Source organism: Salmo salar, chromosome 27 (genome assembly GCF_965601325.2).
Source record: "Salmo salar chromosome 27, fSalSal1, whole genome shotgun sequence".
NCBI classification, from domain to species: domain Eukaryota; kingdom Metazoa; phylum Chordata; class Actinopteri; order Salmoniformes; family Salmonidae; genus Salmo; species Salmo salar.
Window position 1 is genome coordinate 38,655,309 of NC_138317.1, and position 71,942 is coordinate 38,727,250.

General features: G+C 42.7%; 4 protein-coding genes across 9 annotated transcripts in view; 3 read left to right on the plus strand and 1 right to left on the minus strand.

Moving 5' to 3' along the window:
• Positions 1–6,773, plus strand: part of LOC106589016 (uncharacterized) — a 94,480-nt gene extending 87,707 nt beyond the window's left edge. For 4 of the 5 annotated variants that reach the window (XM_014178647.3, XM_014178650.3, XM_014178649.3 and 1 more), the window contains 7 exons: positions 1–79; positions 582–762; positions 2,009–2,113; positions 2,517–2,570; positions 2,794–2,863; positions 4,457–4,729; positions 6,236–6,773. The exon at positions 1–79 is cut by the window's left edge and continues 270 nt beyond it. In XM_014178647.3, the coding sequence (XP_014034122.3) occupies positions 1–79; positions 582–762; positions 2,009–2,113; positions 2,517–2,570; positions 2,794–2,863; positions 4,457–4,729; positions 6,236–6,246 (773 nt within the window). In that variant the 3' untranslated portion in view covers positions 6,247–6,773. The remainder of the gene's footprint in view (positions 80–581; positions 763–2,008; positions 2,114–2,516; positions 2,571–2,793; positions 2,864–4,456; positions 4,730–6,235) is intronic. The other variant, XM_014178648.3, reaches the window with a different exon arrangement.
• A 9,808-nt stretch (positions 6,774–16,581) lies between these two features.
• LOC106589017 (uncharacterized) lies at positions 16,582–41,930 on the plus strand. 2 transcript variants are annotated; one of them, XM_082970239.1, is made up of 11 exons: positions 16,582–16,687; positions 23,492–23,637; positions 31,798–32,625; positions 33,498–34,133; positions 34,317–34,492; positions 36,828–36,939; positions 37,695–37,770; positions 38,630–38,805; positions 39,081–39,387; positions 39,728–39,895; positions 40,147–41,930. In XM_082970239.1, the coding sequence occupies exons 2-11, from the start codon at positions 23,522–23,524 to the stop codon at positions 40,393–40,395; spliced, it is 2,844 nt and encodes a 947-aa protein (XP_082826365.1). In that variant the 5' UTR covers positions 16,582–16,687; positions 23,492–23,521; the 3' UTR covers positions 40,396–41,930. The 2 variants fall into 2 exon arrangements, with proteins under 2 accessions (XP_082826365.1, XP_014034128.2); XM_014178653.3 differs by having other exon boundaries at positions 31,804–32,625.
• Positions 41,342–56,420, minus strand: LOC106589019 (protein eva-1 homolog B). The gene is made up of 3 exons (XM_014178656.3): positions 56,175–56,420; positions 46,764–46,991; positions 41,342–46,233 (listed from the first exon to the last, which is right to left on the minus strand). The coding sequence occupies exons 2-3, from the start codon at positions 46,894–46,896 to the stop codon at positions 45,812–45,814; spliced, it is 555 nt and encodes a 184-aa protein (XP_014034131.2). The 5' UTR covers positions 46,897–46,991; positions 56,175–56,420; the 3' UTR covers positions 41,342–45,811.
• Positions 56,421–68,408: 11,988 nt separating this feature from the next.
• LOC106589003 (uncharacterized) lies at positions 68,409–71,723 on the plus strand. The gene has a single exon (XM_014178621.3). The coding sequence runs from the start codon at positions 68,479–68,481 to the stop codon at positions 70,936–70,938; it is 2,460 nt and encodes an 819-aa protein (XP_014034096.3). The 5' UTR covers positions 68,409–68,478; the 3' UTR covers positions 70,939–71,723.
• Positions 71,724–71,942: the final 219 nt, after the last annotated feature.

The window sequence follows — 71,942 nt, forward strand, 5'->3', positions numbered from 1 at the left end:
TGGCTGAGAAACGCAGACAGGCCCGGGAGCAACGGGAGAGAGAGGAGCAGGAGTGCCTGGAGCAGGAGAAGAGGAAACGGTCAGTCACACCCTGGCTGGAATTGATTAGACATGTCGTTGAGTTGATATTATAGGACTGTAGTATTATTGAATGTTATAGATTGGAGTGTCTGTCTGTCTGTCTGTCTGTTTGTCTGTCTGTTTGTCTGTCTGTCTATAGCAGGGGTTCTTCAACTTTTTAGCTTATTAAGGCCCGAATGAGAAATCGACTGTCATCCCGTGACCCAAATTGTTCTCCAATGACCCAAATTAAAAATAAATAGTGTGTGATGTATAGATGTATTCTCATAACTCGCGACCCACCTTTCACATGACCAGGGCCCGATTTGGGTCCCGACCCATAGTTAAAGAAACCCCAGTCTATAGACATATGAATGGTTTACTGTTTGCCTAATGTCCAAGACAAGTGTGTACCATACATTGATATGTGACATATTGTGTGTTGATTTGAAAATGCCGTCCAGTGTGAGCATATACTGTATGAGCATGTGCAGACCTGACTGAGCGTGCTCCCCATGCAGGATTGCTCGTGAGGAGGGCATGGCTCGGCAGGCGGAGGAGAGGAGGTGCAGGGAGGAGGAGGCACGCCTCATGGCGAAGGAGCAGCTTCTGAGAGACGAGGCCCAGCGCCTGGAGGAGGAGAAGGAGGCGAAGGAGAAAGCCAAGGCGGAACAGGAGGAGAACCAACGCCTGCAGAAACAGGTGCGAGATCGACAGGCAGTCTTGACGTACAGCATAGAAGAAGACGTATGACACAGGTTGACCGATCTTAGGTCGAGGTAACGTTATGTGAGGGAATGTTTGCTGTTTGAGGGGACAGGCATGTGTGCTGTAAGGCCTACAATCAGCATGTCATTGTCACCATGCCTTCTCCAGGCAGATGCCCAGCATTTATTGGAGCTGAGAGAGCCGTTGTCAGAGTGGGATAGTGACAGCTCTGTCCTCCCCCTGTCACCGTCTCTGCTCCGCACTGCAGTGGGCTGACAGGGGATAGCTGGTGACAGTGTTCCCACTACCCCTGCCTGTAGCATTCAGACATGCTTGAGTCCAGTCTCCCCCGAGGGAAGACCAGTGCAATTTGCAGTTTGTTCGACACTGCCAGCAGCCATCTTCCTTGCAGTGTGTGTCAAGATGGTGAGGCATCATATTCATACAATATTTTTCAGCTATCTCATGAACCATGACAAAGCAAGTTTTATCTTCCAGGCAACTTTCAACATTAAAACGTCATTGCAAACATCTGTAGTTACTCAACTGTATACAACCTGTGTTTTGCACTGTTTATGAAGCATAGCAACCTTGTTCTTTTGATGGATGACGTTATTTAGATATTTGCTGCCTGTGGTATAGCCCAGTGGTTTGTTTGGAACTGATGTGATCACAGCTTTGTTTTCATCCCTCCATGCATCACCTATTTAGTAGTGATGACTCAAAAGACCCAGTGAGCTGCATTATTACAGGGATATATCAAGCCCTGCCCTACAGCCTACTACAGTCTAGACTGGGAATATGTTGCCACCTAGTGGTTAGAAAAGGGGACATTCATCTACTCTTGTATTCATTTGCTACTAATTATTTTTACGTTCCATTTGATATTATATGAAATTAGAGTTTTATCTAGACTGACACGATTCCCTCGTTGAGTCATTTCCCTGTTGTCTTCTTAATAGCATGATGAACATCCTATGAACATAAATGGGCTTTCCATAGTATTGCTGATCGTGTTGCTGATCGTATTGCTGATCGTATTGATGATCGTATTGCTGATCGTATTGATGATCGTGTTGCTGATCGTATTGATGATCGTGTTGCTGATCGTATTGCTGATCGTATTGCTGATCGTATTGCTGATCGTATTGATGATCGTATTGCTGATCGTATTGATGATCGTGTTGCTGATCGTATTGCTGATCGTATTGATGATGTTGTTTTGTCCCGTCTATGTCAGAGGGAGGAGGCCGAGGTCAAAGCTCGTGAGGAGGCGGAGCGTCAGCGCCTGGAGAGAGAGAAGCACTTTCAGAAGGAGGAACAGGCGCGCCTGGAGAGAAAGAAGGTGGAGAGGGGAGGATGGAGGGAGGAGAGATGAGGGATGAAAGGATGGAGGGGAGGAGGGATGGAGGGAGAAGATGAGGGATGGAGGGAGGAGAGATGAGGGATGAAAGGATGGAGGGGAGGAGGGATGGAGGGAGAAGATGAGGGATGGAGGGAGGAGAGATGAGGGATGAAAGGATGGAGGGGAGGAGGGATGGAGGGATGGTTGGATGAGGGGGACTCAGATTGAAAAAGTCTAACTTGTCTTTACTTTATACTTTCTACATAAATATAGAACCAGTAGTGTTTGATCACATTGTATCCTGACGAGGACAAACTCCCAGCCTTAAATAAAACATGTTAAAGTGTATCAGTAATAAAATCCAGTAGCTGACAACTTCCGTCTCTGCTGTTGAATTCCACAGCGCCTTGAAGAAATCATGAAGAGAACTCGTAAAAGTACTGATGCAGGACAAAAGGTGATTGATGTCAGGCCTATGCGTCATATAACAACCCTTTTAGACCCTTTGTTCAGATGAAAGATTATACAGTGTATGTTTTCTTATTTAATTGACTGAATTCATAATAGTGTCTGTCCAGATGTTCAAAGCACTTCTTGATAATAACACCTCATCCACCACCAATGTGTAGCAACCTTGTGTGATACACAGCAACCATTTGTCCCATTTTTTGTTCTTCTAGCCTTCACTGCCGAATGAATCTAATTCCCCAGCACAGGTCAATGGCAAAGACACTACCAAGAACAGTAAAGGTAAGTTACATACAGTGCCATTCTGCTGTCTCTACAGTGCCATTCTGCTGTCTCCTTCAACCTGTGATTTGATTCGATAAAAATGTATTTGGGTATAAAAAAAAAAATTATACAACATCCCAGCTAGCAACAAACCTTCCCACAACTTTAGAGAACGTTCCCTTAAGAGTTTCATAAGGCTTTTAACTAACGTTTTCTTAGCAATGTTCCAGTGATGTGCAAGGAATGTTTCCAAGAGACCATCCCCTTAATGTTAAACAGAACTTACCCAGAACATGGTTACCATGTTCTCAGAATTTAAGATATGTTCTAGACACGCTTCATGGAAACGTTGCAAGAACGTTTATGTGTCCAGTTTTCTGAGGGTTAGGAGAATATTCCATAAACGTCACACAGAACATGGTTACCATGTTCTCAGAACATAACATATTAATGTTCTAGACACGTTTCATGGGAACTTTGCAGGAACATTTCTGTGTATTAGTTGTCAGGATGTCACCGGATGGTCCCAAAGAAACCGTTCTAAAAAAGAATGTTTCATTACACATCTTGTCACTGTTGCTGAGCCAATCAAGACTCTGATTGGTGAACCATTCATAGCTCTGTTGGCAAGATTAGGGATACAAACACACACACAGTGCTTTTAACACCGTTTTTTCAACTTACATATTTGATTACATTGTGTATGTTCTTTTATAAAGTAATTATTATTCAACGTGTCCTCACATGGGATTTGAAGTCACAACCTCTTGGTTCACGGTACTCAGATTTTCCCACTACGCCACCATGTCCGTGTCAGTACACTTACTATTTTCATCATTGATTTGATTTAGGCCTACTTATTTCAGCAATTTAAAGGCTTTCAGTATAGTTGTGTAATGTTGGTGGTGCATGTGAACCTGTTTTAATGATCCTCCTTAATCACTACGATCAATACAAGTTTTTCTTGAGTGTACTTTTAACAGAGCTAAGATTTACTTCGAAGTCCATTCACAGCCTTACACCTATCCATTTCTTCCAGATCTACATTCCTGCCTAGGGGGGAGGAGGAGGGGGGTTCAGAGTACCATGAGCCAAGAGGTTGTGAGTTCAAATCATTTGATATTGAACCGATTATGACAGTAAGCAGATTATGCAATAAGGCATGTAAAAACCTAATTCTGCTTATCTTAAATTGGCGTAAGGTCAAAAGGATATTCTGAGAACATGGTAACCACGCTCTGGTTGTGTTCTGTTTGACATTAAGGGAATGTTTTCCTAACTCTAACGCCAAAACATGCTAAAAGGGTTTGCTAACATAGATAGAATGTTCCCCTAAATAACTGATAACTGGACAATCAAACGTTGGGGGAACATTACAGGTAACGTAACAAAAATGTTCTCTCTCCCTAGAATTGTTAGCTGGGATGTGCATTAGATCCCAAGAGGATGGCACTTATTTACAAAGTGGTCTTGGATGCTAACAAATAATGTCATGATTAAAAGACAAGACAGTTACAAAACATTACATTCAATTAGAGAGAGAACACTCAGTCAAGGACCATTTTATTTGTAATTTAAAGAGAGCAACTTTGCTTGTTTTTTTTTATGCAGCTCCTAAGATGCAGCAGATTGAAGCAGAATCCAGCCCTGTGCTGAATGTTGTCCGGCCAGCCATGCACCAGAATGGCCTCTCAGCCAATGGGAAGGCAGCTGACTTTGAGCAGATCATCCAGCTGTCCAATCACAGCAGGAGCAGCAACGGTGGGCCGGGAAAACCGGGGAGTGGCATCGTCAGTGACCCAATCCTGGCCTTCGAGGGAGGAGAGCCCTTCCTGATGAAAACAGGTCCCATGAAGCCTCAGCATGCTGCAGGTAGCTATGCAGGTCAGGATTAGGACCAGACATGTCATGTCATTTTAACATTTCAAATGAAGCATTCTATCACTGTATCAGTACATAGCACTCTAGGATGTCCGCAATCCATAACTCTATAACCATATTACCAGCATGTGTATAGAGAAGCACAGTGTGGATCTTATGCTAAAGTTATGCATCCTGTAGTTAGCTACAACCATTGCTAGAGTTTACAGAGAGGTGACTCCAAACCTTTACCACTATCCCCAAGCCTGGGCCCTAGCCTCTGGGCACGCTGCCCAAGCTCCCTATGTGGGAGAGTTGACGTCCAAGACTGGAAAGAGGATCCCAGTCCTGTTTTGGCATGCCCCTTAGGTTGGCAAACGAGGCCCCCTTTATTATGTCAAGACCCCCACAGCCGGTCTCGAAGACGGCCATACCCAAGCATTAAATGTCAGCAAATCAAACAATATGACTGAGACCAATGGGACATACATAATATTAGGGGAAAGGGGGGATAGCTAGTCAGTTGTACAACTGAATGCCTCCAAATGTGTCTTCCACATTTAACCCAACCCTTCTGAATCAGAGAGGTGTGGAGGGCTGCTTTAACCCAACCCTTCTGAATCAGAGAGGTGTGGAGGGCTGCTTTAACCCAACCCTTCTGAATCAGAGAGGTGTGGAGGGCTGCTTTAACCCAACCCTTCTGAATCAGAGAGGTGTGGAGGGCTGCTTTAACCCAACCCTTCTGAATCAGAGAGGTGTGGAGGGCTGCTTTAACCCAACCCTTCTGAATCAGAGAGGTGTGGAGGGCTGCTTTAACCCAACCCTTCTGAATCAGAGAGGTGTGGAGGGCTGCTTTAACCCAACCCTTCTGAATCAGAGAGGTGTGGAGGGCTGCTTTAACCCAACCCTTCTGAATCAGAGAGGTGTGGAGGGCTGCTTTAACCCAACCCTTCTGAATCAGAGAGGTGTGGAGGGCTGCTTTAACCCAACCCTTCTGAATCAGAGAGGTGTGGAGGGCTGCTTTAACCCAACCCTTCTGAATCAGAGAGGTGTGGGGGGCTGCTTTAACCCAACCCTTCTGAATCAGAGAGGTGTGGAGGGCTGCTTTAACCCAACCCTTCTGAATCAGAGAGGTGTGGAGTTCTGCTTTAACCGACATCCACGTCTTCAGCGCCCCGGGGAACAGTGGGTTAACTGCCTTGTTCAGGGGCAGAACAACACATTTTTACCTTGTCAGCTCGGGTATTCGATTCAGCAACCTTACGGTTACTGGCCCAACGCTCAAACCACTAGGCTACCTGCCGAACCATATTATATCCTATGTTTATGTCCCCACAGCCCAAGGGGGTTCTAATGATAATGGCGTGTGCAGAATATCATCCCTAGAACTGAACAATTTTAATGTTAAGGTCTGATAGATGGTATGCCTCACGTACTGTAGACTTCAAACTAGCTCATATTCCCAGAAAGCAATGCTGATTTTATCTCTCTCTCTGTTCTTTCTCTCTCTTTTTCTCTCCATCTCTCCAGAAGTCCTTTGAGACACCAGGCTTCCACACACTTTATACCACCGGTTGATCTACTTGATGTGTGCCACACACTGCAACAGCTTATAAAAGGGAGTGTGCCAAACAAAGAAACAAACTATGGACTAAACTTTTAAATCACTTAAAAACATCAAATTCCACAGAGGTCGAGAGGGAGGAAGAAAACTCTGCGAAGAAAAAAAGAAAAAAATGTAATGAAAAAAAATATCGTCTGTCTTCTCAGCATGTTTTGGTGCAACAAACATTGAGTTTTGTTGAAAATGTTAAATGCAGATTTTATGGTGCACCTTAAATGGCTGACAATGTAATATGAGAAGTTTTAGAGCATTGTAAGACCTGGAAATATACAGTATTTGACTACGGTTGTTATTATCATTGTTGTTATGCTATTTATGTTGTTATCATAAGTTGAACAAAGTGTGTGTTTGTTAGTCTTGAATATTTGGGTTATTTAACTAGGGGAGGAAGCTGTGTGAGGATGCTGTCAGGGGAAGCTGTGGGATAAAGCTTAATGAAAGGAAGATGATGTCTCTATTTCTTTCTGTATGTCTGTCTGTCTGTGTGTCTGCGTGTATGTCTGTCTCTGCCTGTCCCTGTCTCTCTATCTGCTTCTCATTTAACTAAGATATGATACAGACTAAAGAGTAAGTTTGATCTGCGTGGACATCGACTCTAGTGGGTCAACATCTGACATGTCTGCCATAACCTTCATGTTTCACCTGGGACAATCTTAAAGTTTCCCTGGCTCGTTTCTCCTTCAATTGTATTGCTGTTGTGATACAGAATAAGTTCAGGTTAGTTTCTTCAGCAGTTCCCATGGCGATCACATTAATACAGGTAGAACTATCAGGACACAGTATCTGTCCTCTATTCCTGGTCTCTGCTATCAGGACACAGTATCTGTCCTCTATTCCTGGTCTCTGCTATCAGGACACAGTATCTGTCCTCTATTCCTGGTCTCTGCTATCAGGACACAGTATCTGTCCTCTATTCCTGGTCTCTGCTATCAGGACACAGTATCTGTCCTCTATTCCTGGTCTCTGCTATCAGGACACAGTATCTGTCCTCTATTCCTGGTCTCTGCTATCAGGACACAGTATCTGTCCTCTATTCCTGGTCGCTACTGGTTTAATGGCTGTGACTCATATAAGCTGCCTCCTGTCTGGTTTATACAGTGAATGAGGAACTTCTAGACACATCTATTCATATTCCAGGCTGCTGACGGAGGGAGAAATATTAAAGTGGAGAACGAGAGGAGGGAGGTTGAGAGATTTAATCAGATCAAGGGACAGATGGAGTGTGTGTGTGTGTGTGTGTGTGTGTGTGTGTGTGTGTATGTATGTGTGTGTGTGAGAGAGAGAGAGATAGCGAAAGACAGAGACAGAAAGAGAGCGAGAAAGAGTGAAAGACAGAGCGAGAGAGACAGAAAGAGCGAGAGAGTGATCCTCCTTACAGTGATTGTTTTTTAGGGTTTTTTTAAATGTAAATGGCTTCTTAGCAAAGGGAAATTTCTCTAGCAGGAATTCTGCTATGACTGGGAGTGGTCTGAGTGGGGAGGGGAAAACTGAAAAATAGCTGTTGTTGGCAGATGGGGTTGGAACGTTCTTTCTTATTGGTCTATTAACTAATTTACTGCATGGTGATGTCACCATGCATGACCAAAACAGGCTGAAATTTCAGGCTTTTTTTAAAACAGCTCTTACACTAAAAGGGCATTATCATCATTTTCACAATTTCATAGTATTATTCCAAACTCATAGTATGGAAATATATATAAAACACAGGAAATCACTTTTTTTTGTCTGCACTAGGCCTTTAAGTGCAGCCATACAGCTGTTCAGTCTGATCTCACTTCACTAGGAATCACTGGGGTACAATTGCCAGCCCGTTTTCACCCAGAGTAGCAGCTGGTGATGTGAATAATTCAATCTGTTTCATCCCTCCATTCCAGACATCTTATTTTCTCAAGAGGAGACTGTGCAATGCTGTATTTTTGGTTGTTGATGCAAATTGTGTGTTTTCTCCCTCACCAGTGCGACACGTGGACAATGGTAATAGTGAGTTTATAGATTAGTTGTTTGGTCATGAGTTTGATACAGTATGTTTAGTCGTTTAAGATTATAATGCCACAAGGTGGCAGCACTAGCTTTACAAACATCATGCGGAACCAAGAGGAACATTCATCAACTGTTCAGATTTCTCCTGCTGGTCTTTTAGAATGGTATCTTTATCACAAATATGTTTGATGTTCGTCAGACTCATCTACAACACATGGATTCTATTTAGAACATTCAAATTCAAACAATAAAATTGAGATTTTGACTTCCTGGTATTAGTCCCTCCAAAAGTAGGGACATCAAAACATAACTCATCGCTTCTCACTGTCGAGGCACCACCAGCATTCCCGAAACAAGTCCCATCCACTGTGTTGGATGATCTGCAGCTGATGCTGAATGAACAAAGAAGCTTCTGTCTATCTTTTTATTTATAGTTGAGAGTGTTAACAAGTCAATGACATATGGGGCTTCAGCCATGGCCTGTGCCAAGAGGGGTTGCGTCCAATTGGTACCCTATTCCCTCTGTAGTGTGCTACTTTTGACCAGGGCCCATCAGGCTTAGGCCATTTGGGACTCAGTGGGACTTAACTCATTGGTAATGGGGCGTTGCTGGACATGGGGGACAGGATCCATCATGATGGATTGAGCCGCCACTGCCTGCATTTGAAACATTCAATCTACGCTGAAGGTTTGTAAAGTGGCAACATTACAGATAGTTTACTGCAGTGTTGATTGGTTGCTGTTATTTACGCATGATCCTCCCTAACAGATTATACACAGTGCATCTTTCAGGGTTTTGGTTGCTATGGCTAAAACCATTGATATTTGCATTTGTTGTGTTGTTAGACGTCTCAGGTTTCTACTGCTGTTACAATTTAAACTTATAAAGGTCATCGAACTGTGATGGAATAATGATTTGATGCATCGGACTAAAAATGTCCACACTAAAGGCCAGACACCTGTTATCTGTGCAGGACAGGCTGTATTTGTTTAGCTGTTGCTCTGGGTTACGGCATCATGATGACTGAGCCTTGTAGTGAAAGCAGACACTAGGACATGTGTGTGTGTGTGTGTGTGTGTACAAGCTTGTGTTTCCACTGTCACTTTAACTTTTCTATCCAACATAATCAACCAATTTGTTGTCGCATTGTAGAGAAGGGACCTGCAAGTAAGCATTTCGTTGGACAGTGTATACCATGTGTATCCTGTATATATGGCTAATAAAACCCTCTGACGAACCATCAAAAAGGCAAAGCATCAATACAGGACTAAGATTGAATCGTACTACACCGGCTCCGACACTTGTCGGATGTTTTAGTTTACAAACTATTATAGACTAACTAGTGGTTAGAGCGTTGGGCCAGTAACCGAAAGGAATCCGAGCCTATCAGATGAGCTAAATTACTTCTATGCTCGCTTCCAGGCAAGCCACACTGAAGCATGCATCAAATCAAATCAAATGTATTTATATAGCCCATCTTACATCAGCTGATATCTCAAAGTGCTGTACAGAAACCCAGCCTAAAACCCCAAACAGCAAGCAATGCAGGTGTAGAAGCACGGTGGCTAGGAAAAACTCCCTAGAAAGGCCAAAACCTAGGAAGAAACCTAGAGAGGAACCAGGCTATGAGGGGTGGCCAGTCCTCTTCTGGCTGTGCCGGGTGGAGATTATAACAGAACATGGCCAAGATGTTCAAATGTTCATAAATGACCAGCATGGTCAAATAATAATAATCACAGTAGTTGTCGAGGGTGCAACAAGTCAGCACCTCAAGAGTAAATGTCAGTTGGCTTTTCATAGCCAATCATTGAGAGTATCTCTACCGCTCCTGCTGTCTCTAGAGAGTTGAAAACAGCAGGTCTGGGACAGGTAGCACGTCCGGTGAACAGGTCAGGGTTCCATAGCCGCAGGCAGAACAGTTGAAACTGGAGCAGCAGCACGGCCAGGTGGACTGGGGACAGCAAGGAGTCATCATGTCAGGTAGTCCTGAGGCATGGTCCTAGGGCTCAGGTCCTCTGAGAGAGAGAAAGAAAGAGAGAATTAGAGAGAGCATACTTAAATTCACACAGGACACCGGATAAGACAGGAGAAATACTCCAGATATAACAGACTGACCCTAGTCCCCCGAGACATAAACTACTGCAGCATAAATACCGGAGGCTGAGACAGGAGGGGTCAGGAGACATTGTGGCCCCATCTGACGATACCCCCGGACAGGGCCAAACAGGAAGGATATAACCCCACCCACTTTGCCAAAGCACAGCCCCCACACCACTAGAGGGATATCTTCAACCACCAACTTACCATCCTGAGACAAGGCCGAGTATAGCCCACAAAGATCTCCGCCACGGCACAACCCAAAGGGGGGCGCCAACCCAGACAAGAGGACCACGTCAGTGACTCAACCCACTCAAGTGACGCACCCCTCCTAGGGACGACATGGAAGAACATCAATAAGCCAGTGACTCAGCCCCTGTAATAGAGGCAGAGAATCCCAGTGGAGAGAGGAGAACCCGGCCAGGCAGAGACAGCAAGGGCGGTTCGTTGCTCCAGAGCCTTTCCGTTCACTTTCACACTCCTGGGCCAGACTACACTCAATCATAGGACCCACTGAAGAGATGAGTCTTCAATAAAGACTTAAAGGTCAAGACCGAGTCTGCATCTCTCACATGGGTAGGCAGACCATTCCATAAAAATGGAGCTCTACAGGAGAAAGCCCTGCCTCCAGCTGTTTGCTTAGAAATTCTAGGGACAATTAGGAGGCCCGCGTCTTGTGACCGTATCGTACGTGTAGGTATGTACGGCAGGACCAAATCGGAAAGATAGGTAGGAGCAAGCCCATGTAATGCTTTGTAGGTTAGCAGTAAAACCTTGAAATCAGCCCTTTCCTTAACAGGAAGCCAGTGTAGGGAGGCTAGCACTGGAGTAATATGATAAAATGTTTTGGTTCTAGTCAGGATTCTAGCAGCCGTATTTAGCACTAACTGAAGTTTATTTAGTGCTTTATCCGGGTAACCGGAAAGTAGAGCATTGCAGTAGTCTAACCTAGAAGTAACAAAAGCATGGATTAATTTTTCTGCTTCATTTTTGGACAGAAAGTTTTAGATTTTTGCAATGTTACGTAGATGGAAAAAAGCTGTCCTTGAAAAAGTCTTGATATGTTCTTCAAAAGAGAGATCAGGGTCCAGAGTAACGCCGAGGTCCTTCACAGTTTTATTTGAGACGACTGTACAACCATCAAGATTAATTGTCTGCTTGAAACATGCATGAGAGCATCCGCTGTTCCGGGCGGCTGTGTGATCACGCTCTCCGTAGTCGATGTGAGTAAGACCTTTAAACAGGTCAACATTCACAAGCCCGCAGGGCGGAACAGATTACCAGGACGTGTACTCTGAGCATGCGCTGACCAACTGGCAAGTGTCTGACATTTTCAACCTGTCCCTGACCGATTCTGTAATACCAAACATGTTTCAAGCAGACCACCATAGCCCCTGTGCCCAAGAACACTAAGGTAACCTGCTTAAATGACTACCGACCCGTAGCATTCACGTAGGTAGCCATGAAGTGCTTTGAAAGGCTGTTCATGGCTCACATCAGCACCATTATCCCAGAAACCCTAGACCCACTCCAATTTGTTATAAATAAGTTACAAACAATGCAAATTAACAAACAAAAAAACACAATCGGATGGGGACATGTAAAACATCTGCCTTCTTCTCCGGCGCCATCTTTACCGCATAACTAAAGATGATAATACAGTAAATATAACTAACAGCATGTGCTGTACACAGCTTGTTTTCAGTTTGGTTTTTATCAAGCACATGGCAGACTAGAACCAGGAAGTGGTTTGTATTCTACCCCCATTGTTCATTCGACTTCCTGGTCTTAGTTTTACTTTCTCTTCTTCTGCTGAATTCTTTTCTGTTTTCAGGATTTCTTACTATTACGTGCTTTACTAACCTGTGATTTTAAACTGATCTTATGTGATATTTATTATGCTTGTCTTAAACCAATTATTTTAATGTTTTTTTTAAATAGTTTGATAGAAGAACAGCCATAACAATGATTTAATGGACATCCAATGGGGCATTCTGTAATGCCCTTTGTACTTGTGTCTCGACCATATAAAAGAAAGATACAACATTGATGTAAACCTTACTGTACCAACATTATATTTTATAATAGCTGTGTAAAATGCTGAAACAGTCAACATCCTTCCTTGTTAATTAAGCAATGGAATATATGCAATTTCCTCATGGATTTGTTTATATTTTTTTCTCAAATGAATGTACATTTCCTGGTAGGTTGATACAGAGTGTTCCACTATGTAGTGAATGGATACATTCCTTTTAAGCTGGTGAGGATTTAAACAACATATATCTAAATAAACTATAATTTAACAAGGCAAGTCAGTTAAGAACAAAATCTTATTTTCAATGACGGCCTAGGAACAGTGGATTAACTGCCTTGTTCAGGGGCAGAACCACATATTTTTTACCTTGTCAGCTCGGGGATTCGATCTAGCAACATTTACGGTTACTGGCCCAACGCTCTAACCACTAGGATACCTGCCGCCTGAAATGACCCTATGTGGACATAAAATGAGTTTTTATCAAGTGACCAATACAGAGGGGAGGTAATATTACCACCAACAAACTAAGGTGTTTTCTTTTTGATATGTTGTTTTCACTTAGACATAATGCACAGTTCTCCCCAGGTTAAGGGGTACGGGGGGGGGGGGGGTCAATGAGGCCTGAGTAAGCAGCAGAATTACCCTCAAACTTGTCTTTCTACACAACTAGAGCCACATAGGTTGTGTCACAAATGTCACCCTATTTTCCTACATAGTGCCCTATGGGCCCTGGTCCAAAGTAGTGAACTATATAAGGAATAGGGTTCCATTGTGGACAGCTCTCAGCCAGGAGGAGCAGGAAATGGGTCACGTCAGCGCTGCAGCTGCAGCCGTTTTATTCCCACAGGATATCTACAGTACCTCTGGTCTCCTATGGAAGTGAAGGGCAATGATCAAGGCTTGAAAATAGAAACAGGGACTGAGTAAACATGTGGTTCTTCTTCGGTGTTCTTTAAGGTTATGGTGGCCAGCCAGCCACTCACTGCTCTTAAAATTACATTCCTTCATTGGGAATGCAGTAAACTGGGAATCACACCGATGAAACCACAAAATTGTTTCATTTGATAAAATGTCTAATTAATTCCTTGAATTGATTTTTTTTTTTTAAAGACAGCTGTTTCCTGATCTCTCATGGACAGAGCACCTATCTGATCAAATTACGCAGAATTTGATTAGTTCTGGGTTAACTGAGATTGATTAGTTCTGGGTTAACTGAGATTGATTAGTTCTGGGTTAACTGAGATTGATTAGTTCTGGGTTAACTGAGATTGATTAATTCTGGGTTAACTGAGATTGATTAGTTCTGGGTTAACTGAGATGATTAGTTCTGGGTTAACTGAGATTGATTAGTTCTGGGTTAACTGAGATTGATTAGTTCTGGGTTAACTGAGATTGATTAGTTCTGGGTTAACTGAGATGATTAGTTCTGGGTTAACTGAGATTGATTAGTTCTGGGTTAACTGAGATTGATTAGTTCTGGGTTAACAGATTGATTCTTGATGGTTGTTTGTTTTCCTTCCTTTTGCGTTGACTTCCTTCATTTTGCCATGGGCCTAGTCTAGTGTTGTCATTTGTTATTGATTTTTGCCTTTTTGTGGGATGAGTGCAGGACTGCAAGTATAGTAATCTGGAGAGCCTATGACTAAATGACTCAAGGTCTGGCATAACAACTTTACCCATTTCTTATTATGCTTGCAATTATGTGGTGTATAACAATTTCCTGAACATAAAGGGAGAAGGAGGATCCCTGAAGGATTTTGCATTTGAAGCACAGCACGAAGATTGTTTCACATAGGCCCAAACCTCAGTTGACTGGCTGTCGGACTACAGTCATAAAAACTCTCAGAATATCAAGACCTTAGACAAATGAAACTTTAGTAGCTGGCAAATGAGTTGTAGAAGGGATTTTACAGCAGACATAGCCACATATTCTCAGGTTTAAAACAATCCTTGCTATATATTCGCCCTGTAGGTTAGTACTTTTACAGGGTCAAAACCTTGGTGGCAACAATGTTCATTATCAGCCTCCTTTTACCGGTTTAGTTCCATAGCTCTTGGAACGTAAGCCCAAAGTGAGACCATAAACAGCCTATAATAGTGATTGACAAGTCTAGGAGGCATGTGGGCTACACAATGTGAATGGATTGTGCAGGGCTACTTTTAACCTTGGCACAACCAGCTCTAGAGACACCTGCTGTCCAGAAGAGACCGAAGGGAAGGGAGAGTGACAAAAAAGTATTTGTATCTCTGTCTAAGGTCAAAAGGGGGGTGAATTTACTACCACAGACAAGAGAATGATATGATGATATGGAGAAAATGAGGTCTTGGATCTGGCAGTGGCTAATTATGATGAGATGTTATACAGTAGAGTATATGGAAGTAGAGAGTGCACTATATAGGGAATATGGTGCCATTTGGAACACATAAAGAGTCTACTGTCCCTCCTCTGGGTAGTCCCTCTCCTTGAGATGGCTTTAGAGCACAGCTTGGTTTGTCTCCTCTCTACAATCATAATGATGATATCCTGTAGATCTTGGGTGGACAGACAGATGGTTATTTAGATCAAGGTTTCCCAAACTGGGTCCTGGGGCCCCCACTTGGTGCAAGTTTAGCTTTTTACCCTAGAACTACACAGCTGATTCAAATAACCAACTCATTATCAATCTTAGATTATTTGAATCAGCTGTGTGGTGGATTTGCCCCTGCCAAGTAAAAAACATTGTGCCTTAATTTTCCTTCATCTGAATGGAAAATATCTGTTTTCTCATGTAACACATCTCAGTTTGTACTGAATTGGCTGACTCCTCCTTGGCTATGGATGAAGATTGGCACGGTATAATATCCCATTGAATACAAAGATGAAAAAACACTTCGGGGGGGGAAACCATGTCCAACGAGCCAACAGTGAAATTGCTCCAGATTCCCACAATGTATTCTCTCTGTAAATGGATAATGACTATACAAATCTGTTGCATTGGCTAATATAATCCTCTACAGGAGTTTAAATACATACACATGCCATTTATACCCACACATGGGATATTCTAGACTGCTAATTAGGCTATAAGAGCCAAAAATGTCAAAGGAGCACATTTTTTTTTTCGGACTCAAAATGTTTTGCAATCACTGGATGCTCTGACTCATATGAGAAGACATAGAATGATTCTGCTCTCCAATCCCAGCCTAACCTTGTCCCCAGGCTCAATTTCTACCTCATATAAAGAGAGAACCAGCTGGTGGACAAGATTAATCCCAGCCTTACATCACAACAACAATATAATGTAAAGACTGTAGTTAAAAGATTCTTGTAAATTCTACAGGCATGCACGGTGTTTCTTGTCTAACACCAAATTGTGCCAGGAATCAGAATCCCCCAACAGGTTGTCCGGAGGCTTCGTCTTCTCTTCCCCCCCCACATACAAATTGGGTTGAGGGGTTATGTACAGTTATGTACCGGAAACAAATCAAGTTAAACTTCCTGTTGGCCTCATCGATGTGCAGTACGTTTTCAGTCTAGTTTTCGGGTTTACAGAAAATTTCTCCAGTCCACACAGTGGTATGTGAAGTTGTTCCATTTGTTCAGATTGGATGGGAGCTATTATGTGACACTGACAAAATAAAGGACCTATTGAATAACCAGTAATAGAAAAGTGATTCATGTTTTGGAAGAGAACAGGTTATTGTTTCTAGTTGGCTAATTGGATGGGATCTATTGCCTACCCACATATCCTGAAACCTTGTAAACGTTTTTATTTATCAAACCATACTAAGTGATGACAGGGTCAAGGGCATTGGAATGTGTGAATGGAATGTGGATGTCCATGTTTGTCTTGTTGGAATGTTTACATCCTTTGCTGGAAATCTGACCCCCTTTGGTGAGCTTGTTGTTGGGTTGATAGAGTAAATATATTAAGTGATTTGCATGAGCAAACAAACAAATCAAATTAAACCAAATGCTATTTTATATATATATATATTGTGTGTAATATTTATGACTGTTAATACTGTTATTTAACAATATGTAAATTAGATTTGAAATGCTTTCTAGAGGATGGTCAGTTAAGTCATGCTTTATTTTTCTTTAGGGACAGATAGTTTGGACAGGTAACGTTAGCTAGCTAACTGATTGCAACATGTTCGAGTAGGAAGCAAAAGGGGGTTGGGCGCATGTTCATTCAATTACTGGTAAAGTGAACAGTGCAGACTGTAAGGCTATTTCGCGCCCAAGAAACTGCTTCCTACCAGGTAAGAACATGCCATAACAGCTTTTCAGTTGGTATATTTCACAGTAGTAGCCTACAATAGCTACTGTATGATTAGTATCATGCTTTTAAATAGTAATATGCCCGTTTAAATAAATTGAGGTGGGCGCAATCCTCAAGATTGGACAAATCCAGGAAGGAAATTTGACCTCGATAGCCACTGCTGCGTAGTAGGCGACCAAAATGTGGCTAATATTTGGTAGCAAACGTTAGTGTACGGCAGTGGTTGATGTCGTTTTTACATTACGATATCGCAGAAATGTATTTTACATCAAATAAAATATATGCCTTCGTGTAGTTGAGGTAAAATATTGTGCGTCCTTGTCCTTAGTAACTCAGCATTCGGTGGTTTCTTCGTTGGTTTGGCTAGCATAGCAAGCCAGCCAGCTTGCTAACTGTTGCTAGGTTTTTTTGTTGCAAACATTGTTTCGCTAGATTATAAACAAACTAGCTAGTTCATACTTGTTTGACACGAAACTAAGTGAAAATGCTTTTTGCTTTACAAACCAGTCTTTTTGCTATTGACGTTTAACGGTCAGTCAAGGAAGCTAACCAGCTAACTAACGTTACCTAGTTACCCTCCCCCTGCTCCACTGACTGTCTCCGGCCACTGATAGAATACCAAAATATTGCTTATTTTAGGTCTACCTCTGTTCTTTGCGTCTACTCTCATTATAGAGCCCAGTGTTGGGCCAGAACTGTTTTGGTTAGCGCAATAAGCAGGCATTGGGCCTAGTGCAACATTTACAACGTCTAGAAGATCAAGTGAATCCTGTTTAGTAAATTGGTTTATAATAATAAACGCACCAAGCGCAACATATTTGTGGATCCTTGGACAGGAAATATCACTTTTATAACTGAACAGATCATGAGACTACCTACATTAGGCTACATTCCTATTCCATAAAGGTGCTTCTCTGTGCTATGAGCAAGTACAAAGATTGATTAATGCCCCTTGATTTAGTCCACATTTTTTTGTAGATTATTTAATACATTTTGAATTCAGGCTGTATTCAAAATGTATTAAATAATCTACACACAATACCCTTGGCGTCGAGTCTTTTTGGGTAAGTCTCTAAGAGCTTTTCACACCTGGATTGTACAATATTTGCATTATTCTTAAAAATAATATTCAAGCTCTGTCAAATTGATTTGTTGATCATTGCTAGACAGCCATTTTCAAGTCTTGCCATAGATTCCCAAACCGATTTTTTTTAAATCAAAACTGTAACTAGGACACTCCGGAACATTCAATGTCATCTTGGTAAGCAGCTCCAGTGTAGAGTTGGACTTGTGTTTTAGGTTATAGTCCTGCTAAAGGTGAATTCGTCTCCCAGTGTCTGTTGGAAACCTGGTTCAGTCTGCTTTTCATCAAGGATTTTTCCTATGCTCAAAGCTGTATTCCATAGATTATTATTTATTTTTTTTATCCTAAAAAACTCCATAGTCCTTACTGATGACAAGCATACTTATAACATGATGCAGCCACCAACATGCTCTAAAATATGAAGTGATATGTTGCAGCCACCAACAGTGGTGTAAAGTACTTAAGTAAAAATACTTTCAAGTACTACTTAACCTCTCTTGGGTATGTGGGACACACTATTGAACAGCCAGTGAAATAGCAGGACGCCAAATTCAAAACAACAAATCTCATAATTCAAATTTCTCACACATACAAGTATTTTACACCATTTTAAAGATAATCTTCTCGTTAATCCAACCACATTGTCCGATTTCAAAAAGGCTTTACGGCGAAAGCATAGCATTAGATTTTTTGATATTTTTGATATTTTTTTTATGTTAGGACATAATATAGATTATGTTAGGACATCACCTTGACAAGAAAAACCACACAGCCATTTTCCAAGCAAGGAGAGGCATCACAAAAACCAGAAATACAGCTAAAATGAATCACTAACCTTTGATGATCTTCATCAGATGGCACTCATAGGACTTCATGTTACACAATACATGTATGTTTTGCTCGATAAAGTTCATATTTATATCCAAAAAAAACATTTTACATTGGCGTGTAATGTTCAGAAATGTTTTGCCTCCCAAAACTTCCGGCGAATGAGCACATCAATTTACAGAAATACTCATCATAAACGTTGATAAAATATTAAACTGTAATTCAAAGAATTATAGATACACTTCTCCTTAATGCAACCGCTGTGTCAGATTTCAAAAATCTGCGTTCAGACACGAAACCAAACCCGCCATTTTGTGTAGTCAATAAAACTCAGAAATAATATTATAAATATTCACTTACCTTTGATGATCTTCATCAGAATGCACTCCCAGGAATCCCAGGTCCACAAGAAATGTTTGTTTTGTTAGATAAAGTCCATCATTTATGTCCATATACCTCCTTTTTGTTTGCGCGTTCAGTCCACTACAAATGCAGGAAGCGCGCCGAAATGTAAAAAAAACGTCGAAAAAAGTTATATTTACGTTCGGAGAAATATGTCAAACGATGTATAGCATCAATCTTTAGGATGTTTTTAACATAAATCTTCAGTAATATTCCAACCGGACAATTCCAATGTCTTCAGAAAAGGAACACAGCTCACACTCACGTGAACGCGCGCCTCTGAGCTCATGTCATTTCCTCACTCATCTGACTCCAGGCCCTCTTGTTCGCTTCAAATTCACAGTGGAAGCATGAAACAACATTCTAAAGACTGTTGACATCTAGTGGAAGCCTTAGGAAGTGCAAAATGAACCCTAAGTCACTGTAGTTTGAATAGGGAATCAATTGAAAAAACTACAAGCCTCAGATTTTCAACTTCCTGGTTGGTTTTCTCTCAGGGTTTTGCCTGCCATATGAGTTCTGTTATACTCACAGACATCATTCAAACAGTTTTAGAAACTTCAGAGTGTTTTCTATCCAAATCTATTAATAATATGCATATCCTACCTTCTGAGCCTGAGTAGCAGGCAGTTTAATTTGGGCACGCCTTTCATCCGGACGTCAAAATACTGCCCCCTACCCTAGAGAAGTTAAGTAGTTTTTTTGGGTATCTGTACTTGACTATTGATATTTTTGACAACTTTTACTTCACTACATTCCTAAGAAAAGTATGTACTTTTTACTCCATACATTTTCCCTGACACCCAAAAGTACTTGTTACATTTTGAATGCTTAGCAGGACAGAAAATGGTCCAATTTGCACACTTATCAAGAGAACATTCCTGGTCATCCCTACTGCCTATGATCTGGCGGACTCACTAAACACAAATGCTTTGCTTAGAAAGGATGTGTTGGGGTGTGACCCTGGCTATCCGTGCCTTCTGGAATTTATCATTCATACTTTTACTTTTGATATTTAAGTACATTTTAAAACCAAGTACTTTTAGACTTTTACTTAAGTACTATTTTACTGGGTGACTTTTACTTGAGTCATTAAGGTATCTTTACTTTTACTCAAGTATGAAAATGTAGTACTTTTTCCACCACTGGCCACCAACATGCTTGTGTTGGATTTGACCCAAACATATCTCTTTGTATGTCTTTGCCACATTGTTTTCAGTATTACTTAAAGGTGCAATATGCAGAAATCACTCCGCCATTTTCTAGATGCTACATTTCTAACCGTAAAGTTTGTGACAAAACTATCAATCATTGTGTAGAGTATCATTGTAACATCTGAACTGTGATTTTTTTTTTTTTCATAACCAATTTCTTTTTTTTTGCGGTTTGAAGCTGGTGTACAAAACAGAAAGTGAAAGACGCAATAACAAAACTTAAGCACGGGAAGCATAGAAATTGTGCTTATAGAACAGATCTACCACTTCTTAGACTTGCTTTCAATGAGTGATGGGTGTACAACAAAAATTTCTATGTGAATTTGGTTGGGTCACCCAAAAAGTTAAATATTGTGGCTTTAAGTGCCTTGTTGCAAACAGGATGCATGTTTTGGAATATTTTTTATTCTGTACAGACGTCTTTCTTTTCACTCGGTCATTTAGGTTAGTATTGTGGAGTAATTGCAATGTTGTTTTCAGTTTTCTCATCAGAACCATTAAACTGTTTTAAAATCCCTGAGCAGTTTCCTTCCTCTCCGGCAACTGAGTTAGGAAGGACTCTTGTATCTTTGTACTAACTGGGTGTATTGATACACCTTCCAAACCCTAATAACTTTACCATGCTCAAAGGGATATTCAGCATACAGCTTTTAATTATTATTATATTTTTTTAATACACATCTACCAGTAGGTGCTCTTCTTTGCGAGGCACTGGAAAACCTCCCTGGTCTTTGTGGTTGAGTCTGTGCTTGAAATATGCTACTCGATTGATTATCTGTATGTTTGGGGTACAGAGATGGGGTAGTTATTAAAAAATTATGTTAACCGCTGTTATTGTCTATAAAACTTATAATGCAATTTGTTAAGCACATTTTTACTCTTGAACTTATTTAGACTTGCCATAACAAAGGGGTTGAATACTTATTGACTCAAGAAATTTCAGCTTTACATTTTTTTTTTATACATTTCTATAATTTTCTACAAATGAAATTCCGCTTTGACATTATGGGATATTTTGTGTATATCAGTGACACAATCTCAATTTAATAATCAGGATGTAACACAACTAAATGTGGAAAGTAAAGGGGTGTGAATACTTTCTGAAGACACTACATGTAGGCTACCTTACAGTTAACCCCTCTAAAATATTTGAAAGAATCTTGTTTTCTTAGCAATAAAATAGTAAACGCAGAGCACTTGATCCCTGAGCCCTGACTCTCTCTCTCTTGGACCCATTTGGGCATAGTGGAAACCAGTGCTAGTAATACTAGTGTTATTGGAAAATAAAGACAAGCCATTGCTAAAAAGCATTCAAAGCCATTCTCTCAACTGTCTTGTTATAGATTCTGACATTGTGTAGCTTCTATTTTTAGCCAGGTTTTGACTTTTTCCCCACAAGCACTGTGAAGGTCGGGGGGGGGGGGGGGGGGGGGGCTTTTGGGGATACTGGTGACCGCCAGGGGTCAAGCAGGCGAGGGCAGTGGGTCTTGTTGACAGGGGACAAGTTGTCATGTCATTGTTCCAGACCTGAGGTCTCAACAGTTCTAGAAATAGCCTGGAAATAAATGGAACCCATTTATCTATATAGTGCACTACTTTAGACCAGGGCCCATAGGACTCGGGTTGAGAATAGGGTGCCATTTGGGACATACTCAGTCAGAATGATGATGAAGTCTCCAGAGGACAAGCCACCAGAGCAGCAGGACCTTCTGGCCTCTGGTTGCTGATAGGCTCCAAGAAATCTATGGGGGCCACGATTGTGACTGTGGAGAGATGATTTTCTTCATTGTGTTGGACATTTTGTAGTGAGGTTTTTTTATTGGACAGTGTGTGAAATTTTGTTATGTGTTTTGCATTTATTTAGCAAATAAACACCTTTTTTCTCACCAGATTTGTGTTTATGCTAATTTGAAGCGAGTAACTTCCTCGTTCTAGGCTCGTCTTCCTCGTTCTAGTCTCGTCTTCCTCGTTCTAGGCTTATCTTCCTCGTTCTAGGCTCGTCTAGTTTTGTCAACATGCATGAAGTTTGAGCACTATATAAAACACAAACGTTTATACTTAAATCACCCCATCCTTCCTGTTGTTGGACAGGTACATCTAGTTCTATATTTAGATTTGTCTTTATTTCAAGGATGTCCACTTCCTTGTTCTACCTCACATCATACCCAAACCGGACGCGCACAATTTGATATTGGCCCCCCACACCAAATGCGATCACGACACGCAGGTTGAAATATCAAAACAAACTCTGAACCAATTATATTAATTTGGGGACAGGTCGAAAAGCATTAAACATTTATAGCAATTTAGCTAGCTAGCTAATTTGTCCTGGGATATAAACATGAGTTGTTATTTTACCTGAAATGCACAAGGTCCTCTACTCCGAAAATTAATCTACATAAAACGCTCAACCAACTGGTTTCTAGTCATCTCTCCTCGCTACAGGCTTTTTCTTTGGAATTTATATGGTGATTGGCATCTAACTTACATAGTATTACCACGACGACGACCGACCTCAGTTCATCTTTCAATCACCCATGTGGGTATGCCCACGTGCCATCTCCTCATTGGTTATCTGCTTCTATACACAATGAGGAGATGGGAGAGGCAGGACTTGCACCGTGTTCAGTGTCACAAATAGAACTGACTTCTATTTTAGCGCTTGGCAACGCAGATGCTCATTGGCACGCGCAATGATTGAATAACATGTATGTGTACATTTATTTTGCAACGCGCACGTGACGTGAGCGGTGTGGTCAGCATGTCAGGACCTTAAATGGCTACCCAGACTATTCACATTGCACCCCCTCCCTCCCCACCACCACTGTCACTAAGATCTGTAACAGTGGACTGTGTTTTGTAGACATTACCCTTTGCCAAAGTTTCAAAAAGTGTGTTTAGGAGTGCAAGGGCAAATTGAGTTATTGCACACGTGCACTTCAGAGTAGGCGTTCCCTAACGGACATCTGCAAATTAATGCTTGAACACGCCAATAGGATCTCACTAGCTCGTGCTTGGCTCTGCCCACCTCCTTGCTTGTTTTGTCCGCTATGAATCATTTGCTCCCATTGGAAATGACAGGCTCTGGGCTATATTTGTTTATTTTTATTTTTTATAACTAACCCATCTTTGCTTATATGGTCTCTGTTTGTACTTAGTTTGGTCAACAAGCAGGTTGGGAACTGTTACTGTATAAAACACCCAAGTGTATTACCAGTGCATACCTACATCACTCATCCCTCTTGTTGTTGGACAGGTAAACCTCTAGACAGGCCTGACAGTGGAGATGTCCAAAGCGCCAGATTGCCCCGCAAGGACCCGCTCCAGATCAAAGTCCAGGTCCAGGTCTTGCACACGGTCTCATTCCAGAAGCCGCTCCAGATCCAGGAAGCACCGCTACAGGTGAAGTTTATAATCACTTCCTTCCTCTACTGTATGGAGACTTGTCATCAAGCCCTGTTTTCCAATCATTACTAGGACATATACTTGGCATATATGCCTACCATGAGAATGTGCTACACATTTTTCATTGTAATTTCAGAATGTCCATAATATATCTAGTGCTAATAGTGGAATGATTGTTTCACATTTATTAATTACTCGCCAGTGTTGTGATTGGCTGTGATATTGGATTTTTCATGCTGGAGCGACATCTGTTGTCAAATGGGGAAAGCTGTTCTGACTTTGGGTGTGTTATCTAGTGGAAGTCGCACATTTCCTGGTTGCTGAAATTCTACATTATTCACTCGAATTGACTTTGTGAGGAAAAAAAAATAACCATATAAATCGCTGTGAAATATATTTTCAGTAAATAACAAAAAATATTGTTTTTACAACTATTTGTAGCTGGTGGACCAAAAGCAACTTTGGTTTTGGTCCACCAGCTTTAAACCGCTGTAAAAACATATTTCACAGCAATTTTGTTATTAAAATGTATTTACATTTACATTTTAGTCATTTATCAGACGCTCTTATCCAGAGCAACTTACTGTAGTGAATGCATACATTTCATTTCATGCAATGTGTTTTTTTATTGTAATTTTTTTTAATTTGTTGTAAATTTTTTTGAATTTTTTTTTTGTACTGGCCCCCCGCGGGAATCGAACCCACAACCCTGGCGTTGCACACACCATGCTGGCATTGCAAACACCATGCTCTACCAACTGAGCCACAGGGAAGTGTATTTCCTACACTATTCAGTGCTTGTTTTCTCACGGAGCGATTTCCGCTAGATAACACAGCTACAAAGTCAGCTTTCCCAATTTGAGAAATCAATAGGCCAATATCACAGCCAATCACAACACTGGCGGTTAAGTACTACTAGGGCTGGGCAATATGGCCAAAAAATCATATCTCTAATTTTGTCAAACTTCTGGACGATTCACGATATATATACACACACAACCGTTCAAAAGTTTGGAGTCACTTATAAATGTTTTTTTGTTTTTTTTAAACATAAAAAAAAGAAAAGCACTTTTGTCCATTTAAAATAACATTACATTGATCAGAAATACAGTGTAGACATTGTTAATGTTGTAAATGACTGTTGTAGCTGGAAACTGCTGTTTTTTTTAATGTAATATCTGCATAGGCGAACAGAGGCCCATTATCAGCAACCATCACTCCTCTGTTCCAATGGGACCTTGTGTTAGCTAATCCAAGTTTATCATTTTAAAAGGCTAATTAATCATTAGAAAACCCTTTGGCAATTATGTTACCACAGCTGTTGATATGATTTAAAGAAGCAATAAAACTGGCCTTCTTTAGACTAGTTGAGTATCAGCATTTATGGGTTTGATTACAGGCTCAAAATGGCCAGAAACAAAGACATTTCTTCTGAAACTCGTCAGTCTATTCTTGTTCTGAGAAATGAAGGCTATTCCGTGCGAGAAATTGCCAAGAAACTGAAGATCTCGTACAACACTGTGTACTACTCCCTTCACAGAACAGCGCAAACTGGCTCAAACCAGAATAGGAAGAGTGGGAGGCCCCAGTGCACAACTGAGCAAGAGGACATTAGTGTCTGGTTTGAGAAACAGATGCCTCACACGTCCTCAATTGGCAGCTTCATTAAATAGTACCCGCAAAACACCAGTCTCAACATCAACAGTGAAGATGCTGGCCTTCTAGGCAGAGTTGCAAAGAAAAAGCCATATCTCAGACTGGCGTATAAAGAAAAGATTAAGATGGGGGAAAGAACAGACACTGGACAGAGGAACTCTGCCTAGAAGGCCAGCATCCTGGAGTCGCCTCTTCACTGTTGACGTTGAGACTGGTGTTTTGCGGGTACTATTTAATGAAGCTGCCAGTCGTTTTGTTACAAATTTAACCAGAACCATGCATAATGCACATTCACTAATAATGGCTAACTTCTTGTAGCAGGCATTATAGAAAATGAACAGTGGTCTCATTAAACAATCTCTCAAGCACATGTCCACGTGCTAGTGAGTAGCCAGCTAATCTTCATATTTCAAGTTTAGCCAACTTGGATCTATTTGCTAGCTAACCAGGTAAAACAGTTGAATTGTTATGAACACACCCTTCTGTCCATCTCCAACTGTTTGAACAGCATGCTAGCCCATGGACTTTTAACATTTTGAAAACAAGTGGCCTACCTTATTTCTCAGAATGAAAACGAGTTGCCAATTCCTTTTACAGATGCATTTTTTTTCCCATGTTTATTGCACATTTAGACAGCTAGTATAACAGTCTTTGGCCAAAATGCTGCTAGTGGTACTGCAATGCCATATGTGACAAACTGAGCATTAATTTTCCAGAATCATCAATATTCTTGTGGTAGTAGTGCTCTGCACGCAATTTGAGGAGTTGAGACATGAAAGGGTGTCGTTGGAAAGGATAACTTCTCCATTGCAGTAATATAATGTCTCCATGTGTTGTGCTGTTCATAGGAACCATTCTGTTGGACCAAACCTCAAATGCAAATAGCGATTTAAAACCGCTTGTCAGAGAGGAAGATGTGATCTCTCATCTTTGTTGTTGTGCCGGGGGAGAGGGTGTGTGAGCGTGAGCAGAGAGTAAGAGGCGACGTGAGGTTTCACCCTCACAAAAATAAACCCAATGCATTTCTGTGGGCTTATTTTGGACCTAAGCTTGTCGCCTGCGAAGACATGAGCTTCTAATATCATTCTTTGTGTGTCCGTCTTTCGGGAAGTTTGTCTTGCATCTCAACAAACATAAGCACTACATCACCAATAGGTGCATAAATACATAAATCACAAGCAATAACTACAGCAGACAACACACATGGATACAGTCTGTAATTCAGAATGTACATTTGTGGGGGGGGGGGGGGGGGGGGGGGGGGGTGTTGAGCAGGTATTTATGCAATTGACTTATCCTGGTGGGAATGAAGGATTTCTGGCCTTTGTATCGGCGGCCTGGCGGTAGGAGCTAGTCCTGGTTCAGTGGATGCTTCGTCATTCTATTCATGTTTCTGGTGTAAATGGGAAGGTCCACACAGCACAGAAGGAGCAAAGGTCACGAGACCAAAAAGATAACATGAGAACAACGGACATAAATGCTCATAAAAATGAAAAATAACAACCAGGATTCATGTGATATAAGTTTGGCATTTCGCTCAAAATCATACATTCAAATCAATGTCTCCCAGCCCTAAGTAATAGTGTGAAACGCTAGAATTCCACTGTTAGCGCTTTATATACACTGCTCAAAAAAATAAAGGGAACACTTAAACAACACAATGTAACTCCAAGTCAATCACACTTCTGTGAAATCAAACTGTCCACTTAGGAAGCAACACTGATTGACAATAAATTTCACATGCTGTTGTGCAAATGGAATAGACAACAGGTGGAAATTATAGGCAATTAGCAAGACACCCCCAATAAAGGAGTGGTTCGGCAGGTGGGGACCACAGACCACTTCTCAGTTCCTATGCTTCCTGGCTGATGTTTTGGTCACTTTTGAATGCTGGCGGTGCTTTCACTCTAGTGGTAGCATGAGACGGAGTCTACAACCCACACAAGTGGCTCAGGTAGTGCAGCTCATCCAGGATGGCACATCAATGCGAGCTGTGGCAAGAAGGTTTGCTGTGTCTGTCAGCGTAGTGTCCAGAGCATGGAGGCGCTATCAGGAGACAGGCCAGTACATCAGGAGACGTGGAGGAGGCCGTAGGAGGGCAACAACCCAGCAGCAGGACCGCTACTTCCACCTTTGTGCAAGGAGGAGCAGGAGGAGCACTGCCAGAGCCCTGCAAAATGACCTCCAGCAGGCCACAAATGTGCATGTGTTTGCTCAAATGGTCAGAAACAGACTCCATGAGGGTGGTATGAGGGCCCGACATCCACAGGTGGGGGGGGGGGGGTTGTGCTTACAGCCCAACACCGTGCAGGATGTTTGGCATTTGCCAGAGAACATCAAGATTGGCAAATTCGCTACTGGCGCCCTGTGCTCTTCACAGATGAAGCAGGTTCACACTGAGCACATGTGACAGAGTCTGGAGACGCCGTGGAGAACGTTGTGCTGCCTGCAACATCCTCCAGCATGACCGGTTTGGCGGTGGGTCAGTCATGGTGTGCGGTGGCATTTCTTTGTGCTCGCCAGAGGTAGCCTGACTGCCATTAGGTACCGAGATGAGATCCTCAGACCCCTTGTGAGACCATATGCTGGTGCGGTTGGCCCTGGGTTCCTCCTAATGCAAGACAATGCTAGACCTCATGTGGCTGGAGTGTGTCAGCAGTTCCTGCAAGAGGAAGGCATTGATGCTATGGACTGGCCCGCCCGTTCCCCAGACCTGAATCCAATTGAGCACATCTGGGACATCATGTCTCGCTCCATCCACCAACGACACGTTGCACCACAGACTGTCCAGGAGTTGGCGGATGCTTTAGTCCAGGTCTGGGAGGAGATCCCTCAGGAGACCATCCGCCACCTCATCAGGAGCATGCCCAGGCGTTGTAGGGAGGTCATACAGGCACGTGGAGGCCACACACACTACCGAGCCTCATTTTGACTTGTTTTAAGGACATATTACATCAAAGTTGGATCAGCCTGTAGTGTGGTTTTCCACTTTAATTTTGAGTGTGACTCCAAATCCAGACCTCCATGGGTTGATAAATTGGATTTCCATTGATTATTTTTGTGTGATTTTGTTGTCAGCACATTCAACTATGTAAAGAAAAAAGTATTTAATAAGATTATTTCATTCAGATCTAGGATGTGTTATTTTAGTGTTCCCTTTATTTTTTGGAGCAGTGTATTTATATTTGAAATTTCAATGCAAAAATAAATGAAATCCTGTGTTGCACCTTTTTAAGATATACTATTGGTACCCTGTTGGGTAAAATGTTCATTTATCCTTTTTCTTTGCTAGGATAAAAATGTAACTTCATATTTATGATGGGATTAAAATGACCGCCTCTTAACCAGAAGACACATTTTATATTATACAATCTATTTCCCCTCTGTCTTCTGTTTGAACTGAGACAGAGTTCACTAATGCACCTACATAACATGCAGTCAGTGACCCATCAGTTTTATTCATTACTGAATCATCCTTTTTGTTCCAGAGGAATACTTAGTCATCCCCTGGATGTCATCCCCTGGAGAAGGGTTGTCAAACAGCATTCAGCACTTTGTGTGTCTGTAATGACTTCCATGAGGAATTATGGGCCCAGTGTTGGTTACATTTCAACAAAGTTATGAGTGAGCATTGTTTTTTTATATGTAGATATTAAGTAGGCTATTGTTAAAGTTTGATCCCCCTCAGACAGGAGATTTGGTGTTTTTCACATACAGAGGCTTGATAACAGGGTGCTCGGGACCTCTCTTTCGGTGACATGGTCAGCAATACATTAGACAAGTGCCATAGATAATCAATGACTTGTCCAAAAGGAAAGTAATGGCTGGAAGTGCTTTCACAAAGAGAGAGACGTGTCAGAAGGAGAGGAAGTGTTGTCTAGCCAGGTCATACACCCTCTTCCCACTCCCTCCTCCTACAGGGATTAGAGTAAAAATGCTTTCCCATTTTGTCTCGACGTGTACTGCCTCTTTCCACTGCTCCAGTCCCTCCACACACACACACACACACACACACACACACTCGCCAGATAAAGGGAGTCCCTCACTAACAACTGTGTGAGTACACTATGTAGCTCACTGCTCAGAATACCACCTCAAGACTCTTTCAATGAAAAAGCTCAAGAGGTAAGTTTTGGGGGATTTTATATGATGGATTTGGCAGTTTTTCCCACTGCAGTACATGGGTAGAAACCAATATCCTGTTCGCTTGCTCTAAAATGTGTCTGCTACTTTGCGTTTTCCTGGATTTGGAGTAGTGTGCCGATGTTCTGTGGGGACGCTACTTTCACTGTCAGTGTTTTTATTTTTCATGGATTTAAGGACAGATGTTAGAATCCTTTATATGTGGTGGAGGCAATACTCTTCATGTCTAAAATCTCCAGCATTTAACCAAATACATTGGCTACGTCTTCGTTCGTTGGTTGAGAATGACACAGCATAAGCAGTATGAACATGTATTCCATATGATGCCTGATTGGAGATTTCTCCTTCTCTGTCCTTCTCTCATCATGTTACTCAAAGGGCACCTTGAAGTGAAGTTGTTTGAATTTTGAGTGTCTTCTGAGGAAAAGGGTTGGAGGAGGATCCTGGCTGCGTTGGTCCCTGGTTGTGTTTTTAATAGGCGCTAGTGTGTGGTTTAGTAGCTCCTCCAAGTGGACAGAATACTCTTAACGCAGTCCCTCAGTCCCATCCACTCGGACCACAGCCGGTTAACCTCTCTTGGGGAACCCACGGTTCACACTATTCAACAGCCAGTGAAAAATCAGAGCGCCAAATTCAAAACCACAAAATGTCATAATTCAAAGTTCTCAAACATACGACTATTTTACACCATTTTAAAGATACGTCTCCTTAATGTAACCACATTGTCCGATTTCAAAAAGGCTTTACAGCGAAAGCATAAAGTTAGATTATGTTAGGACAGTTCCAACACAAGAAAAACCATAGCCATTTTCCTAGCAAGGACAGGCGTCACAAAAACCAGAAAATCAGCTAAAATGATGCACTAACCTTTGACGATCTTCATCAGATGACACTCCTAGGACATCATGTTACACAATACATGCATTTTTTGTTCGATCAAGTTCATATTTATATCCAAAAACAGCATTTTACATTGCCGTGTGATGTTCAGAAACTATTTTGCCTCCAATACTGCCAGTGATTCAGCACAACAATTTACAAAAATACTCATCATAAATGTTGATAAAATATTAAACTGTTATTCAAAGAATTATAGATGAACATCTCCTTTATGCAACGGCTGTGACAGATTTCAAAAAAGCTTCACGAGGAAAGCACACATTGCAATAATCTGAGTACAGCGCTCAGAAAAAGACATCAAGCAATACAGATACCCGCCATTTTGGAGTCATCTAAAATCATAAATAGCATTAGAAATATTCACTTACCTTTGATCTTCATCAGAAGGCAGTTCCAGGAATCCCAGGTCCACAATAAATGTTGTTTTGTTCGATAAAGTCCATAATTTATGTCCAAATATCTCCTTGTTGTTTGCGCGTTCAGTAAGCTACTCCAAATGTAGGAAGCGCGGCCAAAATTTCACGACGAAAAGTCAAACAAGTTCTATTTACGTTCGTTGAAACATGTCAAACGTTGTATAGTATCAATCTTTAGGGCCTTTTTAACATAACACTTCAATAATATTCCAACCGGACGATTCCAATGTCTTGAAAAATGTTTTGGAACACAGCTACCTCCTCACGTGAATGCGCGCCATTGAACTCATGTCCTTCCCTGAGTCACCAAATCCCCGGCCTTCTTGTTCGCTCTCTGTTCACTGCAAAAGCCTGAAACAAGGTTCTAAAGACTGTTGACATCTAGTGGAAGCCTTAGGAAGTGCAAAGTGAACCCTAAGTCGCTGTGTGTTAGATAGGCAAAGACTTGAATAGACTACCAGCATCAGATTTCCCACTTCCTGGTAGGATTTTTCTCAGGTTTTTGCCTGCCATATAAGTTCTGTTATACTGACAGACATCATTCAAACAGTTTTAGAAACTTCAGAGTGTTTTCTATCCAAATCTACTAATAATATGCATATTCTAGTTCCTGGGCCCGAGTAGTAGGCCGTTTAATTTGGGTACGTTTTTCATCCGGCCGTGAAAATACTGCCCCCTACCCAAGAGCGGTTAACCTACACCGTTGGTTTCATCCGCTGGGACCACAGCCAGTTAACAAACCAACAGTGTAGGTTATTTAGCCTGACGGTCTGTTCTCTCTGAGTGATATTGGGGGTTCTCTCTGAGTGATATTGTCTGGAGAATGAAAAAGGCACACCTGAGTTGGCGAGGTGCAGGCTGGCGAAACAAAAACATTTATTTTACTCTCTGACTGTATACTCCTACTCAGTCCAACTTAACCAGACAGGATGGTCTCAAGATGTACATATGTTTACTGTTTTCATAATGTTTAGGCGACCTTCTGAAAAGTGTACCAACATTGACTTGGCTACACAGCATCTTTAACAGACTTCTCTCCTAGTTCTAGGTCGCGTTCCCGCTCCAGATCTCACTCTCCGTCCCATGGCAGGAACTATCCCACCAGAGACTACCAGAACAACCGGGGTTACCAGAGGGGCTACAACCGTGGCTTCCGCAGACCCTTTTACTTCCGCGGTAGAACCCGGGGCTTCTACCCTCGCCATGGTTACCAGAGAGGCGGTAACAGCTACGGCTACCGAGCCAACAACTGGCAGGGGGGGGGCTACCGGGACGGGCCACCCCAAGACCAGGACCATCACGGTCCTCACAGCCCCAGGAGAGGGAGATCTCGGTCCCGCACGCCCCGGAAACGTTCCGGCAGCCGCAGCCACTCCCGGTCTCGATACTCCGACCGTTCGTCCTCCAGGGGGTCCCGACGGTCCCGGCGGCGCCACAGCTCCTCTTCCCGCTCCTCTTCCCCGCGGAATCGCCGCAGCAGCCCCGGCTCAGGGAAGCCTGGCTCTAAAGATGTGAAGGACAAGACTACGCCAGCAGAGGCCAAGGAGGAGAGGGGAGGGGCTGGGGAGCAGGCAGGGGGAGAAGGCAGCAGCCATGATAAGGCCTCTGCTGGGAAATGGCAGGGTCTGAGTGACTATAACACCAGCCCCAAACGCAGCAGTCCGGCTGTTGGTGCCAAACAGGGGAAGTCAGACTCCAAAGGGTCATTGTGGAGAACCATGGGCAGCACTGGCAGTGTTCCCTCTACCAAGAGCCCACCAGACTCCACCAAGGCCGGGCCGACTGCTTCCACCAGTGGGTTTGGTTTCTTTGGCAAGGAGGATCCCACCAGAGCAGACGATAAGACTGCTATTTCCTCTGCTTTCAAAAAGTATGTTCCCCTTTTACATTCTGTTTTCTTTCATTGTGTTTTTTACATTTTTCTTCCCAGTATGTGATTGTAATTATTTATTATAAGCTTGTTCAGTCTGCACAGCTACAATAGATTTAAAAGAATGGATGCCATTGCCACACTTCTCAATTTAAATGCATATAACACATTTTTTTATTATACCCTTATTTTACCAGGTTAGTTGACAGAGAACACATTCTCATTTACAGCAATGACCTGGGGAATAGATACAGGGGAGAGAAGGGGGATGAATGAGTCAATTGGAAGCTGGGGATGGTTAGGTGGCCATGATGGTATGAGGGTCAGATTGGGAATTTAGCCAGGACACCGGGGATAAAACCCCTACAATAAATGCCATGGGATCTTTAGTGACCACAGAGAGTCAGGACACCCGTTTACTTGCACCCTACACTGGGCAATGTCCCCAATCACTGCCCTGGGGCATTGGAATATTTTTTGGGGGGGACCAGAGGAAAGAGTGCCTCCTACTGGCCCTCCAGCACCCTTTTCAGCAGCATGATATCCCTCTAATTTAAGAGGTGATGGTTAAGTAAGTATCATTATTACAATATGAGTCCTGGTCATTCTATTCTAAGTGTTCATTGTCATTCTCTGGTATTGTCAGTCTTCTATGGTTGTGTGGTCTTGTTTCTTCTGTTTCATTAGATCATCTAACATTCTACCACGTGATAAAATGTCTTTCATTTTAATATCAGCGCCCTGTTAGAAAATCTGGATTCTGTAACGATAATAGATTTGAATGAACATTCTCCTTTTGTATAACACATTGTAAAAGTCCATTTGTATAACACAATGTAAAGGTCCGTATGCTTCTCTGTCTGATTGCCCAGGTTCTTGGCAGAAAACAAGAACAAAAAGCAGCAGCAGGCGGCGGCAGAGTGGGAGAATGGCCAGGATGGAGACGGCAGAGAGAAGGGGAACAGCAAGATTGGAGGAGGCCTCTTCAACATAACAGCAGCCTCCTTCAGCTCCAAGACCGATAAGTCCCTGCCCTTCCTGGAAAGAGCCCAAGAGGCCTTCCTCAAGTCTCAGGCTGCTGAAAGAGAGGAGGAGGAGGTGGTCAAGCCCAAAGGAGCCACCCTGACGACACGGGATGTGTTTGGGAAGTGGGAAGACGAGCCCCATTACTACCCCCCGGGGAAGGACGAGGAGAGACGGAGAGATATGGCCGAAGACGTGGATGAAGAGCTGGAGCACATGGAGGAGGAGCTCTACCGCAGCCGCAAGCAGGCCTCCAAGAAAGAAGAGAAGTCCAAGAGGAAGGAGAAGAAGAAAGAGAAGGAGAAGAGCAGCAGGAGGAGTCCATCTCCTGTCAGCGCAGCAGTGCCCCCTAGGGGTTCAGGCAGCGGGGAGGACAGGCCCTTGGCCCTGTTCCCCATCAATAGGTTGGAGTCACACCTACCCCGGCCCTCTGGGAAGAGGGAGGGCTTGGAGCACAGTATCAACACATTTGATGAAATGCCCAGGTAAGCAGCATCACCAATGGTGTCCATCAACAGACTGTTTGGATGGTTAATAGTTTTTGAAACTGGCCTCGTTCTTAACTCTGCATCTAGTTTTGGATATGATTGAGGGGTTAACATTTTTATGGAACTCTGTCACAGTCTTGAACACAACAGTTTTGTTTCAGCTTGTCTTCCTCTTCTCAGCTCCTCTGGAAGTCTGACTAAGGAGCGTGGTATGTCCAGGGATCTGGTGCATCCCAGTAAGAAAGATCCCGGACAGTTCCGCTCCATTTTCCAACACATACAGGCTGCTCAACTCCAACGCAGCCCCTCCGAGCTGTTTGCGCAGCATATTGTCACCATTGTGCATTACATCAAAGGTAAGGGCTGCTTACGGTGACCGTATTACCGGTCACGAGTCATGACGGCAGTCAGATTGCACGTGACCGTTTAGTCACGGTAATTAGGCTTCTCCAAGCTCTGATGCTGCTGCTGGTCGTTAGTAACCTACCAAACCTGCTAACTGCCTGGTACTGAGCTCTCTATTGTCCCTCTATTCATTCTGATATCAATGTAAATGTAATCAAACACTTCATAACAGCATGAGCTCATGTTGTGCAACATTTCTGTTGGCTATGCAATTGTGGGAGAAAACAGAGTGTTGGCCTCTATTAACGGTCAATTACCATGAGACGGGCAGTAATTTGTTTGACAGTCACCGGCTGACAAAATGTCATGACCGCCACAGCCCTACTCTGACCCACAACAACACCTAACCAGTAACCACTGGCTGAATGAAGTCAGTGATAGCAGATCTATGGGTTGATTATTAAACAGGGTCTGGGTCCCAAATGGCACCTTATTCCCTTTTATAGTGCACTATAATAGGGCATAGTGTTCCATTTGGGACTCACAAATGATATTTATTGGTTACCATGTCAGTATCTGAAGGCACAGACACAACATGGACAGCCATGGGGCTAGGATTTGGAATGTTCAGTAGTTCCATGGACTGTTGACTCACTAGTCCTTTTGTAGGATTTGATGTAATTCTGGCATTGTGAGAACATTTCAAGTTAAAAAGGATGAGCTGACCCACCTCAATGTTTGTAGAGGTGCTGACTAACGGAGGGTAAACGCTGTGCTCCCAACAGTTTAATGGATATACCTAACCAATGTTTCGGCACACAGTGCCTTAGTGTGCGACATTCTTTAAGTCCTTTGAATTGAAACAATTGTCTGAGTTGGAGACGTCCACGGACTAAGAAAAGTTGTCTGTGCCTTCAGATTGGTATTCAAACCCCTTTGATTTATTCCACGTTACAGCCTGAATTCAAAATGGATTAAATATATATTTTTTAAATCTCACTCATCTATACACTATAATGACAAAGTGAAGACATGTTTTTGGAAATGTTAGCAAATTTATTGAAAATTAAATACAGAAATGTCTAATTTACATAAGTATTCACACCCTTGAGTCAATACTTTGTAGAAGCACCTTTTGGCGGCGACTACAGCTTTGAGTATGTCTGTCAGCGTTGTTCATCTATATTTGGGGGTTTTCTTCCTTGCAGATTTTCTCATGCTCTGTTAAGGTAGCTGGGGCGAGGCAGTGAACAACAATCATCAAGTATTTCCACAGATTTCCAATGGGATTCAAGTCTGGGCTTTGGCCGGGCCACTTGGACTTTCCAGCATTGCTTTGGCTGTATGCTTGAGGTCCATGTGTTGATGGACCGTACGTCTTCGCTCCCCAATCTGTTGTTTGCACTCTGAAGCAGGTTCTCATCAAGGATTTGTCTGTATTTTGCTCCATTCATTGTTCCCTCTGTCCTTAGCAGTCTCCCAGTCCCTGAAACGCATCTCCATAGCATGATGCTGCCACCACCATGCTTCATGTTAGGAATGTTGTTAGACGGGTGATGAGCTGTGCCTGGTTTTCTCCAGGCATAGTGCTTTGCATTCAGGCCAAAGAGTAAAATGTTTGTCTCATCAGACCACAGAATCTTTTGCCTTATGCTCTTGAGTCTTTCACGTGCCTTTTTGCAAACTGCCAGGTGTGCTGCCATGCGCCTTTTTTCTCAGGAGCGACTTCCGTCTGGCTACTCTCCCATAAATCCCAGATTGTTGAAGTGCTGGAAAGACTGTTGTCCTTCTGGCAGCTTCTCCCATCTCACCTCCCTGACCAAGGTCCTTCTTTCCCAGTTGCTCAATTAGGTCGGACGGCCAGCTCAAGGCAGAGTCTGGGTAGTTCTGTTATTGTTTCAGTTTCCCCGATGATGGAGACCACTGTGCTCTTGGAAACATTCACTCTAGACATTGTTTTATAGTCTATGGACAGTTCCTTGGACTTCATGGTATAGTTTCGGCTACGACATGCACTGTCAACTGTGGGACTAGATAGATATATTCATATAGACAGATGTTTCTTTCTAAATCACGTCCAAACAATTAAAATGGCCACAGGTGGACTTCAATCAAGTTGTAGATGCATGTATTTGATTTTCAATCAATTTGCAAAAATGTCAACATGTTTTCACTTTGTCATTATGGGGTATTGTGTCTAGATCAATTTAATCAATTTAGAATTCAGGCTGTAACACAACAAAATGTGGAATAAGTCAAGGAGTATGAATACTTTCTGAAGGCACTGTATGTAAATATTGTCTGCGTTAGTGGTGTCCAAATATAAACATTGTATCTGTCCTCCAGCACAACACTTCCCCTCTTCAGGCATGACTTTAAGTGAGCGATTTGCCATGTACCAAAGAAAAGCAGCTGAGATGGAATTGATTAAACAAAGGAAGAGTCCAGAAATCCACAGGTATGTCATTCTCAACCAACATTGTAGAAAATACAGATAACTGCCAAAATAAAGGAAACCCTTGAGTAAATGAGGGATACAAAGTATATTGAAAGCAGGTGCTTCCACACAGCTCTGGTTCCTGAGTTAATTAAGCAATTAACATCCCATCATGCTTAGGGTCATGTATAAAAATGGCTATGCCTTCATAGGGTGACAATGCACCCATCCGCAGGGCACGAGTGGTCACCTGAATGTTTTGATGAGCATGAAAACGATTTGAACAATATGACATGGTCGTCTCAGTCACCAGATTAACCCAAGTAAACACCTAGGGGACATTCTGGAGCGGCGCCTGAGACATCGTTTTCTATCAACAAAACACAAAATGATGAAATTTCTCGTAAGAATGGTGTCTCATCCCTCCAGTAGAGTTCCAGACACTTGTAGAATCTATGCCAAGGTGCATTGAAGCTGTTCTGGCTTGTAGTGGCCAACGCCCTATTAAGACACTTCGTTGGTGTTTCCTTTATTTTGGCAGTTACTTGTAGGTCTGCCTTTTGACTGACATTATGAGATTTATGCAACACAAATCAAACACACCATGTGGCTATGGATTATAAAGGGGGGGGGGGGGGGGTGTGTGTGTGTGTGGTCAGTCAAAGTTAATCCCAAATAATTAAATGAGAAATATTGAACATTCTTTGAGACCATTGTGTGATCAGTACACACGTGTAGCTGTATCCAACGGTCCTTTGTTTTGTGTCCTCCTCCAGGAGAATCGATGTCTCCCCCAGTGCTTTTACCAGACACTCTCACCTGCTTGAGGAGTTGGAGGATTGCAGCTACAAGGTGAACGGCCTCTCTTGGCATTTGAAGTAAAACAGGGAATTGAGACGGTCCAAACAAAGCAGCAGTGTTCAGCTTGTGCTTGTTTTCTTAAAGGAGATGCATAAGTCTAAATCAAAAGAGCCCAATTGTGTATTGTAATGCCAAGCGAGCCCCCGAGCCTAAGAGATCATATGGTTATTGAGCTGTTATGTACGTACATACGTACCCACCCAAGCAAAGGCTAACAGGAAGTGACTTAAGATGCTGTGTCCAAGCCTCTCAAGGGACCCTAAGCAATGCCGTTGTAAGTATTTTTCTCAAAACAAACAAGCAAAATGTTTTCAAGTTCAGTGCAAATGATTTTGGTTTTTGAAAATCTATCTTAAGAGCTGCTGTTTTACTATGAGGTGTGTTTTACTATGAGGTGTGTTTTACTATGAGGTGTGTTTTACTATGAGGTGTGTTTTACTATGAGGTGTGTTTTACTATGAGGTGTGTAGATGTCTGTCTGTAAAGGTGTGTCTGTTACTTGGCCAAAGTTATTCCGTTTAATAGAAGCCTTAGATTAACTTAGTCTACATTAACACACATTATATTTGATTTGTTTACTTGAGTACATACAAAATACTTTGATATAAAACATTCAAGTTATTTGAAAGAAAAGTTGGGCTTACATCTCAGGAGGGCTGGATTTGGTGTCATCACCAGCAGATGGGTCCAATACTAAAACTGTTTAACAAGTTCTGTATGTGAAAAGACATCATTACTTCATTATATTTTGTCCATTGATGAAGTTAAGTGGTAGGATGGTAAATTACAAGTTGTGTTGTCCGAAGCGAAAGCGATCACTAACACAGACAACACTTCTATATCTACACAGGATCGGGGTAGAACAGCAAAAACTGACCCAATGGACCTGCGTCTGGATATAGAGCGCCGTAAAAGGTTTTCTGGGAAGGAGCCTGGGCAGCAGCAACGGGATGGGGGCAAGGGCTCCCAAGGACCCAGCCAAGAGAGGTCCTCAGAGAAATCTTCCAAACGCCACAAGAAATCAAAGTAGGCTTAGTATATCTTAATGTAAAATCACCTTCCTATAGTCTCTTCCCATTGTCTTACGCCAGACAGCCCGATGAGCCGGTAGTGTTAGAATGAAGCCATCTGCCTGAAGACAATGTTTCATCCTTAAATTGTATCTTTGATTAAAATGTAGTGATACAAGCTATATGTGACACATTTTCACCACCCTTCATGATTTCCTGTTTTGCACTCCCAACTTTAGAGGCAGTCAAAATGGAGACTAATTGAGATTTGCTCTTTTACCTCTCACTCAGAAAAAAGAAGAAGAATCGTGATCGCTCTCCGTCCTCCTCCTCTTCCTCCTCCTCTCCCTCTCCCTTCAGAGGTAAAGACCACATGATGGGGGAGGAGATGGAGCATATGGACCAGGGCTACAGTAAGCCTCGCTTCGGGTCCCGCGACTATGAGGGCCCTATGGACAGGGGTCCCCCCCGGGACTATGAGGGCCCTATGGACAGGGGTCCCCCCCGGGACTATGAGGGCCCTATGGACAGGGGTCCCCCCCGGGATTATGAGGGCCACATGGATAGGGGCCGAGGACGTGGAAATGGTGGAGGATTTGTAAGTTCTGCTCTCTGTGTGGTGTAGTCTACTGTACACCTACCCTAACTTAACTGTATAGACTGGACTGTACAATTGGAATGATGTGATTGACTATAGGCCTGATTCCTCTTTTCTCCACAGCCAACTGAGAACCTCTAGTGTTCTCTCTCTCTTTCCCTCCCTCTCTCCCTCTCTCCCCTCTCTTTCTCTCCCCTACTCTTTCTCCCTCTCTTTCCCCCTATAGCGGTCTTTTTCGCTCTCCCACTCTCTCCCACAACAAAACTGACCCAAGATCAGTATCTGGGGCTGTAGAGTGAAGTTGCCCATAGTCTGACCAAGTTTGTTGTTGTGGTTTCAGCTTCCCAGACTCAGAGGAGGAGGAAGGGGCTGGAATAGGGGCAATTACCAAGGTAACACAAGCAGCAATGGCAACCCCCCTCCTAGTATGAACACCGCCCCCCCAGAGCGCCCCCCAGATGAGGACTGGGACCCAGAGTACACCCCCAAGAGCAGGAAATACTACTTTGTGAGTTTCACCACTTCCTGTTTTAGCACATATTATTGCTTCGTCTTAAATGGCACCTTTTTATAGTACACTACATGTGACCAGTGATGATTTTTTATTTGAATATGGAAACCTGGTCTTAATCGTGTTTCAGTATTGTGATAGTTGATCATCTTAGCTCTTAGGGGACATTAATACGTTAAAACATGTTCCTCTACTGATGCTGTTGCAGTGGTTCTTTTCACTGACCTCTCTGGCCATCCACCTTACAGCATGATGACCGTGAGGATGAGAAGCCGTGGCTGGAGAGCTGTGGCCGAGGGGTCTTTCCTCACAGCAGGGGTCGCTTCATCTACCGCAAGGGGGGCAGAAGCCCCAACAAGTGGACTCATGACATGTTCCAGACTGGGGAGGAGGGGGGCGGCAACAAGGAGGAGGAGCACCACACAGAGATGGACCAGAAAGACGACAACCAGGCCGCCGTAGACCCCTCAGCTTCCTCCAAACTAGTAGAGGACTAGGCCCTGTAACTTCTCTTGCTCTTCCCCTTGCTCCTTCTCCTCCTCACCCCATCTTCTACCACCAGAGCTTTCTGTCCATTTGTGAGAGGTCATCTGATCCTCTGAGATCATCTCTGTGTAGGCTATAGGAGCCTGAACCCTGGTAACGTGCCTGGCCCTGCACACAGTCACATCAGAATGTACATGATACACTGGTCTTTGTATTGTTGAGCCAGTGCCACTTTCAGTAAGATGTGAATGAGTTGAATTAAGAGCAATACTTTTTTATTTTAATTACTACCAGTAATTTGTCTTTGTTTCTGAGTGTTTTTTATTAACTACCAGTAACGTGTCTTTGTTTGTCTGTATTTGCTTATTTGTTTTGCGAACAGCTGACTGGTTTTCAGTTGTTTTCTGGGTCTGCAATGGTGACTGTATTGCAGCTACATTGATTTAAAACTTCAAGGACAAAAGTATTTTCCCTCTTAAGACATTGAAATGACATGCATTTGTGCCTTAAAGTTTATATTCATACATGGTGATATATGTGCATCGCTCAAATGTTGTGCTAATTTTGTGCTGTACTAGCTAACGCAAGCCTTTAGCTAAACAGTTGTTTTGGACAATGATATGTTTCTGAGGGTATTTGCATAACCATTTGGACTCGAACCTCCCCACCCCATTGGACCAACCTACTGTGGGTACTGAACCTCCCCACCCCATTGGACCAACCTACTGTGGGTACTGAACCTCCCCACCCCATTGGACCAACCTACTGTGGGTACTGAACCTCCCCACCCCATTGGACCAACCTACTGTGGGTACTGAACCTCCCCACCCCATTGGACCAATCTACTGACAACTCCCCATTAGTTTCTCACACAACGGTATGTCTTGCCCCATTTGAGAATTCTTAATCATATACTAAGCATTCTCATTACTTTTGGGGGGGGGGGGGGGGTTGAGATTTTGTATGTGGTGCCCCCCCCCCCCCCCCCGTTGATACTGGATGTTTTTTTGTTTTTAAAGCATCACAAGGATTTTCACTGTGTAAAATGAAAGGACTGTGACAAAAAAAATAGTTTTGTTTCAGAGTAAATTAACTATTTAGGAGGAAAAATAAAGTAAATTATTGTTTTTGAGGCCTTTATCTTCAGAGTCTAAACGTTTAAATAGAATACTGTATGTTTTAATAACATTTTTGAAAATGGATCAGTTTATGGGCTTGGAGTCCTTCAGTAATGTTCTTTATCAAAAGGTAAACCTGGACTGTTGAGGTTTATGGCGTAAGATAACTGAAGTAGAGAACATTTCCCTGTATGTGGCAAATACTGTCAAAGTATAATTGTTGGTGGCGTTTAAACAGGTGAGTAGGGTTTAGTGAGGTACTGGGCTGCTTTGTTTGGTCTATCCAGACTGTCCTGTACTGTAGGACTGTGATTTACATTTTTGTTTTTTTTATGCTACATTTGAAACTGAAGCTAACATTTTCTGTTACTTCAGAGCTTTGAACTACTCTTCTATGTTCAATAAATATGTTCTCCAGTTCGCTTGAATTGTTTCACCAATTTTTTGTTTTTCCTTCAGTACTTCTCATTTAAAGTTTTGTTAGTTTTCCACATTCTTAAGCTTGACCTGTGATATCAAACCCCTGATGAAAATTCATTAGATCTAGTATTAAAGTTTGGGATTTGGTAAATTAAACCCTTTATCAGATGAACTTGTGGATACCAGTTTTATATGTGCGTCCAGTGTGAAGGAAGTTGGAGGTAGTTTCACAAGCTAATGCAAACTGCGTTCTCTGTTCCAACACACTATCAGTACTTATTGTAAAATGACCTATTTGAAACTTGTGACAGGCACACAATTATTGTGTATTACATGATTTCCATACCGCATTTTGTGGATATTACACGATTTTCACACTGCATTTTGTGGGTATTACACGATTTTCACTGCATTTTGTGGGTATTACACGATTTTCCACTGCATTTTGTGGGTATTACACGATTTTCACACTGCATTTTGTGGGTATTACACAATTTTCACCACTCATTTTTGTGTGTATTACACAATTTTCTTAACACAGTATATATTAAATTAATTCCAATTTGTTGTGGCTAACGTTAGCTAGACTAGCGGTTAAGGTTAGCTAACATGCTAACTAAGTAGTTAAAGGGTTAGGGGAAGGGTTAGCCAACATGCTAAGTAGTTGCAAAGTTGCTAAAAAGTAAGTAGTTACAAAGTTGTTCAAATTATGAAGTTGTCTGTGTTGAGATTCGACCACACAACCTTTGGGTTGCTAGACTTTTGCTTTCTACACCCATCTATCCATCCTCCTGACCCCCCCTAAATATCCCACTGTTTTTATCAGTGATTGAACTGCACGGTATACAAAATCGTGTACTGCACATGAATTTTTTTCTTCCAATAAGCAATTTGTTTATTTCACTATAATCTGTTATACTGACTTACATAGACTTCCAGTCATTGCACTAACGCTGGTTAGCAACTTCAAACTGTATGCAGAGACATAAAAATGGTATCGACAAGTTCATCTGGGGAAGGAAATAAAGGCGAAAGGGCGATATTAAAGGGCTTCATTGCCAAAATGCTGAACTAACCCTTTAAGTTGTACACATTCAAAGCTGTAGTATCTGAAGTTCTTTGGACTCAACAGGATATTTTGCATAGTTTCTAACCTGTTTTAGACATTATGTAGGCCAAAGAAAAGTCTGCTTAGGACAATGTGATAAGGACTGTAGGAATTTAGCAGTGGACTGAAATATTCTTTACCGGGCCAATTTCAAATACAGCATTTGGCAATGATCACATGCTCAATATGCAAGTTTGTGCAGACTGAAGTTACATAGCCTCTCAAGTCAAGTTACATAATCTCTCAAATCAAATTACATAATCTCTCAAATCAAGTTACATAACCTCTCAAGTCAAAGACTAGAGTCACTCGCTGAAGCGGTATTAAATGGATGAGTCCCAAATGGTACTCTAATCCATATATAGTAGTCAGTGGAGGCTGGTGAGGGGAGGACGTCTCATAATAATGACTGGAACGGAACTCATAGAATGGCATCAAACACATAGAAACCATGTATTTGATACCATTCCACCGATTCTGCTCCAGCCATTACAATGAGCCCGTCCTCCCCAATTATGGTGCCACCAACCTCCTGTGATAGTAGTGGGGAATGGGGTTCCATTTGGAATGCAGAACAGGTATCTGTGGCCTTTTTAAGTTCTCAACAATCTTCCCTTGAGGGGAGAGCTGCTGCAGTGTTGCTGCTGCTGTAACAGAGAGGCTGCTGGGACTTGAATGGGTAACACAGGAAGTGATGGGGTCAGAGGTGGTGGCTAACGCTGGGTTAAAGGCTGGGAGGATTCTGTGGGAAGACTTCTAGCCGGCTAAGATTAGCCTGGAGGGTTGGAGCTTGGAACTGACTCTGTGTGGGAGCAGCGTTACAACCATAGAAGAGTCCATAAGCAAATGTTGACATTATACACGAAGAGGCAGCAATGTTGGTGGTTGGTTCTTCAAGCTGTCTGCATTGTAAATAAATGTGGGGTATTTTTCATGTTACTTATTATGTGTGTCCATTGGGAGCAGTGATTATGACATTCTATTTATCTGAATACTAATTGAATAATTAAATGTTGAAGCTTATTGTGCAACGCACTTTTGTCATAGGCCAGTACAGTCGTGGCCAAAAGTTTTGAGAATGACACAAATATACATTTTCACAAAGTCTGCTGCCTCAGTTTGTATGATGGCAATTTGCATATACTCCAGAATGTTATGAAGAGTGATCAGATGAATTGCAATTAATTGCAAAGTCCCTCTTTGCTATGCAAATGAACTGAATACCAAAGAAACATTTCAGCTGCCCTGCCACAAAAGGACCAGCTGACATCATGTCAGTGATTCTCTCGTTGACACAGGTGTGAGTGTTGACGAAGACAAGGCTGGAGATCACTCTGTCATGCTGATTGAGTTCGAATAACAGACTTGTAGATTCAAAAGAAGGGTGGTGGTTGGAATCATTGTTCTTCCTCTGTCAACCATGGTTACCTGCAAGGAAACACGTGCCGTCATCATTGCTTTGCACAAAAAGGGCTTCACAGGCAAGGATATTGCTGCCATTAAGATTGGACCTAAATCAACCATTTATTGGATCATCAAGAACTTCAAGGAGAGCGGTTCAATTGTTGTGAAGAAGGCTTCAGGGCGCCCAAGAAAGTCCAGCAAGCGCCAGGACCATCTCCTAAAGTTGATTCAGCTGCAGGATCAGGGCACCACCAGTACAGAGCTTGCTCAGGAATGGCAGCAGGCAGGTGTGAGTGCATCTGCACACACAGTGAGGCAAAGACATTTGGAGGACGGCCTGGTGTCAATAAGGGCAGCAAAGAAGCCACTTCTCTCCAGGAAAAACATCAGGGACAGACTGATATTCTGCAAAAGGTACAGGGATTGGACTGCTGAGGACTGGGGTAAAGTCATTTTCTCTGATGAATCCCTTTCCGATTGTTTGGGGCATCCGGAAAAAAGCTCGTCCGGAGAAGACAAGGTGAGCGCTACCATCAGTCCTGTGTCATGCCAACAGTAAAGCATCCTGAGACCATTCATGTGTGGGGTTGCTTCTCAGCAAAGGGAGTGGGCTCACTCACAATTTTGCCTAAGAACACAGCCATGGATAAAGAATGGTACCAACAGATCCTCCGAGAGAAACTTCTCCCAACCATCCAGGAACAGTTTGGTGACGAACAATGCCTTTTCCAGCATGATGGAGCACCTTGCCATAAGGCAAAAGTGATAACTAAGTGGCTCGGGGAACAAAACATAGATATTCTGGGTCCATGGCCAGGAAACTCCCCAGACCTTAATCCCATTGAGAACTTGTGGTCAATCCTCAAGAGGCGTGTGGACAAACAAAAACCCACAAATTCTGACTAACTCCAAGCATTGATTATGCAAGAATGGGCTGCCATCAGTCAGGATGTGGCCCAGAAGTTAATTGACAGCATGCCAGGGCGGATTGCAGAGGTCTTGAAAAAGAAGGGTCAACACTGCAAATATTGACTCTTTGCATCAACTGTAATTGTCAATAAAAGTCTTTGACACTTATGAAATGCTTGTAATTATACTTCAGTATTCCATAGTAACATCTGACAAAAATATCTAAAGACACCGAAGAAGCAAACTTTGTGAAAATATATATTTGTGTCATTCTCAAAACTTTTGGCCACGACTGTACATGAATGATAATGAAATAAGTTTGTACAAAAAAAATAATAATAATCATTGAATGAAAAGATGAAGGTGAATCTGTGCCAGCCTAATAAAGTCAGCTACAGTGTTTGTCTGGAGTAGATCAACCCTAATTAGTTCAGGGTTCAGACCATGTGTTTTAGGTCCTTTAGTCCGTTAGTGGTAGTGTACCCGTCCGATGGTCCCTGTTCCAGTGGTCAGTATATCAGGCTGTCCGTTCCTCCAGATCTCCCTGACGATGCGCTCCCTGTCCTCCAGTCGTCTCGCCCTCTCCAGCTCCTCCGCCGACGCAAACACATTCACGCTCCTCAAAGTACCGTTCGATTGGCTGCTGCGGTCGCTCATGGGCGCAACCGTCACTTTAGGGATCTCTGCCTCCTCCCCTTCTTCCACATCCACACTCTCCTCATCCTCCTCTTCTTCACTGGACTCCTTCAGTTGTCTCCTCTCTGGGGAGGGGGAAGGCTTAATGGTACGGCGGGTCCTACAGGTGATGCCGGTGACCAGGAGGCACAGGGCCAGGAGCAGGCCAAAACACACACCCATCATGAAGTACAGAGCAAAGCTCTCTGGGTTAGCTGGATGGGAAAACAGATTGTTAGATCACTCACCTACAAAAGCCTCGTAAATCCACACTGACTGTTCACTTGTGAGATCAGGTGTTCAATAGGGCCATTCGTAGTCTCATTCAAACTAAATACAACAACAGCATGTGAATTGTCCGTGCTTTGAGAATGCCTCGATGGGTATCAGTTCCTGTCAAAACTCTTCACAGTGAGTACGAGCAGAAAAAGGCCCCTGTCTGTTCTGACTGTATAAGCCACTTTCCTTTAGCTGTAATAGAAGTGCAGGAAACGAGGACGTTTACATAATATTTGAGAGGGTGAGCATGCAGACACTTTCACAGTTCAGGGGTGTCAAGCCAAAGCAGACAGAACACATAAGTCCCTAGAACGGATCGTGGTTCTACACAGCGGTTACAGCTCTTTCTGAAGCAATTCTCAAAGCATCAGAATGAATAAAGAAAAAGACAATATTACATAAAAAATAATGAACAAAGGGTCACTTTATCCTAGAACTATAAGCAGAAATAACAAGGGGGTCTTACCTTTGATGTGAGCATAGGTAGCCATGCTGTTACTTAGCAGCTCCATGTCTTTCCTAATTGGTTCCATTGTGACCTCTCTGCTTGTTTGTTGACAACCATTCACCAGCCTGTCTCCTTGTTTGTTGACAACCATTCACCAGCCTGTCTCCTTGTTTGATGACAACCATCCACCAGCCTGTCTCCTTGTTTGATGACAACCGTCCACCAGCCTGTCTCCAATATGAGGTCCTGTGGTTGAAAAATAATTTACGTATTAGAACTGCCCCCCACAGACAGGAAGTAATCACCATTTTATCTTCTACTATGACACTTGGTGTCATCTGCAATGGGAGGAACTGTGTCATTTTCTGACGGCCAGCTCTGTGTCTCGCTGTCTGAGTTCATTCTCTCTTCCACTGAGTCTCAGAAGGCTTAGAGATGATAATGTAACAGAATGCCTCCACGTATTCCCCATCCCCACCCAGCCATCACCACTACAGGCCAATGAAGTGTCAAGGATCATTGTGATGGGGACATTGTGTTCCTGGTAAGTTTCTTCACTAGGGCCCCACTGAGGACACCATACCCAGACAACACACATATATCTTGCCGACGTCGGTCTGACAGCGGGTATATCGTTAGTAGACCGCGTACCATTTAGAAGGTCAGAGGGAGAGCGGCTGTGAGTGCGGAAGGTCAAAATGCATGTGCACTGCACCGTCACATGGCCGCTCAGCATCACAGAGTCAGCTGTAGATCGTGTAGACATCGACATTGGGACGAGTGTCACAATGCTTGAATAGCTGCCTTCTATCGATGCATTATAATTCCTTACCTGCGGGTGGTACGCTTCACATATTTTAGGCATAGCCTACCTATGGACAGTCAAACATTTTCAGTTCATGGTTGGCAATACTGTTAGCAGAAAACATGTCTAAAACCTATAGGCTTAAATAAATGAATAAAAGCACATTTTCTGATTACAGTACTTGTCCCATGCATTCTTTTCACCATATGTGGCTCAAATGTAACGTTTTTTGTTTTTTTTGTAAATATATTCATCACATATTCACTGCTCTTAGCCTGTAATAAAACCTTAGTTCCATCTTCATCAAACTAACTGCACACCCTCTGTATAAGCAATCTTTTTGTTAAATGTGATGTTTCTGTTTCTCTGTTCCTTGTTCCTCTCTTCTCTGTGCTGGAGTTCTTTTAAGAACTTGATGCTATAGCAATAGCCTAATAAACTTGACATTAACTTGAATCTTCTCTCTTCATTTTACCCACAAACAAAATCACCTATATTCTAGTAAAGCATATTGTTTGTATTATTGCCAGCATAATTTATCTAATAATCTTTCTTATATTTTCCATTCAAATTCGATGTTTACACTCATTTGGTAAGGGTAATTCAAACCGTGTAGTGAAACATTATTTGCTGTTGGCTCCGACCTCAAATAAAGGTATTTTTAATGTCTGTATTAGAGCGACTAGGCAGCATGCAGCTTTAACATGCATCGTCCAAACAGAGGCTGAAGGGTGAATGCGATCTAATGCCGACGTCTCAGCGACTTGTTGCCAATGTGCAAACGCTCTCCATACTACATCGGCCTGATGTATCATGTATACATCGGGCCGACGTCGGCAAGACGTGTATGTGTGTTATCTGGGATAGTCCCCACTAAGGACACCATAGTCCCCACTGAGGACAGCATAGTCCCCACTAAGCACTAAGGACACCATAGTCCCCACTGAGGACACCATAGTCCCCACTGAGGACACCATAGTCCCCACTAAGGACACCATAGTCCCCACTGAGGACACCATAGTCCCCACTAAGGACACCATAGTCCCCACTGAGGACACCATATGCCCCACTAAGGACACCATAGTCCCTACTAAGGACACCATAGTCCCTACTAAGGACACCATAGTCCCCACTGAGGACACCATAGTCCCCACTAAGGACACCATAGTCCCCACTGAGGACACCATAGTCCCCACTAAGGACACCATCGTCCCCACTGAGGACACAATAGTCAGTCAGCTTGCTTTCCTAACCGAGTTCTGTGTCCAGTTATCTGTTCATCTGTTTGTATTTATGGTATTTCTGTAGCAGTGACCTGGCTGACCCTTTCTTGTGTGTTCAGAGCGGGGGTTTCACTTTTCCCACAGAAACACACATGAATGCTAAGAAGAACAGTGTGGGGTCTCCTCTGGGAAATGGGAGAGAAGAGAAGCTTGTGTCGTACTCCAGAGAGGAGAGCCGGAGAGAGAGGGAGGAGGAGAGATCTTAAAGACAAACATAGGCTTCAGACAGAGATTGAGGGTGAACCTGGGGACTTGGGGAGGGAATAGGATGAAATCCCATGGTTTCAATCATAAATCTAATGACTGCTCAGCGGTGTAAAGTACTTAAGTAAGAATACTATAAAGTACTACTTAAGTAGTTTTTTTTTACTTTGTTATTTATATTTTTGACAACTTATACTTTTACTTCACTACATTCCTAAAGAAAATAATGTTATTTTTACTCCATACATTTCCCCTTGACACGTGTTACAATTTAAATGCTTAACAGGACAGGAAAATGGTCCATTTCACACACTTATCAAGAGAACATCTCTGGTCATCCCTACTTTCTCTGTTCTGGCGGACTCACTAAACACAAATGCTTCGTTTGTAAATTATGTCTGAGTGTTGGAGTGTGCCCCTGGCTATACATAAATGAAAATAACAAGAAAATTGTGCCGTCTGGTTTGCTTAATATAAGGAATGTGAAATTATTTGTCCTTTTACTTTTGTTTTTGATACTTAAGTATATTTTAGCAATTACATTTACTTTGATACTTAAATATATTTAAAACCAAATACTTTTAGACTTTCACTGAAGTAGGTATTTTACTGGGTGGCTTTCACTTTTACTTGAGTCATTTTCTATTGAGGTATCTTTAATTTTACTCAAGTATGACAATTGGGGACTTTTACCACCACTGTAACTGATGACTGACTTCCTCCCTCATAACAATCAGTCCATTGCATGCAATTCAACAACAGTGGGTGCAATGGCAGAATGTTGTTCTTTCTCTGCCTCTTTCCTCAGTTTAAAATCATGCCCATCAGGACCCTGTGTTTCCCACCCTGATCTTTATCCCGCCAACTCTTGGCAGCAGACCCTGACCCTGTTAACTCTCAAAGGCACATTTTGCCAATGAAATGGTGGTCGCCATGGCAGCGTTGCTGCTTTGTTGGTCCACAGACTCATGGGAGATGATGGGTCTTGCTGCCTTGCCCGAGTCATGGGCCGTGTTCGAGAGTATCAAATTCATGATGCATTGTGGTTAAATGGTGACTGACTGACTGATATACAAATAATGAGTAGTTATTTATGATGCAAGGTGATTTGTAGATCAGTCAGTTGGCAGTTGCCTGCACTGTCGGCTACAATGTTGAACAAGCCCATAGTTAACTGCATACGTGGAATATGTCTGAAAGTGGGTATTGTGAAACAAGTGGGAGGATCAAGACCAGTGAATGTATTGAAACCTAACAGCTAATTGGGTAGATTGGTTGCCAATCAAGACCATTTCGTGTGGCTGCTTGCTGCTTCCTTGAAGCGTTTTAGCTAAACCTAAACATAACTGGGTTAAGGGCCTAAATGGGGCAGCAGGTAGCCTAGTGGTTAGAGCATTGGACTTGTAACCAAAAGGTTGCAAGATTGAATCCCTGAGCTGACAAGGTAAAAATCTGTTGTTCTGCCCCTGACTTGCCTAGTTAAATAAAGTTTAAAAAAAGGTATTCTCCTAACCTGCCATGTTAATTATCCTAACCTGCCATGTTAATTATCCTAACCTGCTACATTAGTTCTCCTAACCTGCCATGTTAATTATCCTAACCTGCCATGTTAATTATCCTAAACTGCCATGTTAATTATCCTAACCTGCCATGTTAATTATCCTAACCTGCTACGTTAGTTTTCCTAACCTGCTATGTTAATTATCCTAACCTGCCATGTTAATTATCCTAACCTTTTACATTAGTTCTCCTAACCTGCTATGTTAATTATCCTAACCTGCCATGTTAATTATCCTAACCTGCCATGTTAATTATCCTAACCTGCCATGTTAATTATCCTAACCTGCCATGTTAATTATCCTAACCTGCTACATTAGTTCTCCTCACCTGCCATGTTAATTATCCTAACCTGCCATGTTAATTATCCTAACCTGCCATGTTAATTATCCTAACCTGCCATGTTAATTATCCTAACCTGCCATGTTAATTATCCTAACCTGCCATGTTAATTATCCTAACCTGCCATGTTAATTATCCTAACCTGCTACATTAGTTCTCCTAACCTGCCATGTTAATTATCCTAACCTGCCATGTTAATTATCCTAACCTGCCATGTTAATTATCCTAACCTGCCATGTTAATTATCCTAACCTGCCATGTTAATTATCCTAACCTGCTACATTAGTTCTCCTAACCTGCCATGTTAATTATCCTAACCTGCCATGTTAATTATCCTAACCTGCCATGTTAATTATCCTAACCTGCTACATTAGTTCTCCTAACCTGCCATGTTAATTATCCTAACCTGCCATGTTAATTATCCTAACCTGCTACATTAGTTCTCCTAACCTGCCATGTTAATTATCCTAACCTGCCATGTTATTTATCCTAACCTGCTACATTAGTTCTCCTAACCTGCCATGTTATTTATCCTAACCTGCCATGTTAATTATCCTAACCTGCCATGTTAATTATCCTAACCTGCCATGTTAATTATCCTAACCTGCTACATTAGTTCTCCTAACCTGCCATGTTAATTATCCTAACCTGCCATGTTAATTATCCTAACCTGCCATGTTAATTATCCTAACCTGCCATGTTATTTATCCTAACCTGCCATGTTAATTATCCTAACCTGCCATGTTAATTATCCTAACCTGCTACATTAGTTCTCCTAACCTGCCATGTTAATTATCCTAACCTGCCATGTTAATTATCCTAACCTGCCATGTTAATTATCCTAACCTGCTACATTAGTTCTCCTAACCTGCCATGTTAATTATCCTAACCTGCCATGTTAATTATCCTAACCTGCTACATTAGTTCTCCTAACCTGCCATGTTAATTATCCTAACCTGCCATGTTAATTATCCTAACCTGCCATGTTAATTATCCTAACCTGCCATGTTAATTATCCTAACCTGCCATGTTAATTATCCTAACCTGCCATGTTAATTATCCTAACCTGCTACATTAGTTCTCCTAACCTGCCATGTTAATTATCCTAACCTGCCATGTTAATTATCCTAACCTGCCATGTTAATTATCCTAACCTGCTACATTAGTTCTCCTAACCTGCCATGTTAATTATCCTAACCTGCCATGTTAATTATCCTAACCTGCTACATTAGTTCTCCTAACCTGCCATGTTAATTATCCTAACCTGCCATGTTAATTATCCTAACCTGCCATGTTAATTATCCTAACCTGCCATGTTAATTATCCTAACCTGCCATGTTAATTATCCTAACCTGCCATGTTAATTATCCTAACCTGCCATGTTAATTATCCTAACCTGCTACATTATTTCTCCTAACCTGCCATGTTAATTATCCTAACCTGCCATGTTAATTATCCTAACCTGCCATGTTAATTATCCTAACCTGCCATGTTAATTATCCTAACCTGCTACATTAGTTCTCCTAACCTGCCATGTTAATTATCCTAACCTGCCTAACCGGTTTAGTTAAAATGCTACAAGGGAACAGGAAGCCTTGAGTGGCAACCAATCTGCCGAATTAGCTGTTAGGTTGACACTGGTGTTGGTCCTCCCAGTTGATTTGCAAAACCCACTTTCAGACACTCCACCTATGCAGTTACCCACACTGCCTTGCCCTATCAGAGCACTGAGTTATCTACTTAGTTATTTAGGCTGGATAACTGATTTGACTTCTGAAATATCTCACCAACTCCATCCTTGTTTTTTTCCCAGGCTTTAATGACATAAGCGCTGTGAGTAATTTGGTTTTGAGTTCAGTTCATTCAAAGACAAACAATGTTTTCATTTAATTAGGCCTTGCATGGCCTCCGTTTTCATTTCCCAAATCTTACAAATTACCACGGTAGTGTTTCCTCGCTATGAGTCAGGCAGATTGAAAAAGGTCCAAGTTTGGAAGGGTCGATGGCTTCCTTTTTACATTTGTTTTTTCATATTTTAGAAACATTTCTGTACTTGTGGGTATGTGTTGGCATCTTGAAATGTAATCCCTTATAAACACATTCTACTCCCTGTGGATTCCCCTTCCTGTCCCTCTCTTTCTTCCCACCAAGGCACATTCTCCAGACAGTTTTATCACAAACAACCATAAAACTTTGTCACAGCCAACAAGAAACAGTACCGTGATAAAAGTTTTTCTCGAAGTCTGAAAATATCCGGAGGCAACATATCCGTGATAACTGGTGATAGAAGACATATGTCTCTTTAGTCACACAGTTCTTTAACACCTCCCAATAACGTGCACAGGGTCAGCAGCTGTGATTGTTTATATACCTCATAAACCGCTCTGCCTTCAACCCGACACATTTCCTGCTTAGATAATCCAATTGGATTCAAACAATGAAATTCTAAACCTTTGAATTTATAGGTATTATTCTTATCATTGGTGCCTTGTAACAGATATCATATTACAACACAGCAACTTGGAGGGAGGCGGTGATTCTGTTGTCATAATACAACAAACATGGTGACAACAAAAAACCGCATGTGTTGTTTAACAACATACATGTGTGTCAGGCCGGGAGACGGACGGCTCCCATCCTGTTGCTGTGATAAGTGAGTAGAGGATGTCGAGACGGACGGCTCTCATCCTGTTGCTGTGTTAAGTGAGTAGAGGATGTCGAGACGGACGGCTCTCATCCTGTTGCTGTGATAAGTGAGTAGAGGATGTCGAGGCGGTATGACTCTCATCCTGTTGCTGTGTTAAGTGAGTAGAGGATGTCGAGACGGACGGCTCTCATCCTGTTGCTGTGATAAGTGAGTAGAGGATGTCGAGGCGGTATGACTCCCATCCTGTTGCTGTGATAAGTGAGTAGAGGATGTCGAGGCGGTATGACTCTCATCCTGTTGCTGTGTTAAGTGAGTAGAGGATGTCGAGGCGGTATGACTCTCATCCTGTTGCTGTGATAAGTGAGTAGAGGATGTCGAGACGGACGGCTCTCATCCTGTTGCTGTGATAAGTGAGTAGAGAATGTCGAGGCGGTATGACTCTCATCCTGTTGCTGTGATAAGTGAGTAGAGGATGTCGAGACGGACGGCTCTCATCCTGTTGCTGTGATAAGTGAGTAGAGGATGTCGAGACGGACGGCTCTCATCCTGTTGCTGTGTTAAGTGAGTAGAGGATGTCGAGACGGACGGCTCTCATCCTGTTGCTGTGATAAGTGAGTAGAGGATGTCGAGACGGACGACTCCCATCCTGTTGCTGTGTTAAGTGAGTAGAGGATGTCGAGACGGACGGCTCTCATCCTGTTGCTGTGATAAGTGAGTAGAGGATGTCGAGACGGACGACTCCCATCCTGTTGCTGTGATAAGTGAGTAGAGGATGTCGAGACGGACGGCTCTCATCCTGTTGCTGTGTTAAGTGAGTAGAGGATGTCGAGACGGACGGCTCTCATCCTGTTGCTGTGATAAGTGAGTAGAGGATGTCGAGACGGACGGCTCTCATCCTGTTGCTGTGATAAGTGAGTAGAGGATGTCGAGACGGACGACTCCTATCCTGTTGCTGTGATAAGTGAGTAGAGGATGTCGAGACGGACGACTCCCATCCTGTTGCTGTGATAAGTGAGTAGAGGATGTCGAGGCGGTATGACTCTCATCCTGTTGCTGTGATAAGTGAGTAGAGGATGTCGAGGCGGTACGACTCTCATCCTGTTGCTGTGTTAAGTGAGTAGAGGATGTCGAGGCGGTACGGCTCTCATCCTGTTGCTGTGATAAGTGAGTAGAGGATGTCGAGACGGACGGCTCTCATCCTGTTGCTGTGATAAGTGAGTAGAGGATGTCGAGACGGACGGCTCTCATCCTGTTGCTGTGTTAAGTGAGTAGAGGATGTCGAGACGGACGACTCCCATCCTGTTGCTGTGATAAGTGAGTAGAGGATGTCGAGACGGACGGCTCTCATCCTGTTGCTGTGATAAGTGAGTAGAGGATGTCGAGACGGACGGCTCTCATCCTGTTGCTGTGTTAAGTGAGTAGAGAATGTCGAGGCGGTATGACTCTCATCCTGTTGCTGTGTTAAGTGAGTAGAGGATGTCGAGGCGGTATGACTCTCATCCTGTTGCTGTGTTAAGTGAGTAGAGGATGTCGAGGCGGTACGGCTCTCATCCTGTTGCTGTGATAAGTGAGTAGAGGATGTCGAGACGGACGGCTCTCATCCTGTTGCTGTGTTAAGTGAGTAGAGAATGTCGAGGCGGTATGACTCTCATCCTGTTGCTGTGTTAAGTGAGTAGAGGATGTCGAGGCGGTACGGCTCTCATCCTGTTGCTGTGATAAGTGAGTAGAGGATGTCGAGACGGACGGCTCTCATCCTGTTGCTGTGATAAGTGAGTAGAGGATGTCGAGACGGACGACTCCTATCCTGTTGCTGTGATAAGTGAGTAGAGGATGTCGAGATGGACGACTCCCATCCTGTTGCTGTGATAAGTGAGTAGAGGATGTCGAGGCGGTATGACTCCCATCCTGTTGCTGTGATAAGTGAGTAGAGGATGTCGAGGCGGTACGACTCTCATCCTGTTGCTGTGTTAAGTGAGTAGAGGATGTCGAGGCGGTACGGCTCTCATCCTGTTGCTGTGATAAGTGAGTAGAGGATGTCGAGGCGGTACGGCTCTAATCCTGTTGCTGTGATAAGTGAGTAGAGGATGTCGAGACGGACGGCTCCCGTCCTGTTGCTGTGATAAGTGAGTAGAGGATGTCGAGGCGGTACGGCTCTCTGCTTCTGCTGCTGCTACTGTGACTATAAAGAGTCTTTATAGTCTGTCATTATAAACTACAGACATTAATATGAGGAACAGTCTACTAATAAACCTCCATGTCATCGTGTTACTTCCAGTGTACAGGATCACTTTTTAGGTAAGCTAATAAAGTTATTTCCGAAATTGTTAGGAAACCAATATTTTCCATAGAAAACATCACATGTAAAAAGGCAAGACAATAAATCCTCATCATCATCATCATGAGGACATCAACAGTAGGACCTACAGACAGAACTAAAGTGACAAGTGAACGCAAAACTAAGTTAATCTCACACACTCGCCTTAATCCTGATAAAGATACAACAACGATTCCAAGTCTAGAAGGAGCAGCTGTCCATCGATCTACGGGTAAAGCAAATATCGCAACAGACTGTAATAAAGTGGAAGAGAAACCTGAGGATCCCAGAGGTGTAGAGGAGTAGGAGTCCGATCAGACTGTTGAACTGCAGATCCAAGGCTCAGTTAGTCAGGGCTGCTTGACATGGCCTCTCTGTAGAGCTGGAGACAGAATCAGATAGAGAAAAGTGCTGCTGCCTCTCTCCTCGACATCAGGGCCAGCTGTACACCACAACCAGAAAGAGGACCAGCCAAACTCGGGACCGAGAGAGGCTGTCAATAGGGAGGTGTTTCCAGAGAGAGAGAGCGAGAGAGCGAAAGAGAGTGAGAGAGAGCAAGAGAGCGAGAGAGAGAGCGAGAGAGTGAGGGAGGGTGGGGCCTGATTAGCATTTAGCAACTCTATAACATTAAACAAACAAACACACAACAAAAACCAAAACACTGTAAAATGGATTGTGCGTAAACCCCAAAACACCCTAAAATGGATTGTGAGTAAACCCCAAAACACCCTAAAATGGCTTTCCCAAATCCTCATACACGACTTACTCTGAAGTATGCTTGTGCTGTAGTGAGTGTCCCTATTTGTCAGGGTCTCACTGCTCACCAAGACATGGGCCTGTGACTGCACGGTGGATGGTGATCTCCGCTGTGGGCCATGCCACAGTGCGGTAGCTCTGTTCAGTGTTTAGCCAGGAGGGTGGAACAGGAAATAGCTAGTAGACTACTGTCGGCACAGGGCTCTGGTGTGCTGCTGCTCTGGGAGGGACTGACTGGGGATTAAACAACCTCCGTGTTGTGGTCTCAGGGGCTCCGTCCCAAATGGCACCCTACTCCCAATACAGTCCACTACTTCTGACCAGAGCCCTATGGCCCCTTGTCAAGAGTAGTGCACTATGTAAGGGATAGGGTGCCATTTGGAACAGACACAGGGTTTTGGGGATTCAACAATATGTCTCTAAATAAACCGTTTCACACCAGCAGGTGAAGTCTGAGACAGAAAATATAACAGCCGGTTGTCAGTGTAAATCATAAAAGTTGTTTATGCGGTTATATTGTGTAAACCATAGACATACATCACATTATGAGATCAGTGAATAAACGTTGTTTCTTCTTATTCTGACGGGGCTTTCACAACCAAAACACTGAATTTTGAATTCCTCTGAAGAGCTATTCTGAGCTAAACGGTGTTGATGTGGCAGTCAGTCTAATGGCTTCAAAAGCAGTTATTATGTGGTTGATGTCACTGAGAGGTTTCTCAAGGTTGGTCTTTTAGAAAACATTTGTTTTCTAAAAGAAGTCTCAAACCCAAATCACACCACAGGTCCCTGACTAACAATGATGGAACGGCACAGGGGAATTCCAGAGGGCCACTGGTGTAACTATATACTTTATTTACCACATTCCATAGGGAAAAATTGACCCCGGCTGTATTCAACTAGGCTTTGTACTACACTCTATACACGTACCAGACTGGTCACGGTGCTTGGGACAGTCCATCTTGTTCTCCTGCTGCCACCGCCTGTGTTTTGTCAGGCCTGTCCTCTTCCTGACACTGCTAATAAATAACAAACCCCTTCTGAAATTCCACAAATTCCCAAACCCTCTCATATCCCGCTCTACCGCCATAGAATCATTCCGTCCTCTTGCTGCTCAATGCCATTGACCACAAGAAGGTCCATCCTGGTTCCGTGACCACCAGTCCACCAATCACAGTTAAGAATGACCCAAAAGGCTTGCATGAGAGGGCTCTGTTTGTGATAGGGAGAGCTGGGCCCTGTTTGTTTGTCCCTCCTACAGACTGGTATTGATCATGAATAATGTGTTCCCTCCTCCAGACTGGTATTGATCATGAATAATGTGTTCCCTCCTCCAGACTGGTATTGATCATGAATAATGTGTTCCCTCCTCCAGACTGGTATTGATCATGAATAATGTGTTCCCTCCTCCAGACTGGTATTGATCATGAATAATGTGTTCCCTCCTCCAGACTGGTATTGATCATGAATAATGTGTTCCCTCCTACAGACTGGTATTGATCATGAATAATGTGTTCCCTCCTTCAGACTGGTATTGATCATGAATAATGTGTTCCCTCCTTCAGACTGGTATTGATCATGAATAATGTGTTCCCTCCTTCAGACTGGTATTGATCATGAATAATGTGTTCCCTCCTACAGACTGATATTGATCATGAATAATGTGTTCCCTCCTCCAGACTGGTATTGATCATGAATAATGTGTTCCCTCCTCCAGACTGGTATTGATCATGAATAATGTGTTCCCTCCTCCAGACTGGTATTGATCATGAATAATGTGTTCCCTTCTCCAGACTGGTATTGATCATGAATAATGTGTTCCCTCCTTCAGACTGGTATTGATCATGAATAATGTGTTCCCTCCTTCAGACTGGTATTGATCATGAATAATGTGTTCCCTCCTCCAGACTGGTATTGATCATGAATAATGTGTTCCCCCCTTACAGACTGGTATTGATCATGAATAATGTGTTCCCTTCTCCAGACTGGTATTGATCATGAATAATGTGTTCCCTCCTCCAGACTGGTATTGATCATGAATAATGTGTTCCCTCCTCCAGACTGGTATTGATCATGAATAATGTGTTCCCTTCTCCAGACTGGTATTGATCATGAATAATGTGTTCCCTCCTCCAGACTGGTATTGATCATGAATAATGTGTTCTCTGGGTGGCCTAGCGTGTGGGAGAGACCAGCCCAATCATGAACCTAGAGCTGGTTCCTCACATAGACGGGCATTGTGGTCTCTACCAAGCCAAGGCTGCTGGTCATGATTTCATCCTAAATGGAACGCTATATACTTTTGACCAGGGCCCTTAAAGTGCACTACATAGGGAATAAGTGGTCATTTGAGACAGAGAACATGTTCATGTCCAGTAGAGAAAACACTCTCACTATGGTGTAGTGCAGGAATATTCAAACTGTGGTGCACGGAAATATTTACAATGAAAATAAGTTTACTTTCCCCCCAATTTTTATTTTTTTTAGGAAATCACTAGTAACAGAATCAATGATTTTTTTTATAATTACATATTTACAGTAGAAACAATATTTTTTTTTCTGCTGATGTGAACTTTATTTATGAATAAAATAAATGTAAAATAAATTGAGCAAATTAGTCATTGGAGTGTCTGACATTGGCTTTGAAAAATCCCCTGCGAGTACCAGTCACTGCATGTGCTGCTGACTGCTGGTAAACTTTGTTGACTTAGCCATACATTTTTGCCAACACAGGGCTAACCTTTTTTAACCAGCTAAACAGCTGTTTTTAGATAACATATGATGAGGGGTCCCTGGGTCACCGGTTCGCCTTGGCGGGGGTCCCTGGACAAGAAAAGGTTGAAGACCTCTGGTGTAGAGTATGAGGGAGTTTGATTAAACTGAACCGCGGCCGGCCCGGGATGTGAACGGGCAAAAGCAGTGAAGGAGGAACGCCCTTGTCAAATGGAACAGTAATCTATGCCGCTCTGTCATATCAACAAGGCAGCCTAATGCATCGTTCAGAAACATACAGCACCAGTCAGTAGTTTGGACACACCTACTCATTCAAGGGTTATACAGAAGATAGCCCTATTTGGTAAAAGACCAAGTCCATATTATGGCAAGAACAGCTCAAATACGCAAAGAGAAACAACAGTCCATCATTACTTTAAGACATGAAGGTCAGACAATCCGGAACATTTCAAGAACTTTGAAAGGTTCTTCAAGTGCAGTGGCAAAAACCATCAATTGCTATGATGAAACTGGCTCTCATGAGGACCGCCACAGGAAAGGAAGACCTTACTTCTGCTGCAGAGGATAAGTTCATTAGAGTTACCAGCCTCAGAAATTGCAGCCCAAATAAATGCTTCACAGAGTTCAAGTAACAGATGCATCTCAACGTCAACTGTTAAGAGGAGACTGTGTGAATCAGGCCTTCATGGTCGAATTTCTGCAAAGAAACCACTACTAAAGGACACCAATAAGAAGAGGAGACTTGATTGGGCCAAGAAACATGAACAATGGACATTAGACCAGTGGAAATCTGTCCTTTGGTCTGATGAGTCCAAATTTGAGATTTTTGGTTCCAACCGCTGTGTCTTCTCGAGATGCAGAGTAGGTGAACGGATGATCTCCGCATGTGTGGTTCCCACCGTAAAGCATGGAGGAGGAGGTGTGATGGTGTGGAGATGCTTTGCTGGTGACACTGTCAGTGATTTATTTACAATTCAAGACACACTTAACCAGCATGCCTAGCACAATATTCTGCAGCGATACGCCATCCCATCATCCCATCTGGTTTGCAAATGTTTTTTTTCTTTCCCTAGCAGCACCAATTCATTTGATTCAACTAATCAACTCATTATCAGGCCTTTGATTGGTTGAATAAGCTGTGTTAGATTTTTTCCCCCCTTGCACTATGTGTACCCTTTTGGGTTCCCAGGACCAGGTTTGAGAAACACTGAAGTAATACACAATGAAACTTGGTTTGGCCAACGGACCTCAGAGGTAATGGTGAGTGTTGTGCATCGATTGAAGACCAGCTGCAGTGTAGTGGATAACCACAGTAACATTAGGCCAAAACTACAATACTGATTGTACAGCTCCCACCTAAACATCACCATCGCGGTCTGGGGTGAAGATTCCCCTAGGTGCTGATCGAGAATCAGCGTCCCCTCCCCATTCCGATCCTTAAAAAATAGTGGGCGAAATGCAAAACTGACCAAAGATCAGCGTCAAGGGGAAACTTCACCCTACACCCATCAACACCGTCATAGTTCAGTAAGTTCATCCATCATGGCAGGCGGCCCTTACTGCTTAGTCCCTCTGGTGGTTCAGTCTGTTCAGCGATCCGAGTCAGTTCTGTGTTGAGAGGAAAACAAAACACGTCATTTGAGGCATATACACAGGATAATTAAGTACAACTGTTGCTTGACACAGATCTGCTGTTTAGTCTTAAAGGGGAAGGGAAACATTATGCTTTAGAACACCAGCTAACTGTAAATCCTGAAGTGTTTCCATTCCCCTTTAAGAATACAAACCGATGACACATGGTGGTTGTCTTTAGTTTCTCAGTCAGACCCCAGGTTTAGTTCCTCAGTCAGACCCCAGGTTTAGTTCCTCAGTCAGACCCCAGGTTTAGTTCCTCAGTCAGACCCCAGGTTTAGTTTCTCAGTCAGACCCCAGGTTTAGTTCCTCAGTCAGACCCCAGGTTTAGTTTCTCAGTCAGACCCCAGGTTTAGTTTCTCAGTCAGACCCCAGGTTTAGTTCCTCAGTCAGACCCCAGGTTTAGTTCCTCAGTCAGACCCCAGGTTTAGTTCCTCAGTCAGACCCCAGGTTTAGTTTCTCAGTCAGACCCCAGGTTTAGTTTCTCAGTCAGACCCCAGGTTTAGTTCCTCAGTCAGACCCCAGGTTTAGTTCCTCAGTCAGACCCCAGGTTTAGTTTCTCAGTCAGACCCCAGGTTTAGTTTCTCAGTCAGACCCCAGGTTTAGTTCCTCAGTCAGACCCCAGGTTTAGTTCCTCAGTCAGACCTCAGGTTTAGTTTCTCAGTCAGACCTCAGGTTTAGTTTCTCAGTCAGACCCCAGGTTTAGTTTCTCAGTCAGACCCCAGGTTTAGTTTCTCAGTCAGACCCCAGGTTTAGTTCCTCAGTCAGACCCCAGGTTTAGTTTCTCAGTCATACATCAGGCTGTGTTTACATTATTGCTTAGCTAACATGTGCACTATACCCCTGTTATAATCACTTAAAGCTTTTAAATCACACAATACCACCATAGATAGCTGTATTGCTTGAATATGAATCACTTCAAGTGACTGGTCTCCACTCCCTCCTGAGTCTTTACCGTAGAAGGCAAAGATCATACCAATGACTTGCTCGGATAAAACCAAATTATAGAGGATCAAGATGCTGCAATGTGTATCACAATCACTGTTAAACAAAGAACTAAGGCACCAGTAGTGAGAGAGAGAACGCACGCCTCCTCTTCTTCTTCTTCTTCTGTGGTAAAGAGTTTGACCCGGAACTCTGTTTCAGTATCAGTGTTTGGGTTCTGAACCTCCATTCCACCCATTAGTTGAGCCAGCAGGTTCGGCTCCTCTTTGGCAAGGTTTTTGGGTTCAGAGATCGCCTCTGGATCAAAGAGAATATAGTGGGGTTCTGTCCCAAATGGCACCCTATTCCCTATGTAGTGCACTATTTTTGACCAGGGCTCATAGGGCTCTGGTCAATAGAATAAACTAATGCAGACATTATGAAATGCGTTTCTATAGCTTCCAAAATAGTATTTACAAAAGTGGAGGAGTGCCAAGACATAGGAGGCACGGTGATTTTAACACAGCGCCCCCTATCAGTCATCTAGTGTATATACTGTATAAATCATTTTTGGTAAAAAACAGGCAACATTATAGACCAGCAAAATATTAATACAGTTACTATTCATAACTGTAGTATATAATATATTAGACACATCAGTGTCTTGAAACACAACTAACAGAGTAAAATCATGCTAGATTACAGACCAACAAACTATTACTACAGTTAATATTACTAACTTTAAAATGCAATTTATGACAGTCAATACAATGCCTCTTGGCCTTTACGATGCATTACTGTATTACCTCTCACTCACCACTCATGGAGAACCAAGAGCCAGATAGAGTTGATCTGCTAACTAGTTGTTCAAACGTGTTAAACACCTCCTCGTCGTGTTACTGACAAGTAGAGGAGTACCTGATTAACCCCGGGACTTCTGTCCCATGGGGCACTGGGCCCGTGGGGATTAACCCTGGGACTTCTGTCCCATGGTGCATTGGGCCCGTGGGGATTAACCCCGGGGCTTCTGTCCCATGGTGCACTGGGCCCGTGGGGATTAACCCTGGGACTTCTGTCCCATGGGGCATTGGGCCCGTGGGGATTAACGACGGGGCTTATGTCCCATGGTGCACTGGGCCTGTGGGGATTAACCCCCGGGGCTTCTGTCCCATGGTGCATTGGGCCCATGGGGATTAACTCTGGGACTTCTGTCCCATGGGGCACTGGGCCCGTGGTCGAGAGGGCAAAGCGTCCGTTGGGATTCTGCACTTTATACTTGAGGAAAAGTGACACCTGGTAGAGACAATAATTCATATTTTTTCAGTTAGTTTTTTCTACATCAGAATGGGTAAACATACTCTTTATTTGCATGTCATTAATTTAGTTTTATACAGAAACAATATTCTGTAGTTTTCAAAAGCCGATAAAGATTAAAAGGACTTACCCTGACATGCAAGGGTGTGTACACCTTTAACAGACACGGAGAGTGGATGGATCAACAGATTTAGTTTGGCATCCTATGCAGGATGTGGGCGAGGCAGCAGCAGATAAATGTCATCGTCTCTGTAGTTTAGGCAAAGCATTCATGTAATCTGTCGCAAAGAATCAGGCTACGTCCCAAATGACATCCAATTCCCTACATAGTGCACTACTTTTGACCAAGGCCCAATAGCGTGCCAGTGATGGGGTCACTACCACAACGATCTTCCGGTGTGTCTCGTCCACTTGGTTAAGAACACTGGTGGTGTCTCTCACAAACTACCGGATGGTGCCTCTGGTCCTATAAGATAAGTAGCAGGTCTCTGTGATGTGGGCAGAGCACGAGTTGGTATTTGAAAGCCATCACCATCAACTCATACAGGTACATAGACAACATCATACAGAAGAAAACACAAAGGACAGTATGTTAACTGAAAAATAATGTAGGCCTAATACAAGATGACATGACGGTATCTCTCTGTTCATGTCTGGGAGGAGACTCTTGAAGGGGCTTGAAGGATAGGCCGCAACGTTTCCTAAAGCTCGTCGCCATTGGAGTCTGGAGCAGTGAAAACACGTTCTCTGGAGTGATGAATCACTCTTCACCATCTGGCAGTCCGACCGACGAATCTGGGTTTGGCGGATGCCAGGAGAACGCTACTTGCCACAATGCACAGTGCCAACTGTAAAGTTTGGTGGAGGAGGAATAATGGTCTGGGGCTGTTTTTCATGGTTCGGGCTACGCCCCTTAGTTCCAGTAAAGGGAAATCTTAACGCTGCAGCATACAATGACATTCGAGAACAATTCTGTGCTTCCAACTTTGTGGCAACAGTTTGGTGAAGGCCCTTTCCTGTTTCATAATGACAATACCCCCGTGCACAAAGTGAGGTCCATACAGAAGTGGTTTGTCGAGATTGGTGTGGAAGAACTTGACCAGCCTGCACAGAGCCCCGACCTCAACCCATCAAACACCTTTGGGATGAATTGGACCGCCGACTGCAAGCCAGGCCTAATTACCCAACATCAGTGCCCGACCTCACTAAAATTCTTGTGGCTGAATGGAAGCAAGTCCCCGCAGCAATGTTCTGACATCTAGTGGAAAGCCTTCCAGAAGAGTCAAGGCTCTGATAACAGCAAAGGGGGGATCAACTCCATATTAATGCTCATGATTTTGAAATGAGATGTTCGACAAGCAGGTGTCCACATACTTTTGGTCATGTAGTTTATGTCCAATATCTAACATCAGTGAAAAAAAATAAAACTACCGGGATATATCAGATTGTTGAACACGCAATAGCCTATAATTGCAGTGCTGTCTTGTATGACAAGCTTTCTAAACCAATCACATGGGCTCCCGAGTGGCGCAGCGATCTAAGGCTCTGCGTCTCAGTGCATGAGGTGTCACTATTGTACCTGGTTTGAATCCAGGCTGTGTCACATCTGGCTGTGATTGGGAGTCCCAGAGGGCCGTGCACAATTGGCTCAGCGTCATCCGGATTTGGCTGGAGTAGGCTGTAATTGTAAATAAGAATTTGTTCTTAACTGATTTGCCTAGGTAAATTAAGGTAAACATTTTTTTTTGGGGGGGGGGGATTTGACCAAGGGCCACACTGACTACTAGCTAGAACAGTAGTACAGGATATAGCCTACAGCTATATGAGGGGAGGGATCTGACTGGCTAGGATACCTCTTTTTCTGTCGTCCTGTGACCATACGCCTGCAATGAAGTGATATTTAGGTAAATACATGTGTATAATGACAAATACATATGTTTAGAGATCAGGATCACACAACGACAGTGTGTCTGGGGTTAGCTAGCCATCTAGCTAGCTAGGCTACTTAGAAAGGATTGGGACTAATTGGCTGCCTACACAAAGCTAACATGAAAAGCTAACATAACTATGTTAACCTAGCTACAGACTACCTCCCTGTGTATTATCATCGGCGCTATTCTGAGTTTGAGAATATAGAGTATTTCAACGCCGAGGTTAATAAAAACCAGGGGAAGTGTCCTCAGACATTTTGAATCAGAGGATTAGCTTGCTAGCTAGTTTACTGGCTTGATTGGTGTAGTGTCCTGTATTGTGGATGACTGAGTAACTGACTTTCTCTGGTTATCTTGGAGTAAATGTATAACGTCAAAAGCTAAAATCGATAGCTACAGTATTCATCATCAAGGCCTAATCCAGCAGGGGTCGATTTGGCTTCAACCTCCGTTCGCCTTTTCAATCACGTTGTGCAAGAGCAAATGGTGGGCGTGATAGGTGACTTCTTGATTTGCTCAAAATCACGTGTCACGGAAGAACACAACCAATCAGACAAATTGAACCACAACATGGCCCACCCACAACTCTCCCAGAAGTAATTCAATTATAGAAAATCCACACCAGTTTACTGCTGGTAACAATGACTGAAGGCTGGTACTTAGCCTACTGATGGAAAAGAAGGTTAAAAATGATAACGTAGTCTAATGCTGCGTTCATAACCACGTGGGAAGGTGGTAATTTCCAGTTGTGTATTAGGCTGTATAACAACATGAAAAATAGTCACATTAATGAATGGCATTCCAAAGTCAAAATGTCCAACAACTCTAATCAATCACCCTCAATCATTCTAATCAATCATCCTCAATCAACCTAATCAATCATCCTCAATCATCCTAATCAATCGTCATCAATCATCCTCATCCTTATCATCTTTTGGTAAACATTTTTGTAATCTATATGAATTTATCATGGGGTACAGTATCATGGGATGAGATGTATTAGTGTGTGTGGATGTTCACGTGTGACTTAAGGCAGGACAGGGACAGTAAAGGATGCAAATTCCTTCTACTGTATCTTTTATGGAAATGTATGAGCCACAAAGACGGTTCCATGAACTTGATCATAGTTAACCTCTCCTACCAACTGGGGGATTAGAATACTATACAACACCTTTACAGGTATGGAAATATCATCCATTTAGTATTTTATCATCCACAATTTGTCTGATTGAAAAATACTGTTGAGAATATTTTGATAACTGTCAGATCACTTTCAATTGTGTGATTATTTGGCTTCAGAGGGGATATGTTTTTTTTTTAAGTAGCTAAAACAATTCTCACAATGTGAGTTTAGCTATTGCATTCCATGGGTTTGGAAGTTTATTATGTAGTCATTATTATACAGTAAATGAGTTTAGTATGTAGTCATTGTTTTACAGTAAAGGAGTTTATTATGTAGTCATTATTATACAGTAAATGAGTTTAGTATGTAGTCATTATTATACAGTAAATGAGTTTAGTATGTAGTCATTGTTTTACAGTAAAGGAGTTTATTATGTAGTCATTATTATACAGTAAATGAGTTTAGTATGTAGTCATTATTATACAGTAAAGGAGTTTAGTAGGTAGTCATTATTATAGAGTAAAGGAGTTTATTATGTAGTCATTATTATACAGTAAATGAGTTTAGTATGTAGTCATTATTATACAGTAAATGAGTTTAGAATGTAGTCATTGTTTTACAGTAAAGGAGTTTATTATGTAGTCATTATTATACAGTAAATTAGTTTAGTATATGGTCATTATTATACAGTAAAGGAGTTTAGTATGTAGTCATTATTATACAGTAAATGAGTTTAGTATGTAGTCATTGTTTTACAGTAAAGGAGTTTATTATGTAGTCATTATTATACAGTAAATGAGTTTAGTATGTAGTCATTATTATACAGTAAATGAGTTTAGTATGTAGTCATTGTTTTACAGTAAAGGAGTTTATTATGTAGTCATTATTATACAGTAAATGAGTTTAGTATGTAGTCATTATTATACAGTAAAGGAGTTTAGTATGTAGTCATTATTATAGAGTAAAGGAGTTTATTATGTAGTCATTATTATACAGTAAATGAGTTTAGTATGTAGTCATTATTATACAGTAAATGAGTTTAGAATGTAGTCATTGTTTTACAGTAAAGGAGTTTATTATGTAGTCATTATTATACAGTAAATGAGTTTAGTATGTAGTCATTATTATACAGTAAAGGAGTTTAGTATGTAGTCATTATTATACAGTAAAGGAGTTTATTATGTAGTCATTATTATACAGTAAATGAGTTTAGTATGTAGTCATTGTTATACAGTAAAGGAGTTTAGTATGTAGTCATTGTTTTACAGTAAAGGAGTTTATTATGTAGTCATTATTATACAGTAAAGGAGTTTAGTATGTAGTCATTGTTTTACAGTAAAGGAGTTTAGTATGTAGTCATTGTTATACAGTAAAGGAGTTTAGTATGTAGTCATTGTTTTACAGTAAAGGAGTTTAGTATGTAGTCATTGTTTTACAGTAAAGGAGTTTAGTATGTAGTCATTGTTACACAGTAAAGGAGTTTAGTATGTAGTCATTGTTATACAGTAAAGGAGTTTAGTATGTAGTCATTGTTATACAGTAAAGGAGTTTACTATGTAGTCATTGTTATACAGTAAAGGAGTTTAGTATGTAGTCATTGTTTTACAGTAAAGGAGTTTAGTAATGTAGTCATTGTTATACAGTAAAGGAGTTTAGTATGTAGTCATTGTTTTACAGTAAAGGAGTTTAGTATGTAGTCATTGTTATACAGTAAAGGAGTTTAGTATGTAGTCATTATTATACAGTAAAGGAGTTTAGTATGTAGTCATTGTTATACAGTAAAAGAGTTTAGTATGTAGTCATTGTTATACAGTAAAAGAGTTTAGTATGTAGTCATTGTTATACAGTAAAGGAGTTTAGTATGTAGTCATTGTTATACAATAAAATAGATGAGTTTATATCCACTCTTTCCTTTCCCCAGACTGGCTTCATTGGGAATACTACAACCATGGGCTTCCCTCTATGCCTATGTCTTCTCTCTTTGTAAGTAAGAGTTATCTGCTTCAATAGTTCACCATAAAAAGGAAAATTAAATTATCATAATATTATTGTAGGTTGATAGAAGATTGATTTTATGTCTCTTCACTTTCAGGATTTTCACAACTGCTTGTGGTTCAGGTTTTAGTGACGACTCAACGCTTCATGAAAACTCTTATAAGGAAAAGTGGATGGCATCGATACCTGATGACCATCTCCTTTCAGCTGTTACTATTCCCGGAACTCATGAGAGCCTAACTCGGCATGGTGGACCTCTTATACAGTGTCAGGCTTGGACCTTGGAGAACCAGCTGAAAGCAGGATTGCGGTACTTTGATTTACGTATAGAGGCCAGTATTTTCCACAACACCCTTGATGTCATGGATGGGCATATAAAACATACCAAGTTCCATGACGTGCTAAACATTCTGTGGGAGTTCTTGGGCAAACATGACAGTGAGACCGTGCTTTTGAGAGTGACACTGCAAGGGATGAGTATCTGGAATGCTGGAGAATCTATCAAGAATTTGATTAAGAAATCCAAAGATAAAATATGGACAAAGACGTTTGTCCCCCACATGCGAGATGTGAGAAGGAAGATCGTCTTTCTGCAGAGTACCAATTTCAATGTCGGAACCCTTAACCATAACACTTTCGTCACTTACGATGGATGGTTCAAAGACATTGAAAACAAGATGAAAACGATCACAAAACATCTGAAAGAAGCTCAAAAGAATTGTGCTCATACAATTACCTTGACTGACACATCCGCCACAGGCTTTTTCAAAGGCCCTAAAACTGTGGCCAGAGTGGTTAATGATCAGCTCAATAAGCTCTTAGGTAAACTAAAGACAGGATCTGATAAACCAAACTGCTTGGGGGTAATCAGCATGGACTTCCCCAGTCCGGACCTCATCCAGAACATCATTGAGGTAAATAGGCAACAAGGAAGAGGTTCATCTGAACCAGCAGAGCCTGAACCAGCAGAGCATGACAAACCTGAACCAGCAGAGCCTGAGCCAGTAGAAGAGCCTGAACCAGCAGAGCCTGAAACAGCAGAGCCTGAACCAGCACAGCCTGAGCCAATAGAAGAGCCTGAACCAGAGCCTGAACAGGCAGAGCCTGAACCAGCAGAGCCTAAGCCAGTAGAAGAGCCTGAACCCGCAGAACTTGAACAAGTAGAGCCTGAACCAGCAGAGCCTGAGCCAGTAGAGCCTGAACCAGCAGAGCCTGAGCCAGTAGAAGAGCCTGAACCAGCAGAGCCTGAACCAGTAGAGCCTGAAGAACCTGAACCAGCAGAGCCTGAGCCAGTAGAAAAGCATGAACCAGCAGAGCCTGTACCAGAAGATTCTGAACCTTCAGGGGAGCCTGAACCAATAGAGCCTGAACCAGCAGAGCCTGAACCAGTAGAGCATGAACCAGCAGAGCCTGTAGCAGTAGATTCTGAACCTTCAGGGGAGCCTGAACCAGTAGAGCCTGAACCAGCAGCGCCTGAGCCAGCAGAGCCTGAACCAGCAGAGCCTGAAGAGCCTGAACCAGCAGAGCCTGAGCCAGTAGCAGAGCATGAACCAGCAGAGCCTGAACCAGTTGATTCTGAACCTTCAAGGGAGCCTGAACCAGTAGAGCCTAAACCAGTAGAGCCTGAGCCAGTAGAGCCTGAAGCAGTAGAGCCTGAAGAACCTGAACCAGCAGAGCCTGAGCCAGTCGGAGAGCCTGAACCAGCAGATCTTGTACCAGTAGATTCTGAACCTTCAGGAGAGCCTGAACGAGTAGAGCCCGAACCAGCAGAGCCTGAACCAGCAGAGCCTGAACCTGCAGAACCTGAACCAGTACAGCCTGAACCAGCAGAGCCTGAGCCAGCAGAGCCTGTAGCAGTAGATTCTGAACCTTCAGGAGAGCCTGAACGAGTAGAGCCCGAACCAGCAGAGCCTGAACCAGCAGAGCCTGAACCCGCAGAACCTGAACCAGTACAGCCTGAACCAGCAGAGCCTGAACCAGTACAGCCTGAACCAGCAGAGCCTGAGCCAGCAAAGCCTGAGACACCAGAGCCTGAATCAGTAGAGCCTGAACCAGCAGAGCCTGAACCAGTAGAGCCTGAACCAGCAGCGCCTGAGCCAGTAGTGCCTGAACCAGCAGAGCCTGAGCATGCAGAGCCTGAACCTGTAGAGCTCGGACCAGCAGAGCCTGAACCAGCAGAGCATGAAGAACCTGAACCAGGAGAACCTGAACCAGCAGAGCCTGAAGAGCCTGAACCAACAGAGCCTGAGCCAGTAGAAGAGCATGAACCAGCAGAGCCTGTACCAGTAGATTCTGAACCTTCAAGGGAGCCTGAACCAGTAGAGCCTGAACCAGCAGAGCCTGAGCCAGTAGAGCCTGAACCAGCAGAGCCTGAAGAGCCTGAACCAGCAGAGCCTGAGCCAGTAGAAGAGCATGAACCAGCAGAGCCTGTACCAGTAGATTCTGAACCTTCAAGGGAGCCTGAATCAGTAGAGCCTGAACAAGCAGAGCCTGAGCCAGTAGAGCCTGGGGTGCCAGCACCTGAACCAACAGAGCCTGGGGTGCCTGAACCTCCACGGGAGCCTGAAAAACCTAAGGAAAAACCTAGGAAGAAGAAGAAGAAATGTCATAAGATACATAAGACTAACATATAAGTATTAACATACAATTCAGTTATTGTCCAATGAAACTCAGACCTGTGCCCAAACCCCCCAAAAATATATACAATCTTCCAAACATGTATTTGTCTAGACTTCCATTGTGTTCTGAGGCCATGGTAAGAGGCAGCTAAATAGAGTGTCGTTGATGTGTTGTGAGAAGAGAGTTCCACACTTCTAATACAGTTTGAAACAATACACAGCAGAGGTGTCAAAGTCATTCCACAGAGGGCCTAGAGTCTGCAGGTTAGACAACCAGTGGAGGGGAGTTCCTTACTAATTATTGACCTTATTTTATCAATTAAGTACAAGGGAGGAGCAAAAACCCGCAGACACTCGGCTGTCCATGGAATGAGTTTGACACGTGATATACAATATATCTGGTGCTTCTTTATGTACATTACAATTACCGTTGGCTCTCTTCTTCAATATTACATGTACATTTCACCTCAATAACATTTGAAATAAAGATTTCTTCATGTACATCTTCATCAACTGAACTGACTAGGCTAGAGCGAGAGCTAGAGTTGCTTGAGTGAGAGCGTGAGAAGCAACCAGTAAAAGCGAGTTCCCCCTCTGCTGGCAGCAACACTGTCATTCCAATACACAGTCTGATGTTTCGAGTACAATTGCAATTGCATGTTTAATAGAGAAGACAAATGTTACACTAGCTTGCAGTTGAAAATGTGATGGTTACTAGTAAATTAACACATCTGCACTTGGGACTCTTTGATGATTTGTTCCCCACCCAAAGAATATTGCAACTTCTAACTCATAACTAAACCCACAGTCAGTAACTCCTAGAGGGTTAAATGTAACAGTACTACTGGAAATAAAACTATAAATTAATGTTGTCTTCAAGATGACCAGATCCTTCCTCTTGAAATGTATCTATTCAAAGATTTGGGGTTTATAATCGCTTTCTGTGTTGAAACAGAAAATAAGTTTAAAAAAACGTCATACAGCAGAGTTTCTAAAAGTTTATCTTGAAAGGTAAGTCA

What these genes read in the sequence shown, in the direction of transcription:
- LOC106589017 (XM_082970239.1), top strand. Translation starts at nt 23,522, where the DNA reads ATGTCCAAAGCGCCAGATTGCCCCGCAAGGACCCGCTCCAGATCAAAG. An exon ending in ATTTCCTCTGCTTTCAAAAA is followed by an intron (nt 32,626 to 33,497) that starts GTATGTTCCCCT and finishes CTGATTGCCCAG; the next exon opens with GTTCTTGGCAGAAAACAAGA. An exon ending in ACATTTGATGAAATGCCCAG is followed by an intron (nt 34,134 to 34,316) that starts GTAAGCAGCATC and finishes TCCTCTTCTCAG; the next exon opens with CTCCTCTGGAAGTCTGACTA.
- LOC106589019 (XM_014178656.3), bottom strand. Translation starts at nt 46,896, where the DNA reads ATGGTTGTCAACAAACAAGGAGACAGGCTGGTGAATGGTTGTCAACAA. An exon ending in TACCTATGCTCACATCAAAG is followed by an intron (nt 46,234 to 46,763) that starts GTAAGACCCCCT and finishes TTTCCCATCCAG; the next exon opens with CTAACCCAGAGAGCTTTGCT.
- LOC106589003 (XM_014178621.3), top strand. Translation starts at nt 68,479, where the DNA reads ATGGCATCGATACCTGATGACCATCTCCTTTCAGCTGTTACTATTCCC.